Here is a 53,973-nt window from a genome sequence, read left to right on the forward strand (position 1 = left end):
GATATATTTTAGAGTAGCTGGTGTGCTGCTTGTATAGCAGTACAGATTTACTGTACTCTGAAAATAGCTTAACATACAGCCATTATTGTCAAAATAGCTGGCAACAAATGTGAGTACACCCTAAGTGAACATGTCAAAACTGTGTCCAAAGTGTCAATATTTTGTGTGAGAAACATTGTTATCTAGCACTGCCTTAATCCTCCTGGGCATGGAATTCAACAGAGCTGCACAGGTTGTTGCTGGGATCCTCTTCCACTCCTCCATAATGACATCACGGAGCTGCTGGATGTTAGACACATGGCGCTTTTCCACCTTCTGCTTGAGGAAGCCCCACAGGTGCTCAATAGGGTTCAGGTCTGGAGACATACTTGGCCACTCCATCACCTTCATCTTCAGCTTCCTCAGCAAGGCAGTTGTCAACTTGGCGGTGTGTTTGGGGTCGTTATCATGTTGGCAAATCTGAATCATGCTGCTTATCTGAAGGGAGACCATCAGTGTTGGAATTCATGTTTCCCTCAATGAAACGCTGCTCCCCAGTACCAGCAGCACTCATGCAGCCCCAGACCATGATACTACCACCAACATGCTTGACTGTAGACATGACACAATTTTCTTGGTACTTTTCTTGTGGCGTCACCACACATGCTGGACACTCTCTGAGCCAAACAAGTTTATCTTGGTCTCATCAGACCACAGGGCATGGTCCCATTAATTCATGTTCTTGGACAGGTTGTCTTCAGCAAACTGTTTGCAGGCTTTCCTGTGAGCCAGCTTCAGAACAGCTTCCTTCTGGGCAAACCGACTTGTTGCAGTGTGCGGTGTATAGTCTGAGCACTGACAAGCGGACCTTCCGCTTCTGCAACCTCTAAAGCAATGCTGGCAGCACTCATGCGTCTGTTTTTTGAAGCCAGACACACAGCATGAGGACTCAACTTCTTTGATCGACCCTTGCGAGGCCTGTTCCGAGAGGAACCAGTCTTGGAAAACCTCTGTATGACCCTGGCCAATGTACTGTGACTCAGATTCAGGGTGTTACCCATACGGAAATGTAATATATGTACATATATGAAATATACATATATTAAATATATCCACATAGAAAGTGAAAACATATATGTACATATATATCTGCCCATATATAAAACCTATTAGAAAATGGAACAATTCCATATATTGACATATAAAACTAGCCCATATATTTTATGTATGTATAATACAGTATTTTATATATATATATATATATGTCACATATATAATTATCAATATACATGACATATATTTCTTTGTATATATGTTCAATATACAAACTACACATATATGCACAGCATATTGCTTGCATACATGTTACATATATGTCCCTAATATATGTTTTTATATAGTCTTATTATATATTTTACATTTAAAATGAAATATATAAAATATATTTTTGATAAATGTATATGGAATATATAAATGACATTATATATATAGTAACAGTGTGCACATATATTTTAAATATATGTTATGCAAACTGGCAATCCTCTGCCCATCTTTGCTCCTAAAGGATTAGACCTTTCTTGGATGCTGCTTTTGTACCAAATCATAATTACAATCACCTGTTGACATCACCTGTTTCAAATCACATTATTATTTAACCATTTTACCTCATTACTAGCCCTAAATTGCTCCTGTCCCAACTTTTTTTTAAATGTGTTGCAGGTCTGAATGACATGAAGTTGACCAGACAAAACATGAAATATTTTGTGTTCATATTTTCTGCAATGAAATACAAGTCAAAGTAAATTTAGAAATCACTTCTTTTTTTTTTTTTTTGCGTTTTCCATACTGTCCCAACTTTTTCTGATTTGGGGTTGTATATATGTATATAAAAAAACTTTTTTAATGAAATGTTGATTGTGTAGAAGTTCAAGCTGTTCAAATAAGAAAAAGAAGGAATGAATTAATAAGGAAACCATAGGCATATAAAATGTATGTATGTTGTTTAAATAAATGGGCATATATAAATTAAACATATCGGTGACATATATGGTCATAACATACAATATTATATAAACAATAGTCATATATATCGTATTAATATATGCCAATATACTAATTTAATATGGAAAATGTATATATGTTATAAACTTATATCAACATATATCTAGAGATATGTATATATGTGATAGCAATATATTGTCTTATATTTAGCATATATGACGGTGTCATTTGCGATATAGGGACATATATGTCATATATTACATTTCCGTATGGGCTATAAAGCCTTAAATGGTTTAGCTCCAGTATATTTAACGGATCTTCTATCGCCCTACAATCCATAGCGGTCTTTAAGATCACTAAACTCGAGGCTTCTGGTCATTCCTAGGATATCTAAGTCCACAAAAGGAGGGAGGGCATTTTCACATTTAGCTCCTAAACTCTGGAATAGTCTTCCTGATATTGTTTGAGGTTCAGACTCGCTGTCCCAGTTTAAAACTAGATTAAAGACGCATCTCTTTAGCCAAGCATTCACATTATAATTACCTTTTATACTACAGTTAAATCGAATCAAAAGCATTAATATTCTGAACAGCAGCTATGCTAATTATTTCCCATCTGCTTTTCTGTTGTTATCTTGGGACACTAGTCCCGAGGTAACTGGTTCGTCATCTCCATTTTGTATCCAGCCTCTCATGGAGACTTCAGATGCCCCAACACCTGTGATGAGACGACTCGACGCCTGTGAAGAGACGACTCAACGCCAGCGTTGTTATGGCCTAAATTAATACATGATTGATTAACTTTTTCTAACATTTTTCTTTAACATTCTCTTTCTAACATTTTTCAATGTACATTTATGAAATGCACTTTCTGTAAAGCTGCTGAAAAGCGCTATACAAATACATTTGAATTGAATTGAACAATCAAATGCATGTATTTTTCTGTTTTATTCAGAATAAAGTTCAAACATAAAACAGCATAACAAAATGGGCTGTTGCATATTGGATTTATAAAAAAATTCACAAACATGCAGGTATATAATGTTCCCATAATCATTAGAAGAGACTTTCACTATTTGGTTCTACGACACAAATTACACAGTCATACCACAAATATGAATTTTAAAATGGCTGTTTTTTAAAAGCACAAAAAGTTGTTGACAAGTTGCTAGATAAGGACTACAGTGGTTGTAATGGTAATGGTGAGATTCATATTGTTATGGTGGTCACAATCATTAAGTTTTCTACAATTCAAGGGTTCGTCCTCGACCTTCCTCTAAAGTCCAGATGATCTTCAGCAAGCGCCATCTCCAGCACCAGCAGCAGAGACTGTTTAAGCTTCTTCTTATATTCATCACACATAAACACATAGAGAATGGGGTTCAGACAGTTGTTCAGAAAAACCAGATAGAAACTGAATCGTATTGCTGTCTTTAGCACTGTTTTATCACTGGCACAAGTTTTTATTGCACAAAAACGGCAAACATAGAATGGAAAGCAACATATACCAAAAGCCAGGACAACAGCGATAATGACCCGGTACGAGTTGAGCTGCTTCCTCATTTTGAGGCGTTTGATTCGTACTCCAATAGCAATGTGTGAAGACGCAATGATCATGAAGGGGATGAGAAAGCCCATTAAAAATGGATATGTGTCCCGAATCGTAGCAGAAAACTCCTCAAAGAAGAAAGGGATGCAGCAGCCAATGGATAAAACCCACACAATCATGCAGATGATCCTGGCTCTAAATACAGTTAGGTTATTTTGAGCCCAAACAACCATCCATGTGCACAGGCATCGGTACAGAAGGATAACTACCAGGAAAAAAATGCTAGCAAACAGATTTAGGTCTAACGCAATGAAGAAAACGATCATAAAGGACCTGTACGAATAAAAGCCAAAACAAATTATTATGGTGAAGGATAATATGAAGATGAAATCATCAATCGCCAAGTTGAGAAACCAAATAGAGTTGACTGTCGTCTTCATTCTGCAGCCAGTCAGATATATGACAATCCCGTTTCCAATGAAACCAACTATAGAGGTGGCAATGGAAATGCATAGGTAAAAGATCTCAAAGCTTGAGACCTTAGGCTGAATAGTGGTATCATTTGTTGTGCCTCCGGTCAAGTTTTCAGGTACAAAACTTGTGGCTTCTACACAATGGAAAAAAAAGAGAGAGAGAGAAAACACAGGTGAGGGCTGCTTTCTGTTTCGGGTGCATCATCTTAACATAATTTGCAGTTTCACACACCAAAATGCCATTTTCTTGAGGTTATTTGTGTAGTTACAGGGTAAGTGTGAATCTGTGGGCTGTAAATTAAAGTGGTGTTTGTTATCCTCTTGTTCATAGTTACATGGTAATTGTGAAAATGCAGGCTGTAAATTAAAGTGGTGTTTGTTCCCCTCTTGTTTCATGAAATTACAGGGTAAGTGTAAATCTGTGGGCTGTAAATTAAAGTGGTGTTTGTTATCCTCTTGTTTCATGTAGTTACAGCGAAAGTACAATAAAAAGGCGTACACAATCTGATATCACTCTGAATTCTATATTTGAAAAACAGACAACACTTCTTATTCGTTTCTCTTGCTTGGCTTCATCCTCCTCTTATTCCTCTTCTTCATTCTTGCCACAGATTAATCTTAATAATGAACCCCATGTCTCTAGCTATTCTGTATTATGCAAGTATTATTAAGGAAATGTATGTCTTTCTTAAGATGAACGTAGAAAAATAAATAATCTCTCCTAATGAAAACTAATTTGGGTTCCTAAGAGTTGAAGCATCAAACAGCACATACAGCAATAATACAGTAATCCATACAGTCCCAATGGATGAATCAATGTCTTATGAAGTGAAACGATAAGTGTTTGTAAGAAAAATACCAATATTTTAAACTTTTTAAACTGTAGACTATCGCTTCTGACCAACAGTCATCTGTGTGTGAATGAGAGGGTTGAGTTCACGCTTGAAGCTTGAAGCTTGAAGCTTGAAGCTTCACATTGCTCTTTACTCATACTGCACACACGGGTAACAGTTGATCGGAAGTGAAAAGATTAGTAAATTATGAGAGCATTTCTGGGTGTACTTTTTCTTTTAATAAATAATAATAGAATATCAAAAGATTCCTTCTTAAGATCCATCAGTGTGTGATGATGTAATCAGCCATTATACGGTTAATGCCCAAATATGATGTGTTCCGTGAATATAAAAAGAGATGCGACGGACATCTAGGCAAGCGAGTTATTACCGGCCCGGGAAGTGACGTCATTTCTGGGGCGGCGTGTTTGGGTTTAGGAGGTAAGAGCTACTGGTGGCAAATGCATTATGATCGTTTTGCGTCAGGAAGGGTAATTTGGGACTCGCTGAACTTACAGTGTGGCTGAGGAGAACGGCAGACATGTGGAGTGAACGCTTATGGTGAGCCTTTGCACACCATTGAGTGCGCTGCATGGCGTGAGTTGTTTGTCGCAGGTATGTGATGTATTGTCCTTATGCCTATGCTAATGAAACGATCACCTCCTAAACCTAATGTTATATTTTATTAGTGGTACAAGGCGTGGAGGTGTTGCAGCAGGCTGAGCAGGCTTTGAGGACGGTGTTGGCTGGTGCGACTTTCTGTAACCCTTATCTGCTTGTGATACTGAATGACTCCGGACAGATATGATGGCGTTTCACTTGCAAGATGCTGTGTTCGACCACCCTCCTGTCTCTTGTTCAAACTGTGCGTTTTCTGTGAACTTATGCAAATTCTAACCCAACCGCGTGATGGTCTCCATCAGCTGGAGGACGACTTCCAAACTGATCAACAGCCTGCCAGGATACATCTAAATTGGTGCTTTGACAGTGTTCCTTGACGGGGGGTAACCTTACAGTGACGAAGATTTACGTGTGTCACCCTTAAACCTGTATGGTATTAGGAATGTTTGGTTTGGGTTTTGTATTTTCTTTTCTTGTTGTGTTGAATTGATTTCTTGTTTGTGATTTGGATTATTTGTTTGGTTACGAAGTAGGTGAATGCCCACTATTATACTGATCACTGTTCACGAGCATCAGCTGGTTAGCCGTGGTCACCATCGAGAGAAAGACGGGCCCCTTCTGGCCGTGTGGGATATACGCTTTGTTGACAGAGTTTTATGTGGAAAGTGTATGTGTTTTTGTTTACTGGTTATATATTAATTGTTCTGTTTTTCCCTTCAGAATCTGGGGTTCCTGAAGTCCTCCGGGTCTGGTGGTGGTTTGATTGACAGTCTGCAGTGTTCACAACGGGTGGAGTGTTGTGAGAGAGCACGAGTGATTGCTGTGTTGATCTTATAGTCAGGACAAATTCCCCAGGTTCTGAAGTGGTATATGTGTGTGTGTGTGTGTGTGTGTGTGTGAGATGTTTGATCTATGTGATTTCAAGATTTCAAGATTGTGTTGCTTTTTAATATATGGTGTTTTTGAATAAATTGTGATACTATCATCGTTGTCTGTTACCTGACTCAGCCACTACGTATCTGTGTGCTTTGTGTACCCGAATTATCTGTGTGTTCCCGGACCAGTTTTGTGTGGCGTAGCCGGATTTAATAAAAAAATTGCAAACTGTGGAAATAATGAAAAAGAAGAAGAGGAACAAGAGGAGGAAATGCAGAGCAAGAGAAACAATAAAGGGACAAAACGTGCCTCTTTCTGTCAGGTGTTAGTATTTGAGTTTATAATTATTATTATTTTTAAATGAATAAGAAATGTTGTAAATCTGTATTTACTTAAGTTGTTTTTCAAATAAATGTTTCAGAGTGATATCAGATTGTTTACATGTTTTTATTGTACTTACGTTGTAACTACATGAAACAAGAGGGGAACAAACACCACTTTAATTTACAGCCTGCAGACTCACACTTACCCTGTAACTTCATGAAACAAGAGGATAACAAGCACCACTTTAATTTACAGCCTGCATATTCACAATTACCATGTAACTATGAACAAGAGGATAATAAACACCACTTTAATTTACAGCCCACATATTCACACTTACCCTGTAACTTCATGAACAAGAGGATAACAAACACCACTTTAATTTACAGCCCATAGATTTGTACTTACCCTGTAACTACACGGATAATTACCCCTTAATTAAAAAATACTTACAGTATACATAATGTGTTAATTTTCCTGATAGTTACCCCTTTATTCCCCAAATATTACATATTGTTACCTTATACCTACACATACTTACTTTATAATTAAACAGTAATTGTGTTCATGCGACGAACAACCGTATTAGTCCAAAAAAACAAAAATTGAGATAACCATGTGACTTGAATGTATGTGTGCCACTTTGTATACAGAATCACTCTGGGGGGTGTTCGCGCGACTAAAACTCTGTATTTTAAAATTTAAAATAGTCTCACGCGGAAAAAACGTTTATGTCCACTAACGAAAAATGGAGACGCCGGCTGCTTTCATGTCCGCTGCGGACATTAATAGGCAAAACCTCAGCAAAAAAAGGAGAGCGAACGTGAATGAATGGAAGGACAGAGCAAGGAAGTATTTGAGGAATGCTGGGAAACCCTATGTGAACCGGAGAGGAGAGCAAAAACAAGGAAAAAGTCCACCAAAAGAGGTGAGTGAAAACCCGTATACAAAGTATCTAACGTTACCTAAAGTTAGCGGTTACAGTCAGAGGGGCGTGTAGGCTCTGTCTACTACAGTTCATATAGCTCACTCTGTTTAAAGGATCATTTCATGAATGGGTCGAAATGAAAGCTGAGAAAATTAGGATTCAGGGGACGTTTTAAACATGTCTGTACTCCTTATAACCACGGAGAAATGAATCGAAACGCTTTAGGTGCGTCTCTAACACCAGCTCAGTGTCACATGGTGTCTTGGTGTTGGTTCATGTTCATTGTTCTTGGTTCATGTTTTAGTTTATCATGTTCTTGCTTTGTTTTAGTGTCTTGTTCACAGTCTTGTCATGCACTTCCTGGTTTTGTCATGTTTCAGTGTCATGTGAATCCCATGCCCTCATGTGATCTTGTGTCTTGTCCTGTCTGTCACATGGTGTCTTGGTGTTGGTTCATGTTCATTGTTCTTGGTTCATGTTTTAGTTTATCATGTTCTTGCTTTGTTTTAGTGTCTTGTTCACAGTCTTGTCATGCACTTCCTGGTTTTGTCATGTTTCAGTGTCATGTGAATCCCATGCCCTCATGTGATCTTGTGTCTTGTCCTGTCATTGGTTCATTGTCTCATCACTGTTCACAGGTGTCACTTGTCTTGTCATTAGTCTGTGTGTGTATTTTAGCCCTCATGTTTGCCATGTGTCTTTGTCTGTTATTAACGTTGTAACCTGCTGGTGGTGAGTTTTGTTTAGCCATGCCATGACTTTGTTTTATGTTTTGACCAAGTTAAGCCAAGTCTTTGTTTTAAGTTTTGTTTATTGTTAATAAATGCTGCACATGGGTTCGAAACACTTGCCTCCAGTGGACCGTATGTTACAGAATAACAGACCTACAAAATGGACCCAGCAGTTGTATCCTTGCTTCGTCTACGCCAGGGAAACCAAGCCATAGAGAACTATGTGGAGGAGTTTTGTGGACTTTGCTACCAGGTGAACTTTAATGATGTTGCCCTCAAGGGTATTTTCTTAAATGGACTTAATGACCTTTTAAGGTATTTGATGCCAGAGAGCAATTCTCCAGGAACTCTAGCTGGATATATTGACTATGCACTTCAGTTGAGTGGCTCATCTTTTACTGTGGGAACGGTGGATGAGGAGCTCCACGTTCCCACAGTACTCTCCACCCCAGTGAGCCCAGCCCACGTCCATGCTCCAGCCCACGTCCATGCTCCAGCCCACGTCCATGCTCCAGCCCACGTCCATGCTCCAGCCCACGTCCAGGCTCCAGCCCACGTCCAGGCTCCAGCCCACGTCCAGGCTCCAGCCCACGTCCAGGCTCCAGCCCACGTCCATGCTCCAGCCCACGTCCATGCTCCAGCCCACGTCCAGGCTCCAGCCCACGTCCAGGCTCCAGCCCACGTCCATGCTCCAGCCCACGTCCAGGCTCCAGCCCACGTCCAGGCTCCAGCCCACGTCCAGGCTCCAGCCCACGTCCAGGCTCCAGCCCACGTCCAGGCTCCAGCCCACGTCCAGGCTCCAGCCCACGTCCAGGCTCCAGCCCACGTCCAGGCTCCAGCCCACGTCCAGGCTCCAGCCCACGTCCCCGTCCAGGCTCCAGCCCACGGCCCCGTCCAGGCTCCAGCCCACGGCCCCGTCCAGGCTCCAGCCCACGGCCCCGTCCAGGCTCCAGCCCACGGCCCCGTCCAGGCTCCAGCCCACGGCCCCGTCCAGGCTCCAGCCCACGGCCCCGTCCAGGCTCCAGCCCACGGCCCCGTCCAGGCTCCAGCCCACGGCCCCGTCCAGGCTCCAGCCCACGGCCCCGTCCAGGCTCCAGCCCACGGCCCCGTCCAGGCTCCAGCCCACGGCCCCGTCCAGGCTCCAGCCCACGGCCCCGCTGTCCCACCCAAGAAAATTTTGGGGGGGGGGCAGGGGGTACATGGAGGCCATGAAGGCCACGCCTCTGTGGGCCCCTGAACCGCCATTACCGCCATGGCCTGATGAACTGCCGTTGCCGCCATGGCCTCCCACGCCTGAGGGTCCAGGTCCGCCCACGCCACAGGGTCCAGGTCCGCCCACGCCACAGGGTCCAGGTCCGCCCACGCCACAGGGTCCAGGTCCGCCCACGCCACAGGGTCCAGGTCCGCCCACGCCACAGGGTCCAGGTCCGCCCACGCCACAGGGTCCAGGTCCGCCCACGCCACAGGGTCCAGGTCCGCCCACGCCACAGGGTCCAGGTCCGCCCACGCCACAGGGTCCAGGTCCGCCCACGCTCCCAGGCCCGGCCGTGTCATGTCTGGGTCCGGTGCCCCTGCACGGGCCTGGCCCCCCATCCCTCCCCCAAGACCGCCCCCCAAGACTTTTTGTTAAGACTCTTTGTTAGGTTATTGATGTGTTGGTGTTGTTTGGGCGTCAGGGGCCGCCCATAGAGGGGGGGATCTGTCACATGGTGTCTTGGTGTTGGTTCATGTTCATTGTTCTTGGTTCATGTTTTAGTTTATCATGTTCTTGCTTTGTTTTAGTGTCTTGTTCACAGTCTTGTCATGCACTTCCTGGTTTTGTCATGTTTCAGTGTCATGTGAATCCCATGCCCTCATGTGATCTTGTGTCTTGTCCTGTCATTGGTTCATTGTCTCATCACTGTTCACAGGTGTCACTTGTCTTGTCATTAGTCTGTGTGTGTATTTTAGCCCTCATGTTTGCCATGTGTCTTTGTCTGTTATTAACGTTGTAACCTGCTGGTGGTGAGTTTTGTTTAGCCATGCCATGACTTTGTTTTATGTTTTGACCAAGTTAAGCCAAGTCTTTGTTTTAAGTTTTGTTTATTGTTAATAAATGCTGCACATGGGTTCGAAACACTTGCCTCCAGTGGACCGTATGTTACACTCAGCTGCGTCATTCATAGATTGTGTTATACGTAACGTTACTGCTTGCAGAATTGTGTACATAAACAAACATAATATGTAAATATTATTATGTAAATTCATCCCCAATCTTTAAAGGGGTGGTAAACCACGATTTCACTATTCTAACTTTAGCTAGCGTGTAATGTTGCTGCTGGAGCATAAACAACATCTGCAAAGTTACAACGTTCAAAGTTTAAAGCAAAGGGAGATATTTGCTTTTAAAGAAATCAGTTTCTAAGAACTACAGCAAACGGCCAGTAGGCGACTACAGACATTCCTCCAGGGTTGGTGACATCAACAGGCTCAATATTTACATAAAGGGGGGGTGAGGCCATTTTGTATCGCGGCGCTGTTGTGGTATAGTAGGCTGGAGTGTTGTTGCCGCGATGCCAAGGAAACGCTGTTATATTCATCCGGATTGCAGGTCTGGGGTACTTGCTCTGTTCAGCCTTCCTTGGGACGGGGGTGCGTTGCAGAGCGTTTAACACACAGCATGTTATATGCACGTGTGTTTGAGTCAGCGGGGAATCAGGCGCGCGCAGGGCTCCCTGCAGCACATCTAACAGAGGAAAACATCCACCGTCTTCGCGATTTCAATGCCAGATTTGCACAACGTCAGCTGCGTGAAAAAAACACTGCCGGTGCGTGGATGCACGACGCGCGCGCTGCACATTTCACGGAGGACAACACAAACTTCGACAAACTTAGCGAGTTCAATACAGGATATGCACAACGGCTTGTCCTGAAAGCTGGATTTACAAACAGAAGCTGTTTACGGGCCACAACCTGTAAGTCTGATTTATTTTTCATCGATGTGTTTTCCTGTAATAGGTTGTAGCAAGGAAGTAAACAGATGACAACGCTGTTCTGCAAACCAGTCTGTTAAATGCTAATTCATACTTAACGTTATCCGACGAACACCTAACGTTACAAACACTAACGTTAAAATCTCAACAGCGAACCTGGCATTAGTGTAAATGATTCTTTGATTAGAGCTTTTATGTATTGTTTATCTACAGGCATGCTAAACATGGTTCTGTGTGTGATTTGGCTAACTTACTAGTTAAAGCCAGTGTTTAGTGTTTGTTTTGGGTTAGTTCTTGCGACAGATATTTGGCTATAATCGTTCTAAAAATACAGAAGTTAAAGTGCCATTCAGTAGCGATCATTATAGATCCGCAGTCTTTACTCTTGAGGACTGAACAGGTTCTGCTCGATCATCTTCACTCAAATGTTCTGGGTCTGATTCGGGCTCAGATTGGTGTGGTTTTATTGACGCCGTTGTTTCTAACACTGACCAAAGCACAGCCTCCGGTAAGGGGCGTGACGTTTCCGACATACGTGCACTAGGCGTTTAGCGAATCACAACACACTGGGCCAGCTAACCAATCAGAGCCCACTGCGTATTTTTGAGGGACTGGCTTCATACAACCCGGAAAGCATCAGACCGTTTTACAAGGAGGGACAGAGCAGTGTAGAATAAAGGTCAAATATATGAAAAATAAGGCAATTTTTTTTTAAACGAAGCATGAACACATGTTACAGTGCACCCCACAAACACAGTCAAGCCTTCAAAAGAATGTGTTTTACCACCCCTTTAATTCTATGAAATATGGTGTAAAACCGCCAAAGTGCTGCCCTCTTACGCCGCATTCACACGGGGCTTCGGCGTTAACGCTTGACGGAGGGCGTGGCTGAAGCTTGGTGCTGACGCGACCGTCATAGTGACAACAGCTAATCACATTACTTGCCGCTTGGACCACAACACAACACAAAAAAAGCGCCTTTTTTGACAGCTAGTCTGTGAGACTATTTTGTGTATGAAAACTGATCACTTTAATATTTGATTCCTCATTTGGCTGGGGGATAGCGCCTATTTGAACCACACATGATATGATATGCTGCCTGTCATTCAATGATAAACAGAGTACACGGACGGAATACAAGCATGATACATTCCAGATTCTCCAACCGTCTCTGCCACCTCCTTCCAGGCCTGGTCTCTCCAGTTTGTGTCCCGGTATGTAAATAATGATTGGTAGTAAAGGACCGGGTGATTATCCACCGCAATTATTAGCTTTTCCTCCATTTTAGATCGTTCTTTACTCTTCATTCACTCTTCATTCACCGGTGTTTTAAACGAACGCGATTGGCTAGCGTCTGCTCTAGGATATTTGCATAGGGTGATCTGATTGGATGACGCCTGCGTTGGCGCTTGAAAAGTTGAGAAATCTTCAACTTTTGCCGCTTGCAACGCGAGTGAAGCGCCGCGACGGAACCCACAATTCAGTTCGGCAACGCATGACGTCACCCATTCAAAGTAAACGAGAAGCGTTGACGCCGACGCCCCGTGTGAATGCGGCGTTAAGGTTGAACGGTGGCTACTGCAGTTGAATTTTCCTATTGGACGTTGTGGTACATCGTGACGTAGGATGGTACCTCCAACGGCTCACTACACACGCCCCTGGCACGAGCTCACCACGCCCTCAGAAATGTTTCCCCCAATCACATGATGAGAACGGCTTCAGCATGAACGGTCATGTAACATGAAGTAGAAACATTATGAATGAAACTCACCTGACACTTGCTTTAACATTGTAATGAAGAAAATGCGGTTAAATAATGCAGTTGTCAGTACACATCAGGCTTTTCTTGCGATATTATTGCCGCCCGTCATGTGTACAGATTATTTTCATACATGAGACGTGCTTTCAAACCCTGACACACAAGTGGTTGCCTCGGTAACGAACAACAATACCATAACGTGCTGGCATATAGTCTAACTTATTTGAGGAAATCCGTTTATAATAGGCTTTTAGGTCTGAACTTATTGATTCAGTTAATTTGAATGAAAATACATTGTATGTATATCAGATATCTGATCTATTTTTAGTGGCATTCAGTGTGAGGATTTGACTGTTCATAGATTAGGTCAGTTCTCTTGCGCTGCTGCTTCACTAGCATCGTCTGCATCGGGTGTTAACGCAGTTTGAGCCAGCAGCTCGCATTGTTAAGGCTCTGGGTCTGTGTCTACAGACGATCCACTCTCCTCCACTTCAGGTGAAGGTTGGGGAGAATGACCGCTCTGTTGCAAAGCTGGCGTCACTCCAGTCATTCTCCATCTATAAATCCATCTTTACTCCAGTCATTCTCCATCATATATATGTAGCAAGATGGTCAAGTAATAGAGGGAATGATAGAAAAGCACCAAAAATTATACTAAACACTGGACTAAGCCACCCGGAATACACTGGGAAAATTAGCCCTACACAGAGAGGACACAGGTTCGTTACCAGTATGTGGGTGAGTAGAGAGACATAGGCAAGGGAGTACAAAGATGGGGTAATGTTATTGTCACGGTGTGACTTTTCCTGGGGCGGAACCATAGTGGCAGAGATTTGTTCCGCCCGGATCAAACACCACTACTTCCGGGTTCCCGTCCCAGCGCCAAAATCATAGAGAATCGGCGGCAGGTGCTCCAATGAACAGCGCGATCTCCGGATTGGGTGAAGGGGAGTTAGGAGGAGTACAAAGAGGGCTTCCAGAATTCAGTTGGGAGTCAGTCGTTGCAGCGGTCATACACAGCCGCAGCTGTTAGTTCCGGGTCGGGCTCAAGCTGAGCGTGGTGGTAGCCGCTTCCAGCCGTTGCGGCGAGAGGACCTGGGCATCTGGGCAAACAAGGGATAACACGAGGTGGATATTGTGGACTGAGCGATCAAAGATCCGGAGAGCTATAAAGAGAAGAAAAGAGACGAGGCTGAGTATAATACAGACCGAGTTTTGCATTGTGATTCAAGTGTCAAGTGTGTGTCCGATTCTGAGAAGTTACATGCAGGACAGTTGCCGGAAGTGCTGATGAACAAATCCCTTCGGGAGAGAGAGCACAGCGGCCAGGACGCGAGCCAGACACTGGAGGAGAGAACAAGACGAGCACACGGGTTGATCAATGTGTGAGTACCCTGAGAAACGTATACAGTAACAAATTCACCGGAAGTTTATCATCTGTGAGCCTTGTGATGTTGAAACTAGGAAAACGAGTGGCCCCACCGCGGAGAGTGAGCGTGGGAGAGCCAGAGTCAGCGGACAGTGAAAGCCGCCGGGGTGGTGTAGCAGCAACGTCCTTCTCGTTGGTTCTTCGCTATACCAGCGCTTCAGCGATCTCCCCCCCGAGATAAACTACGCGGGAAAAGTGGTCTCTGGACCTTAAGTACACCTGGTTAGTGTGTGGAGTGCCGTGGGTGAGTCAGTATCTTGACTTTGAGAGTGTACACTTGGAATCTGCTGTGTTGTGCTGTGTGTGTGCGTGTCGTCCCAAAGACCATTTTCCAGGCTGACCCACTCTCTGGGGAAGGTACGATCCCGAAGCTGGCGGAGTAACTAGCCCTAAACATTCACGCTGTGAACATCACCCTACTCTCTGTCTCTACGGTGGTAGCACGACCGGAGCCAAGTAAGCACTCTCTTGAATAGCCATTGATACGTGCTTGTGTCGGAGGAAATTGTGTGTGCGTGTGCAGGGCCCGAGGGGAGGAGAGGGGAACGCTACACACGCCCGGAGCAAAGTCATATTTACCTGCACTTACCTATGTGAAACCATCTAGAGAAGCGCCCGATCCAGCACTACCGCTGTGGTCAAGCCCCCTGAGCCACCGCTATCACGGAGCCTGGAACAAGGAGAGAGAAACTGATGAATCGTGTCTACGGAGTCTGTGAGTGATATCCATTGAGAAAAGTCATACTTACCTGCACTTACCTATGTGAAACCATCTAGAGGAGCGCCCGATCCAGCACCACCGCCGTGGTCAAGCCCCCTGAGCCACCGCTATCACAGAGCCTGGAACAAGGAGAAAGAAACTGATGAACTGTGTTTGCGGAGTCTGAGAGTGATATCCTTTGAGCGAAGTTATACTTACCTGTATGCCAAACAAAAGTCCCAGTATTGACCCAGATCCAGCGGATGCCCCGGAGGTAACGGCTTCTATGACGCCGGCCCCTTGATCCATTCTTAAAGGAAGCCGTCGGAACACGCCCGAGGAGAGAGGTACCCCTGTCGCCCACGTTCCCCAGTACTTACCCGTTATATCCCTGTGTTCAAGAGAAGGAGCGAGCCGTGGCGTAAATCCCCCGAAAGGTCCGACCTGGGAAATAGAAAGAAAGAGTCAAGTGAGCAAATAGCAGGACATGGAAGCCAAACATTGAGAAAAAGGACGAGGCGACTTATCTGAGTTTCTCCTGCGGCAAGAGCCGGCGAGCTCTGAGGCGGTGTCCTCACTCTCCAGTCCTCTTGGATTTTAGCCCCTTCACTTCCCCTTCCCCCAATTTTAAGTAAATTAATAAAGACTTGTAATTTTAAACCTTACTCCAGTGTCCTCGTGGCAGGGCCGGCGTTTGCTATAGGCGAGCTAGGCGGTTGCCTAGGGCGACAAATGTGTTGGGGGCGCAGCCAGGCGCCCTCTTGTGGCGCCCTTAAACTTGCTTCCCATTAAGCATAGAATAACACAAGCGAAATAAAACATACTGTTTATTAAACATGATCATCCTTGGGCGCCCCCTCAGCCGCACGTTTAATTACTTAACCTGATTATTAGATTGAAATTGATAGTGAGTATTGTCGAGCACAGGCGTTCAGGCGTTATGTCAGGCTAGTGCTCAGCACTGGCGCGTTCTTCAAATATGACGCGGTCTAAACCCTCGAGTGCACAGGGACGGAAAAAGAGAAAGGCAGACGATCAAAAGAAAGCCCAGTATAGAGGTAAGTCTTCTCATCTCAGCCATAAAGCTATCAAACGAAATAAATTTACTTCGTATTATCGATATTATCAACTAATATTGGACGGCATTGGACGTTTTATTGCTGTCACTAAGCTATCACTAGCTAGCTAGTTATCTACATATTACTACGCATTTCACTGACAATAAGGAAATCCAGACGAGCCAAATTTTAATGCTGCGTCAATTTTGAAGGTGAATAGAAATGCCAGAAACAACTGTTCATCTTTTATTATTTAAGATAGGGATAGAGCTACAAGAACTTATATATTTTAATTTTGTAGTGGTAAGTACAGTGTATCCATAATAGCACTTTTGTTTGTAGAGGTTATAGTTAATCCAGTTTATGGGTCATAATTTGCTTAAGTGTCTTTACAGGTGCTTAAGAGTGTTTTTGCACAGTTTATGGAGTTAATATTTGGTAAATATCCTTGAACATTCTTTCTAGAATTTGTGTATGAACAATTTATTGCAGTTGATCCTTCAAGTCTTAATTTTCTTGATTAAGTGTTGGAGTGACTATAAAAGCCTTTTTGTTTGTTCATCCATAGTTTGAGTCATAATTTGTTAAATATCCTCCAACGTTCTTTGTAACATTTTTGTATGTGCAATTTATTAGAGTGTATCATTTAAGTCATAATTAGCTTTTTAAGTCTTGGAGTAACTATAGGAGCATTTTTGTTTGTATAGTTTTTATAAATACTTAACCCATTTGTGCCCATTTTTTTTCTGAATGGCATGTTCTGCATTTATTTTCCCCAGGTTTTTGTATTTTTTCTTGAAAATCGTATTTGAATCTGTGGCAACTATAGTTGCCGGTGGGCAAATATGTTGTAGCCTATGCACCCCTTCAATGTCAAATATGTATAAGAGGAGAACATTTAGCATCTAACTCAAAATAACTGCTTTCAACAGATCAATCTGTATTCATGATCAAATTTATTATGTTTGACTAAGTATACTAAAAACTATAGATCTGTTGTAAGATTTGTTATGTTTGGATGATTCTAGAGACCTTCATGATTATGTTGATATATGTCAACTAAAAATACTTATTATTAACATGAAAATATCCTTTCTTTGGGAGGGTTTGCCTTCGTTGTGCTCCCTGGAAGTAGGGGTAGGAAGTGGGCAGTCTCATGTGACAGGAAGGAAATTAATACTTTTTTTTTTTCTTGAAATCCTTTATTTGGTTGTCTGCTTGTGTGTCATTAAGATATAAAACATGGATAATATCTAGAAAAATACTTACAGAAGGAAAATGACAACTATACACTGGCAACTATAGTTGCCGGTGGGCTTAACAATTAAGGGGGGGGGGGGGGGCGCAAAACTCAATCTCGCCTAGGGCAACCAAAGAGCTAGAGCCGGCCCTGCCTCGTGGTGTCTGGTCGTCTGGGGTATCCCTGGGAACCTCCCCGAGGTGGAAAGTAAGGGAGGAGCGGGACTCACGCGGTCCGCTCCAACCTGTGACATTATTAAAGTAGACAAAAAAATTAAATAAATACAATAGGAAGAGGTAGACCTGGAGTAGGACGTGGACAAAGAAGACGGGGACCAAATTTATCAGATGCGATTCGTGCAACCTTGGTTGACCATGAGTACTGTACCCATGGGTTGACATTGAGAGAGGCTGGACAGAGAGTTCAGCCCAACCTCAGCAGATATATATATATATATATATATATATATATATATATATATATATATATATATATATATATATATATATATATATATATATATATATATATATATATATATATATAAAACCTTTGAAAATGCATGAATGAATCAAATGATTTTACAATGTGGAGAGAAATAAATATTTTCATCAATATGCAGTACTGGTCTTGTGTGTACTGTTTGGTCAATATATTTATATACTTTACTCTAACAATATCTCTGAAAAAAAAATCTAACCCAGATTATATCATTAGAAAAGAAGAAATTGTTTAAGATTGAGAACAGCAGTGTGTAAATTAATCAAACAGAATCAGATTGGATGAACCATGTGTGTGCCATACGGTGTCAAAATTGGGTTTTGTTAAATTATTGTAAAATTTTTCATTTTGCAAAACAACTGAGGTGTTCTGCTACTTGTGTGTGGATGTGTGAATTGTGTGTAGTGTTTTGACAAAACAAGCCTTGTTTTTTGAAAATTGTGCTTAAGCAATCATAAAAAAAAAACTGTAATACCCACACAACACTTTGGTGAGATCACTCCAACCTATGAAGCACAGCACTCAATGTGGATACCAGTAAATGATAGCAGCCAAACCCCTCCCTTATTCACATTCCATGTAATTAAAAGTAAAATATAAACCAACAAAAATACATTACCTTCAGTGCATATGACAACTTACAAAACAAGAAAAAAAAGAGAGGAAAACTGCAATAATAACGTTTACAATTCAACATACAACCACAGAACAGAAAAAAACTAAAATTAAAAGAGAACACAGGCCCCAATCACCCACCTGCTCGAGGAACAACCCGGCCAACAAACGGCCATGCTTTATACTTATCTGTTCACTCTCTAGCGAGCGATCATTTTGGCTGAAGTTACACACGCAACGTTGACTCAAAACAAAACATTTGACCAGAATGAGACCCAGGCAAGGCAGCAGTGCGTTACATCACTAGACGTGCATTCCACCCCATTATACGGCGATGAAACCCCTGGTCATGTAATCGATCTGTCAAACATGAAATGGCAGAATTACTAACAAGACCATCATAAAACAAACAAATGAATGACTCTCATACATACCAGGAGATGTTCACAGTGCAGTACTATGCGTGGTCGATAACCGTAACGTGCAGCTTGGATTTACTTGGCCATGCTGCATATACAGTATGTATGCACAATTGAATTTTACAGTTATTGAACTGAACTGAATCAACACTGAACTGACATGAGCTGAATAATGACACTATTGGTAGAGAATTATCAAGAGAATTTGAATGTGTTACTATTGTGAAGCTGCTGTGAAACTTGTATTGTATAAAGCACTTTAGAAATAAAGGTGACTTGACTTGACTTGTATGCATATTCAGTATAAATAAATTCTGAGTACTTTCTCAAAATAATGAGTTTTGATCTTTAAGTGAATAAATTATGTGTAAGCGTTTTCACGCATGATCAAATCGTCGCTGCCCGATGAAACTCACGTATGTCCAAAATGGTTACTTTTCAGGAAGCGAAAAAAACACCGTATTTCAAAAGCAGTTGAATGTAGCGTTGTCATACTTGGTACGGCATCTTTACATGTAACCATATTCTTGCCAGTGTAATGATATAATCCACATTTGACCAAAATTGAGTTTAAATGGACATACGTGCATATTTTACAGTAACGGTGGTCCATACACGTTCTTCCGATCATTAATTAGAATGGCCAAGTGGCGTTTCATATTGACAGAGGAATACGTGCTGGACATTCTCAGCCTCTGGCAAGCGGTGATAGCAGTATGAGTGAGGCATGTTCTAGTGACAATCATAACAGTAGCATTACAGGCTATAATTTGATCAGTTTGACTAAGAAAAAAAAAGTTTGAATCTTATCAATGAGACCGAGTTTATTTACATACTAGCAAGCAAACTAATCTGTGAAGAACTAGATTAGAACTAAACTGTGGAGAGCTTCAATGTCGTACTTTCGGCTATCCAGTGCTGAGCTTTGATGAAACTTCACGAGACCGGCGAGATGCTTCCACAGGGCGGGGAGATATGCGGCGTGATTGACAGCTTTGACACCAAATGGATATATGTGAAAATCAGATGACATGATTTCACAACTTTTCAGTGGCCATTTAGATATGTGAAGCATACTGTATACGGAAATTAACCTGGACATTCAATCCGTCGAAAAATCTCAAAATCTGCAAAATGGACATACGTGGTTTTCATCGGACAGCGGCGAAATGTAACTTAAGTTAAGTTAGACTGAAAGGAATCGCTTTAAGCACTGCATTATATTCTTTAAATGGTAAGGGGAAATTATGAATAGACATAAATTCGTCATAAAACACAAAATTTCCAGATTTATCAGAAATGGAAAGAATTTCAATTATATTCCTGTTAAACCATGTAGAGCAGGGGTCTCCAAACTCAGTCCTGCAGGTCCACTGTCCTGCAGAGTTTAGCTCCAACCCCAAATAAACACACCTGAACCAGCAGGACAGTGCCCTCCAGGACCGAGTTTGGAGACCCTTGATATAGAGAGAAAAATAGATTTATTCCTAGTCATTATATCAGATTTGTTACATAGAAAGGTTTTATGTGGTGAAAAATTGTGGGTGTAACATAACTTCCAAGCAAGAAGAGTGTTATTGTCACATGGTCATCTGTCCCTTCTGCACTTCACTTCCCGGCATCCTCCTTGATTCCCACCTGCACCTCATCTTCTCCCTCATCAAGATGGCTACAAAAACACACACCTCACTTCAATCCAGTGTCCGGTCTTGTTTATACTTTGTGGATTTATTCCTAGATTCCTTCCAAGTCTGTTCTCCAGCGATTCTCCTCCTGTGATCCTCCTCTGTGTTCTCCTCTCTAGCGTTTCCCATTGTTCAGTCTTCAGCACGCATGTGTGTGTGTGCGTGCGTCCGCGTGCCTGTGTGTGTCCGTCCGTGTGTCCGTCCTTCACCATCCACGATCTCCTGGTCCTGTAAGGCAAAGATCATCATTACCATCAGCACTGTTAAAGTATCCTCTGACTGTTTACTTACCATTCACGATTATTCAATTTCTGTTGTTGTCAATAAACTTCCTGCATAACGATATCCTGTGTGTTCTGAGTCTACTTCTGTAACAAAGATCCATGCTTTTCTGCAAAGGGGACAAGATGACTGCTCCGTATTGAGGGGAGGATGGATGGGGCCTTGTATATCGCAAGATCTTGGCCAACAACCTCCTTCCCTCAGTAAGAGCATTGAGGATGGGTCGTAGCTGGGTCTTCCAGCATGAGAGCGACCCAAAACACACAGCCAGGGCAACTAAGGAGTGGCTCCGTAAGAAGCATCTCATGGTCCTGGAGTGGCCTAGCCAGTCTCCAGACCTGAACCCAATAAAAAATCTTTGGAGGGAGCTGAAAGTCCCAAAACCTGAAGGATCTGGAGAAGGTCTATATGGAGGAGTGGGCCAAAATCCCTGCTGCAGTGTGTGCAAACCTCGTCAAGAACTACAGGAAACGCATGATCTCTGTAATTGCAAACAAAGGTTTCTGTACCAAATATTAATTTCTGCTTTTCTGATGTATCAAATACTTATGTCATACAATAAAATCCAAATTAATTACTTAAAAATCATACAATGTTATTTTCTGGATTTTTGTTTTAGATTCCGTCACTAACAGTTGAAGAGTACCTATGATAAAAATTACAGACCTCTACATGCTTTGTAAGTGGGCAAAACTGCAAAATCGGCAGTGTATCAAATACTTTTTCTCCCCACTGTATATCATTTATATAAAATGATATATAATCTATATAAAATAATACATAATTCATATATATAAGCTTTTACCCACGAGAGTCAAAGTTATTCTACACGGCTTCGTGGGGAGGTATGTCTCTTTCATGAATATGCAGACCCAGGAGAGAGATAGCACGCAAGCGTCTCTTCCACCTGGGGCAGCTTCGCATACCCATGTGATTCCACACCCACAATAGTCGAAAATGTCGACGTCAAGGGCACAAAAACACGTGAAGTATATAGTTTTCTCCATGACTTAAATTGTTCGTCATGTAGGTCCTCAAAGAAAGGAGAGACTGAGTTTGTGGTCCCTCCCAGCCTTAAGGTTATGAATAAGCTGGTGTGTTCCAAAACAATGACAATATGTGCATTTAGGAGATATAAGCATTCAAAACTTACAGTCTCTCACTTCCGTTCACAGACTGCATCTTTCATACTAAAAATAGACTCTATGAATACAACACTGACTGCCTTCTTCTGTTTTTAGAAGACCTGCACGAAAGACTGGTGCCAGAGGTAGAAAGGGGACAAAGAGATACTTGCCAATATGATCACATGGGACAATGTGGCATTCCACCATTCCCGTGCAGTCTCAGCATGGTTTGACGCCCATACTAGGATGATGTCCCATTTCCTTCCTCTTTACTCCCCTTTCCTTAACCCCATTGAGGAGATTCTCATGCTGGAGTTGGAAGGTTTTTGACCATCATCCACAGGACCAAATGTCCCTCCGGGATGCAGTGGATGCTGCATGCCAAGACATCACAGCTGAACACTGCCAGGGGTGGATAAGGCATGCCAAAAGATTATTTCCATGATACCTTTCCAGAGAAGATATCAGTTGTGATGTGGATGAGAACATGTGGTCAAATGCAGAAGACCGGGCAGATTAGAAGAAAACACACTATTTTTCTGGGGCTTTTTCTGTTAATCTATTTTGTATTTTCACATAATAAATGGCAGCTATATTGCATATTTTTGTCCTTTTGCGAATAAAGTCTTTATTGCAGTAATTCTGTCTCTGTCTTTGTTTTTTCATTACAGTAACCGTACATTCTATAAAGCAGTCTGAGATGTTTTTTTAATTTTTTAATTTTATTGAATTTCTGCAGCAAAAGACCTAAACCTAACAAAAAAATGCTAATTGTGTGTTGTAGGTGTGTTGGTGCGTTAAGAGTTTAGGAAATTTGTTAAAAATGTTGAAAAAAATTGTCATAGCTAATGTAAACAAAAACCCCACTGTAAATGCATCTGATCTGACGTATTGGGCAAACAACTGAAAACATGTTGGTTCTTACAATGCCTGCACACATTTGTCACATGTACATACTTCTTTTGACTCTTATGTGTACACAGGTGTTCAACGTATGCATAGTTTTGAGCAAACTCTCACCATGAGTTACAATCCATTTAAATACTGCTAAATGTAATTGCGCATATGCAACCTGGGTGTACAAAGTACCCGCGTTACAAAAATCTGATGGTGCATTACGTGCATACTCCTCTGATGGCGAAATTTGCGTCACGTGCACTGCATGCTGATCCTCGCATGCGCGTAAAAAGGGAAGTTATTTTTCAACCGCTAGGACACATTTCTAAATACTTAGGTCATTTTTTCAAAACTCTAAACACCCAGATCTCCTAACCAAATTTCACATTCAAAACACACTAAAATTAACAAAACACTTCATAAAATGTCTCAAATCAACTCATTGTTCCACAACACTAGCAAAGGTTCCACCCAACAAACATACTTTATCAATCATAAAACCCAGGTCTAAAAAAACACTAACATCAGGTAACAATTTATACTACAATTTATTTTGCAATATTTCTTTATGAAACAAGAATAACTCTCTACTGTTTAAAATTCTCTGAAGTATATGTTACATGTGTGAGGGCTGGACGGAAAAACAGAGAACCCAAGAGCAGATCAGTTCAAACCATATTAGGACAAAAAGCAAAGTAAAAGGAAACAATATTGAAGCTGATGATGCAATCCAAGGACAGGCAAAAGTCAGCAACAGGTAGACAGTCCAGTAAGGCAATAATGCAAGTGGGCAAGCCAGGAGAGTGGTCAAGAGGCAGGCAGGTTCAGGACCAGCAAAACGACACAGTCCAATGTGTAGGGAAGAGAATAATCCAAGCACAGGCACAGACTCAATAACAAAAGGCAAAATCCAAAAGGAGATGGGAAAATTGGGAGCTGCAGGGCTGGACCAGACTAGGAAAAACAGAACAGGATCAAAACTTGACAAGGCAAAACTAGGTTAAACATTTGAAACGCTAGAGCATGACAGAAAAGCAGTCAAAACACTCTGGCAGAGAAGGCAGATAAAGAAGGAAACTGAGGCCCCGTCCACACGAAGCCAGAGCTTCTAAAACATAAAAAAAAATTACATTTACAGCTTAATGCGTCTCTGTGTGGACGGGGCCTAAATAGTGTGAGAATATTAAATGAGATGAGAAACAGGTGAGAGAGGAGTGCAAGAGCCCTGATTATAATGCAGCGCAGCTGACGCAGAAATCTAGTGGGGGGAAACTTAAATGGAGAGACAGGTGAGAGAGTGGTGCTCAAAAGTGCTGATTAAGAATACAGCACAGCTGTGGTGCAGTGAAAAAAACTGTTCAACATAAAATGAGAGAAAAAACTGGAAGAGCAATGATAAAACCCAAGTCCTGACAACATGATCCACATTTACATTACAGTACAAAATTATTCCCCTTTTGAATGGATGATACATTTCTGTATAATTCATTCTTGTATTATGTTAAGTGTATTATGTTATTATGTTGTATTGTATTAAGGTGCACTATGTAACTTTTCCGTCCGTTAGAGATCGCCTATTCAAAGCGAAGGCGTAGCTTGATGACGCCACGTTTGAGCGCACACGTTTGAGCGCCACGTTTGACTCTTGGGATATGCGGTCTTCACCTCACAGTCGGTGGAAAAGAATCGGGAATAAATGCCCGATTCTCTGTGTGGACTCGGGCCGAAATCATGTTCACGGATGAGATTATTAACGTTACTGTAGTTTGAAGCAGAGCACGACAGAGTGTTGTGGAGCTAAGCAAGGCCTCTGAAGCGATTGTTAATGAGTGACGAAGACAACACGCCTCGCGAGCAGCGGGACTTTTATTATGACACAGTCGTCGGCGCCACTTGCGCTTTTCCGGTCATGAGGTAACGCAGCTCTGTTTATCATATTAGATACATCTGAGTGTGTTGAAAATTATGTTATGACGTTACTCTGTGCATTCGCTCGGCGGCTGCTATGACACTTGTTCACACTGTAGTGAGAGTAAAGCGTTTCTGCAAAATAAAACCGTAAACCGAGGGTAACGTAGATATGAAACCATTGACAAACGACTCCCTCACACTTCCCGGTTCCTTGGTTAAAATAGCAATTTCTCATGATTTACAAATATTTGGAAACATTTAGGATATTTTAAGTACTCAATAAAATATATAACACTGGCCCAGTGGTTTGTACATATTGTACAAAATTGTACATAGTGCAACTTTAAGTTTAACAGTTTTGAAAAGAATAGGCTATGTAAACATGCATATTGGCCTGTAGGTACATAAAGTTTGGTGGTGTTTGTGTCCAAGTGAAAATAATTCCCATAAATATAAGAGTTTTGAAAAAGTGGCCTAATGATCTCTGTATTGAGACGTGTCTTAGCGATTGTAAGGAAGAAGAAAGAAAACGAATTAACAAGACACAGCTGAACTGAAACTGGATTTAATATTTCTGACGTGGGGGTTCAATACAATCTAACAGTTGATTCAGTTCAGTTCAATAACTGTAAAGTTCATCGATTGTGCAAACATAGCCTTTACAGTGCCTTTGTGCACATATGAGTATGTGTGAGTGATATGACAAAATCCTGTGTGCTCCACTGCACTGAACAAACAGCAAGACATTTGCATTTTTTGTGAAGTTTGACGTGTATGTGGCTAATCATATACTGTGTGTAGAGTTACAAAAAACACAATAGTTTGAATTAAGTGTTTGCTTTTGCAATAGGTGTGTGACGTTTTGCATGTTGTGTGCGTGTTTTGTTGTTTTTTGTAGGTATAGGGCCCTATTTTAACGATCTGAAACGCAAGTGTCAAAGCGCGAAGCGCAAGTAACTTTGTGGGCGGGTCTCGGCGCTGTTGCTATTTTCCCGGCGGGATAAATGGCTCTTGCGCCCGGCGCAAATCTAAAATGGGTTGGTCTGAAGTAACTTCATTATTCATAGGTGTGGTTTGGGCGTAACGTGAATAAACCAATCAGAGCGTCATCCAACATTCCCTTTAAAAGCAGGTGCGCAAGTTCCATTATGGATTGCTATTATTATGGCGTATTTACCAGGCGCACGCCAGGAGCGGTTCACAGCCGAGGAGACTCATGTGCTTGTAAGAGCAGTGAAAGACAGAGAAGTTGTGTTGTATGGGGATGGGAGAAACCCACCCAAAATAGCGTCGGTTAAACAGGCGTGGGAGGAAATAGCCACAATTGTTTCAGCAGCTGGCATCCCCAGGACGTCGCACCAGTGCCGCAAGCGCTACAATGACATCAGAAGACGGGGAAAGTCCAAGCTTGCCAGCATCAATCGGGCACACCGTGTAACGGGAGGTGGATCTGCCTCTACTCAGGACCTGACGCCAGCAGAGGACATCGCTGCGTCCACCCTCACCGATTTTTTTTCCTGGTTCTTGACGGACAAACCAATTTGTTAGATGTCCTTACATACATATATGTCTTGCCAGAAGTTGCCACTATTGGGCAAACAGGTCTCCTTAATTATTAGACTACAATTAGCCTGAATAATTTGTAAGCTAGATTTATGCCTATTTTTTCACATCTTCGTGGCACACCACAATGATTTCCGTCATCTCATGTGTTAATATTTTTTAGTGTAACAATTTATGATTTGCAAAAATAACTGTTGCATCTGTGTAGATTACATGAGCAAAGTGTATGCGCGTTGTGCACGCTATACATTATGGTCAAGCATGCGCCCTTAAAATAGCATAACGAACAACGCGCAACGCGCCACTGACTTTAGACTAGGTTTTTTCTGGTCAGTGGCGCAATTGTTTAATGGAACAGCAAAATAGCACCAGGGATTGTTTGCGCCGGAACACGCCTCCTTTTTTGCGCTGAACCGCCCAGGTAGCACAAGTTCATTCACTAGTTTAGCGACGTGCTTCTGTGGAGGGAAAAGCGCGCTTTGCGCGGGTGCAAAATAGGAATGACACATGCGTCGGTGTACAAAGTCAATTGCACTGGGTGCAAGATAGGGCCCATAGTGTTTTTGTAACTTTCATCATCAAAATATAAGTGTGATGTTAATTGTTTTTATTAACATGCATTTGAATTGAATATTGCACCATGCTCTGTGTTTGAGCTGTAGGAATATTCTGTGGCAAGAAAGTGGGAAGTGGACATGTACCGCAGAACCTGTGACGCCATATAGCCTACCGCTGTAATAATTTCATCAAGTCTGATGGCCACTATCAGTAACAGCAGATCAGTCTGTAGGGCTGTACCAGGGTTTTACTGTCTGGTATAAATCCAAAAATCTGTCAGCAAGACTAAGAAGATAAACCAAGATCAAGACTCAGCTTGTCCCAGTGCATTAACAGCTCAAAAATGGGTAAGAACTGAATATGTGTATTATTCATATGACGGTTTTTAAACACCTCTCTGTAGTAAATGCAAAACCTTTTAAGATATACAGACAATACAAAAAAATACAGTTTGCTAAAACCAATCAAATCATCAATAAGTATATCAATAAGTATATCATGTAAAATAAATAATGTAATATCATATAATATTAAAACTATTTTAGTTAACCTATAACTGCTACAATGACTTTTTTTTTCTTTTAATTTTAACAAACACAAAACAGAACAACATAAATTACCTGACACAACAGAAGAATAAATACAGAAGAATACATAAAATAACAACAAGACATTGTACTAAGACAGCAGGACCGATGGAGGACAGGGAAACAAGGAGAACCATACAAAAAAAAAAAAAAAACCTTACATCATACCGGACATCACAAATGGAGGCATTTATGCTGTCTAAATATGGTGTCCAAATGCGAATAAAAGTGTCAGTTGTAGAGTGGATAAAACATGTTAGAAGTTCCAGAGGAATAATCTCTCTTATGATTGAATGCCATCCCTTTATAGAGGGGGGTTTATCTCTGATCTACGACATCAGTAGATTCTTTCTGACAGCAAAAGTTAACAGGCTAAAAAGACATCTTTTATGCTTATTAGAAATAAGCTTACATGGAAGACCCAGAAGGAGCGACAAAGGGTCAGGATCCAAGGCCAAACCTAAAATGTTGTTCAGATTGGCTGTGATTCTGAACCAGTAGGTCTGGATAAAATGACAATCCCATACACAGTGAATATAATCACCTATGTTAGATTTACATTTGGGGCAGAGTGGTGAGTGAGCTGGATTGTATTTTTGTCTTAATTGAGGCGTATGTATTCTGTGGAGGATCCTAAACTGAATGGCTCTTGCTCTATTACAAGCTGAGAGCCTATTGGCTAAAGACCAAACCCTCTCCTATTCCTCCTCCGGGATATCTACCTCAAGCTCTCTTTCCCAAGTTAATCTGAGGTGCGAGGTATTAACTGTGTCATAAGAGCACAGTGCTTTATAGAAAAAGGAAATCAACTTTTGTGTAGGAGGACTTAAGAGTATCTTCTCAATTACCAAAAATGAATATTTAGAAGTAAGTGTAGTTTTTCTGAATATATATAATCTCTAATCTGCAAAAAAATAAAAAATATAAAAAATTGTTGCCTAGGTAGATTATATTTTGAGGCTATAATATCAAAGGACAATAGTGACCCTTCATCAAATAGGTCTGCTATATTCTGCATATACCATAAGAACGCCACAGGTTGAAACCAATGTCCATAGAACTTGGCAATAACTCTGGATTGTTCAGGATTGGCTAGAGAGGAGAGGTTATATCGGTCCTATCCTCCAATCTTTGAAAAACACACCATGCCTTGAGAGTATTACATACTAAAGGACTATCACACATATCTCTCCTCAGCTTAGAATTACGGATAAATAATACGTTTTGTAAAGGGCATTTGGGGACTGTGAAGATTCAAGATCAAGCCAAACTGATTTAGGGTCTTCCTTAAACCATTCAACAATGAATTGAAGCTGGCAAGCCAGCTGATAAAGTTTAAAATTTGGGAGATCCAAACCGCCCTTCGCGCTAGGGAGCTGAAGTTTTGATCATCCTGGGATTTATTTTGCTCCAGATAAATGAACTTAACCACCCATTCAGCTCTTTGATAACTTTAAGACAGTGTTTTAATGTTAGACTCACCTGCATTTGGTCATCTTTCTTAAATATATTTGCTTTCTGAATTGTGACTGATCTTCTTTATTATGTCTAACCACATTTACACTTTAAAAATAAAAATAACTATATAGTACAGATAAGTACATTTTTCAATATTTGTTATTTTTAGTATGTTTTCAAAACTCAGACAGAAACTCTTTTTGTGGACTCATTGCTTTGATTTACAATTCATTGTCAGCAATTCACATCTTGCTCAACACATAATTCACAAATCTTCCTAAAATCCATAGCCTGACAAGTCCAACCTGATCTCACAGAATTCCGTGAAATGAACACGGGTCCCTTAACTCAAAATCCGTGGCAGTTTCACGGAATCAGGGCGCTCCGTGAACACACTCATTCATATCTGATTCAAATAAAACACACGACTCTTTAGCATGAAGCGATCGGTCACGAGACACACGAGAGCCAATGGCATTTTACAATCAAAGCTGACGTAATGACGCAATTGGTCACGAGACATACGACAGCCAATGCTGTCAAAGCTGACGTAACGTTTCTCCCGGCGGCAAATTTGAAATTTATTTTCGATCTTTGGCGGATGGACTCGACGCTGCTGATCGCTTTTGGGGATTTTCTTCACACAAATTAATCGTTTGGCCTCGGAACACTTGGAATATTTGTACTTTTGGAATAAACTGTGCCTGCAGTTGTATCTGCCTGTTATATCCTGTTCCCTTTCAGTCGGTCACTACGACGTACGTCGGTATTACCGACGAACTGGGATCACTTTAGAGAGCCCCTATCAGCTTCGAGATTTAGAGAACAGGCCAATGGGCCATTGGCGTGCGTGATTTGCATCTTGCGCTCCGTCCCGCGCCGCGGGTATAAACAGGAAGCGAGAGCATCGCACTGACGTCATTCACTTCGGAGCCGAACGGCGTTGATGAAGCAAGCCTGCTTTTCTAAAAGAAAGCCTTTCTGCAAGAGAGATGCTCCAGAGAACGAGAAGGACGCTCTGTGTTGGCGAAAAGGCACAATCAGTGCGACCGCATGTTCACCGCTGCACCGCAGCATAACAAACTGCTGTTCTCACAACAACTGTCGGTCTGGTGAGGGCGTTTGTTTCAGTGAGCGCAAACACAGGACTGCACTTACCACCTGTGTGTTGCCGCGGTCATCCCCTGGGTGCTTCAGCACTGTTTAAAGAGCGTTTCCTCACAAAAGAGCAACACGGGTGTGACACTGCGTCTTTTTCAAGACGTCATTCCACTCGTGCGTTTCTGGATGCGGTTGTTTCCTGTCCTGACGGCCACGATCCCTCTCGCATAAACATGTTGAGACTGTGTCCGTGGGTGATCCGTGTTCTCTCAGGGGAACGGGATCACGTCGACGTGCTGGTCATCTCGGATTCCGCGTGAGGGTTTGAGTGTTTGAGTGTTCAGCACGCCGTGTGCCGTCTAGCTGCCGAGTGACAGCGCGGGTTGCCACGGCAGCTCAGCGCGCGTCACTCGCCGGCTACGCATGTTGAGACTGTGTTTGTGGGTTGTCTATGCTCTCTAATGAGTGCATAGCCACGTCGGCGCGCTGTTCGTCTTGCCTTTTTCATAAGGGCTTGAGTGTTCAGCGCGCCTTGTGCCGTCTCACGGCCACGCCCACTGTCTCACATGTCTGCTGGTAGCTTACAGATGGGATTGCTGGTCCTAAAAAAATAAATAAATAAACAAATAAAATAAAAAAAAAGGACCTAGCGTTTCGTTTGGGGCTCTAGCAGAGGACAGATGTCAATCGCTGCATCGGAGAGAGGGCTGTTATGTGTTGAAAATGAAGATGATGCTGAGATTCCCACTATAATAGTGGGCGCTCGTGCTGAATCCGATTCATACTCGACAGCCATGCTTTCCCGGGTGGCTGAGGCATAGTGCAACGCATAAATCGCCTTGCCTGCCCCTTGCCTTTCCCGGATGTGCGTTGGAAGGCTTTTGTATTATGGAACTATCGGTGCCAAAATATGGAACACCAATAGGGCCATAATCTGTATAAAGTTTTCCTCTCTCTCACTACCCTCATCGGTGGGGTGGCAGTGCCACTGGCAGGCCACCTCCGCCCTGCTTAGGGCATGAGGGTAGTTCTCAGCCAAGGTTGAGCTGCGCACAGCGCTGGCCCTTGGCTAGACGATGTCCAGAAACACCATTGACCCGGATTTGGTTCGGGACTGTTCTTCCCCCGGAGGAGGGCCGGGTAAAAACCATTAGTAATTCTGTTCCACCACTGGGGTTAAAAACAGCCAGTGGTACCCAAATATATATATATATATATATATATATATATATATATATATATATATATAAAAAATAAAAAAAAAAAGAGAAGAGAAGAATAGTTCCAATATCTCTGGGTCTCGGCAGTTCAGGAATGGCAGCGTGTGACGCTACAAGCCTCGCCGCCCTCATTCCCCTCCCCACAAGAGGGCGAGAATGGCAGTGTGTGACGCTACAAGCCTCACCACTCTCATTCCCCTCTTCTCAGCGGTGTGTGGACGACAGTGCGCGACGCTGTGCCTCGCCGCTCTTGTTCAAGGAGGTGAGGCAGACCGTGTGCAACGCCACAAAGCCTTGCCACGCTCAGCCCCTCCTTCATTTGGAGAGCGCGCTGGGCGGTGTACAACGCTCCCATGCCTTGTCAGCCTCTGGTGCCTCTCTAAATCGCCAGCAGGGGGGTGCCGGCTGTGGGAACGCACTCAAGCGGCCTTCCCACACTCGCGCACCCCCTCAGCGGATGCAGGTCGTGTGTCAGACCCAGACCCCTACACGGACCACTCCCATGTCGTCCTGGGGTCCCTGCATTCCGCCTCGCTGCCCTGCTGCGGGTACGTCTGTGGTACCGATGACCCCGCTTGTTCGGTCTCTGGGGGCCTGGCTAGCGCTCCCCAGCCCGTCTCGCTGGGTCATCTGTACCATCAGACTCGGCTTGCGATTCAGTTCGCCCGGCGTCCGCCCAAGTTCGGGGGCGTTCACTTCACGTCTATTGTGTGGGTGGATGCCCCCGTGCTTCAAGCAGAGATCGCTGTCCTGGCGATAAAGCCGGTCCCTCCAGCCGATATGAAGTCCGGGTTCTACAGCCCGTACTTCATTGTACCCAAGAAAGGCGGTGGGTTACGGCCAATCTTGGACCTGCCTTACTTGAACCGTTCCCTCCACAGGATGCCGTTCAGAATGTTAACGCAGAAATGCATCTTTAGGTGCGTCCGTCCCCAGGATTGGTTTGCAGCGATCGACCTGAAGGACGCGTACTTTCATGTCTCGATTCTCCCTCGACACAGACCGTTTCTACGCTTTGCTTTCGACGGACGGGCATGTCAGTACAAAGTCCTGCCCTTCGGGCTGTCCCTGTCGCCCCGTGACTTCACGAAAGTCGCAGAGGCGGCCATTGCTCCCATGAGAGAGCGTGGTGTTCGTCTTCTCAACTATCTCGACGACTGGCTGATTCTTGCCCAGTCACGGGAACAGTTGTGCGAACACAGGGACATGGTGCTTCGGCACCTCAGCCGGTTGGGTCTTCGGGTCAACTGGGAGAAGAGCAAACTCTGTCCCGTACAGAGGATCTCTTTTCTCGGGATGGAGATCGACTCGGTCGCCATGACAGCGCGCATCACCGAGGAGCGCGTCCAGTCGGTGTTGAGCTGCTTGAATACGTTCAAACGCAGTACAGCGGTTCCACTGAAATAATTTCAGAGGCTCCTGGGGCATATGGCAGCAGCAGCCGCAGTAACGCCGCTAGGGCTGCTCCATATGAGACCGCTTCAACACTGGCTACACGACCGAGTCCCGAGATGGGCGTGGCACAGCGGGTCCCTCCATGTCCAAGTGACGCCGAGATGCCGCCAAACCTTCAGCCCGTGGTCGGACCCTTCATTTCTACGGGCAGGAGTGCCTCTAGAACAAGTGTCCAGGCATTCTGTTGTCTCCACGGATGCCTCATCCACGGGCTGGGGTGCCACGTACAACGGGCTTGCAGTATCGGTCTGCGGGCTGGGCGACACCTAACACGTTCGCTAGGTTTTATAGCCTACGTGTAGAACCGGTGGCTTCTCGTGTGCTCGCTTCCCATAGTCAGCAGCTGAAGTGCCCGTTCTAAGTGTCGGCTTGCTGCGCCATTCCCTTCCCCATGGACTCGGACTCGACAGTCGGATGTGGCGGAGCGTCTGACGCCAGGTCTAGCACTTGTATGCATTGGTGGAACTTGTGTCAGACTGGGGTCCGTATGTCGTGACCCCTACGGCGGTCCCATACGTATATTCTCCACGGTACAGCTCCCTACGGTGAGCTCGTGTCTTTCCCTTGGCAGAGTTCCTCTGCCGTCTCAGTTCGGTGTCGTCCTCCGCCTGTATAGGCCGGGGCCACCTCTGGGACTTCCGTATGTTGTGCTGCCCACGGCCAGCCCATACGTGTTCTCTCCACATGGTAACTCGCTCCGGGCATGATGTGGCTCCCGCAGCGTCCTTCGGGCACGCTTTCCCAGCGTTATCCAATAAGTCTGCTGAATGGGTCTTGCGGAACAGCAGTGTGACTCTCCCTGCGTACATTTTCCCGCCCGCATCAGAACGGGGTCTGAGGGGCTCTCGCTGGGCGCTGGAAGTGGTAGTAACTGTGGCGTTTTCCATAGGGATCCCAATTCGTCGGTAATACCGACGTACGTCGTAGTGACCGACTGAAAGGGAACGTCTCGGTTACGTATGGTAACCCTCGTTCCCTGAAGGAGGGAACGGAGACGTACGTCCCGTCGCCACAGTTCCTTACCATCACTGCATGGCCGAGTCACTAGTTCGGCTCCTCAGTGAAAAACGTCAGTGTGATGCTCTCGCTTCCTGTTTATACCCGCGGCGCGGGGCGGAGCGCGAGATGCAAATCTCGCACGCCAATGGCCCATTGGCCTGTTCTCTAAATCTCGAAGCTGATAGGGGCTCTCTAAAGTGATCCCAATTCGTCGGTAATACCAACGTACGTCTCCGTTCCCTCCTTCAGGGAATGAGGGTTACCATACGTAACCGAGACGTTTTTTATAATACACAAATGGTTAGGTTTAGGGAAGGGATTGGGTTACGAGTTCAAAAGGAGTCTAAATACTGTAAAAAATAAATAAAATTATGCTGGCTGATTAAATCGAGAATCACACTCCATGTCATAATGGCAAAAATCATAGTTTCATGATGATAACCATGTCCAACGCGTCTGTATACTGTCATTGACTTATATAGGCATCACTTCCGTGGACCCATCACGGAATTTTTCGCGATTCCGTGAAACTGCCACGGATTTTGAGTTAAGGGACCCGTGTTCATTTCAAGAAATTCTGTGAGATCAGGTTGGACAAGTCAGACCCACATCAAGATGTTGGGTCTGGAAACTCACAAATAGCAGGGCTCAATCTGAGGGGTGGGATAAACAGTTGTCTTTCAAATTCCCTCTGCACACAATTGGATAGCGCCATGAGCGCCACAACAAACCAGAGCAAAGAAGAAGGTGAAGCAGAGCTAACGTTAGTTGATAGATTAAACTTTCGCCATATCCGGTCGGCAAAACTTCAAACACATCTTCTTTTCTTAAGAATGACTTCAGTGCCGTTCTTTGTTCTTTTCTCAAAGAAAAGCTTAACTCCAAGTCTTCCAGAGTCGCAGCCAAAGCCGATTCAAAAGACCACAGTTCGCCAGCTTCTTTGTTTACGAGTAGCACGTAGAACCTCCGCAACTCTGCCGTGACGTGCCGTCATTATGTTAAGCCCGCCCACCGACTCTATGAACGATGTGATTGGCCTGACCAGAGTTTGTTTTTTTCCAGCTCGCAGGTCTACCGAGAGTTGCTAGACTACACTCGCGGCAAATTAGATTTGCTGCCACTAGGGTGCCTCTAGATTCCGAGGCTATAAACTGATGGAATTTAAATTGTTTGTTCAAACACTGTGGTCAATATCTGGTGCTGATTGCCACGAAATGGCCATAAATCATAAGGACAATTGCTAAAAGTTTCTTATTCAATAGGCCTCAAATGTTTTTCTCTCTCTCTCTCTCTCTCTCTCTCTCTCTCTCTCTCTCTCTCTCTCTTTTATTGTTTAGAAACCTCAACTTTTGGACCTGAAAACTTGACCAGTGGCACAACAAACAATACCACTATTCAGTCGAAGGACTCAAGCTTTGGGATTCTTTTTATATGCATTTTCTTTGGTACCTTTACAGTGGGTTTCATTGGAAACGGGCTTGTCATATTTCTGACTGGCTGCAGAATGAAGACGACAGTCAACTCTATTTGGTTCCTCAACTTGGCAATTGCAGACTTCAACTTCATATTATCCTTCATTATAATAAATTGTATCGTCTACTTTTCTTCACACTTCTACATTTTCTTCAGGTCCTTTATAGACATTTTCTCCATGGTGATAAAACAAAATCTGTTCGCTAGCATTTTTTTCCTCGTAGTTATCAGTCTGGACCGATGCCTGTGCACATGGATGGTTGTTTGGGCTCAAAATAACCGAACTGTATTTAGAGCCAGGATCATCTGCATGATTGTGTGGGTTTTATCCATCAGCTGCTGCATCCCTTTCTTCTTAGACTTTACTTCTAAGTTTCTGCTGACATATGAATTTTTAGTGGCCTTTCTCATCCCCTTCCTGATCATTGCATCTTCACACATTGCTATTGGAGTACGAATCAAACGTCTCAAAATGGGGAAGCAGCTCAGGTCGTATCGGGTCATTATTGCTGTTGTCCTGACTTTTTTTATTTGTTGCTTTCCATTCTTTATTTGCTGTTTTTGTGAAATAACAATGAATAACTGGAGTGCCAATGGTACAGTAATTGCATGCTGTAAATACCTGGTTTTTCTCAACAGCTGTCTGAACCCCATTCTCTATGTGTTTATGTGTGATGAATATAAGAAGAAGCTTAAACAGTCTCTTCTGCTGGTTCTGGAGACGGCGTTTGCAGAAGATCATCTAGACATCAGAATAAGGCAGAGGACGACACTTGAATTGTTTACAATCTCAGTCTCTAAATGATTGTGACCACCATAACAATATGAATCTTAGCATTACAAAAACCCCTGTAGTCCTTATCTATCAACTTATACTTAAAAAAAAAAAAAAAAAAACATCTGTGTAATGTGTGCTGAACCAAATGGTGAAAGTCTCTTCTAATGAATATGGGAAGATTATATATGTTTGTGAAACTTTCTATAAATCCAAATATGCAACAGCTCAATTTTTTATGCTGATTTATGTTTGAACTTTATTTTGAATAAAAACATTAATAAAAAAACATATCTGATTGTGATTTATTTAATGATTTGTATGCTCTCATAGTAGCTTAGTAAAGTTAGATCTAGTGCAACTAGATTGAAGTAGAACATGTAAAAAGTACAAAAGGGAATCCAGCTTCACTTATGGTAAGGGGAACTTTAATAATTTCTAAAAAAATACCAATGTGTCTCACCTTAAGAGCCTTCCTAAGGGTATACAACTGACACAATATACATTTAAGATATTTACATTTAAATGTAATGTATAAAGAAGCCGTGTAGACAAAATATTAACAGTGTGGACTTTTTTTGTGAGGATGATGGATGATGGAACCTGATGTTCCAACAACAAAAAATATAGATTTTTTGCGCCAAATACATGCTGAAATACATGCTTTATTAAAGGAATAGTCCACCAAAAAATTTTAATTATTCCATAATTTACTCACCCTAGAGCCATGTGTAACGAGACAAATATTGCTGTTTGAGGCTTCTTTAAAGGTGCAGTAGGAGATCTGGGTAAATGCTTTAGCCTGATAGCACTGAAAGCGTACGATCCCACCCTCCCTGCAAACAGCTGTCCAAAGCCATGCCTCCTGAAAGCATTAACGTGCACAGCCCAGAAGACCAGAGAATATATACTAATACATCATGTGTCATTCAACGGTGAAAAAACTTTATAGTACACTTATTAAAAGTACTACAATATCAAACGTAAACAAATTTTTAAAAATGGAATAAGATGCAGCATGTTTTCAGTTTGTTTAGCTAGCAAAACTTGTCAGTGTGTAATAATATTACTTCCACGATTAGAGTCTGCTTCACTCTATGGAGACAAGCACCATGTCCAACTTGAGCGTTCAGGCGAACACTTGCCGGCGGGGTTGTGCTAGGGGGAAGCTACCACGAAGTGTCACACGTAGGGGCTGCAGAAGACAGGGGTGGCCGTGGTCAGAGTACCGTAGAAGGAGCATTAGGACTCATACTGGAGGACGCACATCATGTTCAAAATCTGCACACTAGACGAATAGCAGATGAGCAGGAACTGCAGCCTGTAGAACGTGGTTTATGAAAAATACAACATGTCTCCATTTTTGGACGGTTATAGTTTTATTTTTGCCTTTTACCTGTCATGCACTGCAGACACACAAGTCCTCTTATAAAACTAAGTTGTCTTTATTAAAAATGATCTAAATTATTTTAAAACATGCTTTGCCTAACAGGCCAGAATTCTACAAGATTTCTTTACCCGGGACCCCATTCTAAAAGAGGGGGTACTACATTTAGCCAGGCGTATCTGGACTGATATCAGAGCTGTTTCTAATGCTGTGGAGCCTGGGGAGAGCAATAGACAGTTCTGTATTGCTGCTTACCGTCAATTTGTGGTGTGGCAATATGGGGCAATGAGACAGGGGCAAAGGGTGGCCATTCCCAGCTGCTGCGTGTGGACAATACGTGATCATTTCCCTGATCCCCATGGACAGTATCAGGGTTATCTTCCACTAAGATTGTAAAATGTTGCATGTAGATGTAGATGGCATGTTCAAAAACAAGAATAATCTGTTATAAAATAGACACTTGCCAACCATTGTTTTAAAAATTTGAACTGAGTGATCTTTTTACTTGTTCTGTGTTATTCTAATAAAGGACAATTTCGTTATCTTGACATTTCTATGAACGAGTGTATACATGCAGAAAGAACAGTAAAAAAAATACAACATAACAAAGTTTATCAAAACAAACTTTTTTTTTTTTTTTTTTTTTTACATATACATGGTATTATAAACACAGCAAAATACTCACTCTCTAAAATCCAGAGGTTATAAAATGTGGCCCTCTACAGTCACTGTTCTCCAGTGCTTTTTCATCAGTAATCAAACACACCAGAATAAGATAATCATGGTCTTGTTGAATCTTATTGAAAATGCATAGTCATTTAAAGAATGTTGGTAATCAAACAGTTGACGGCACCCATTGACTTCCATTGTAGGGGAAAAAAACTATGGGCTCATCAACTGTTTGGGTACCGACATTCTTCAAAATATTTTATTTTGTGCTCAACAGAAGAAAGAAACTCATACAGTTTTCGAACAACTTGAGGGTGAGTAAATGACAGAATTGTAATTTTTGGGTGAACCACCCCTTTAAGTGTATAGAAGTCCATGAAAGCAGTGGGAAGGCCAGATAGATCATCTATGACCACAGTTTCCTCTAAGAAGATGCTGAAGTTTAGATCTTTCTTTACAGCGAGAGGTTGTCCTCCATGACTTCAAGGATGCCCAGTAACGCTATATGCACTCTTGCAAACAAAACATGGCACATTATGTGCTATCCTGATGTAAAGACTTTATATGTAAGACCATTTATTAAATATTAACCACACATTTCATAAAAGAATGGTGATCAATGAAAATATGAGAGAAACAAAGGTTGACAACCTACCAGGCAAGTCTTAGATAATGCATCACAAGGGTAGTCCCTTTAGAGCTGTAGTGTATCTGTGCCAGAGGATGTCTGTAGGAAAATAAATATATATTTAAGATTTAAAAACAGGGCATTTATACCTGTAAGTGACAGTTGGTCAAATTTACCCCTATAATTCATTTATTTTTATGCTGTGTTTGAACACCGTGTAGTCTTACTGTACAGTCACACAACGCACATTCAAATTAAGATTTTTTTTAGCCTATTTATAAATGTTCAAACTTTGGATTAATTATACATTTTTGTTTTGCAATTTTGTATTGTGTATTGTTTGCTACTGTGTTGCTATTTATTCAAGTCTACCTGTTTCCTGAAAAAATATATTTCCGCTCTATGATGTAATGAATAAAACAATTTTCATGATTACCCCAAGTTTATTGGTGTTGTTCTCTTATTCAAATTATACATGATATAACTATGCAAATTAATAATTAATTAGGTGAAACTGTGCTGCGCTTGAATTTGTTGTTGCACATACACATCGTATGTTATACTTATCGTATGATGTCATACGTCCTATGCAGTGTGGTGGATTGCTCTTTATTGTCTATTTAGAATATTTTAGTAATTACATGGGTGTAAAGGTTTGGGTGTGCACAGGAACAGGCTGAAGACTCAAGAGATAAGCAAACAAACTTTAATCCAAACTTCACAAGGAACTGACAGGCAACAGAAACCCAACGTAACATAACAGCAGACAAAGACTCAGTGAACAAGAGGAACTTAAAGCTACACTGTGTGATATTTTCCCCTATCTAGTGGTGAACTGGTATATGACTATCCAGTGAATTTTAGTTTCTGTTCTGTTCAATTCCGATTTCGTTTTAACTCCTAAGGTGGCCGATTTAGTCCAAGGTTAATATGGCTTCCAGTTCGACCTCGTCCACATTCGACACGGTGCCTGTGGGATATTCTGTGCGCAGTGGGATGGTTGGAACTCAACTGGCCTAATTATTCGGCTAGAAAGAACTGCAGCTAATCCAGAGTGAACTTTGATGATAGTAATGTTTATTCAGTCATCCAATTGCAAGGCATAAACAAGTTTGCATGGATATGTACATAAATGTGGTTTCTGTGAGAGAACAAATTAGGATGGTAAATATACATGATAATGACATGACAGAATATACACAGTTAAGAACTGTATAACTATACGTATAAGTTACATTTGTATAATGTAACCGTAAACCAGAGCTTATTGTACCATAGGCGCTAAATGCAGCTGCATTAAAAGGAGCGGAGCTGCCGCTGCTGCTGCTAACAAGCGGTGTCGGATTACAAAAGTGTGTGCGCAGGTTTAGCTCTGTATAACAAGTGTTAATATGCCGATCAGACCTGATACATATTTCAATCAACATACATTATAAGCAAATATTTTCTATAAACGAATAAACATTGTTAATAACTGAATGATTATTCAAATAGGTGAGCATTACGCTATTGTATGTTGACACAAAAATACTTCTGAGGTGACATCAACTGAATTACGCGATGACACACTCTGAAACACATCCACAATGACAATAACTATTATTACTTACGGAGTTATTAACGCACAGAAATACCACACAAGGAAAAACAGACTTTTGAGGAATAAACAAGCCAGGAAAACTCCGTATAACTCTGTTACTGGAGCTGCTGAGATGAAAACTCTGCACATGCACCAGACAAGTCTGAACAAGTTGACGCGCACAGTAAAACCGGTTAAAACGCCAAAGGCGAAGCTTGAATTTACGGGTATGTCCCTCTTTGGCTAATGTACTTTCAAGATGGAGGGGCAACATGGCGACCACCGTTAGATCCCATTACCTTATGTATTTTCAATGGCATATTATAAACTTACGAGAATACTTTATTACTTGAAAGAAGTAAATATACATTAATGAGCACATATATTTTTGAAAGTACTAAGTGTTTTTAGCTAAGAATAGACTAAAAAAGTTACACAGTGTAGCTTTAAATAGGAGACAGAAACGAGATAACTAAACACAGCTGAACAGAACTTAAAGGTCCCATGGCATGACATTTTCATTTTATGAGGTATTTCAACATTAATATGAGTTCCCCTAGCCTGAATATTGTCCCCAAGTGGATAGAAATGTTGATCGGTGTAAAACCGAGTTCTGGCTGTCTTTCTCTGCCTTTGAGAAAATGACAGGCCAGACTAGCCAATCCTGAAATCTCCTGTTTTGACGTCCACACAGGAACGGTTACCTCCCTTTCCTCCACCCAGAGAATCTGGCACGCCCATACAAGCGCTATATTTGTCCTCGAGAGATCATGGCTTGTGAACAAGTGAATGCTGGCAGTTTCTCAGTGTTTGGATGTACAAATGAAAACAGAAGTCTTTTTTCAGTTCCTTCTGATCTGTGATCAGTGATTTCTTATGTGTAGCTAATTATTTATTATTCGTGCACACGCTGCGGCTTCTCTCTCTCCCGACAGAACGGTGTTTTCTATCTTGTGAGTCAGTGTTTTTGTACGTCCTCGTCGCGTCTATCTGTTCTACAATGTGCATACAGTCATGAGTTTCTGCTCAATATCGGCAGACTCACATCTCTTTAGAGATAAACCTCACGCAAGCCGAGGCTCGGGCTGCACTGACCGGTCGGCCTTCAACATCCCCGACCCCCAGTACTGCATCTGGCCCACAGCGGAGGCACCAAACGCGGCGTGAGATTAAGCAGAAGGGGGGTAAGCGTGAGGGTATCCGGCTAGGCTAGCCAGCTATCCCCACAATAAACTGGATTACATTCGATTACTGCTGTTGTGTCTTTGTTTGCGCTGTGTACTCAATGCGCGTCACTGACGCTTTTCATATGATTGGAACATATCTAAAAATAATGCTATAATCAACACTTACTAACTCGTTCATCTTGCTGTAATGGTACATTGCATGTGTTACAAAGTTGGTAGAATAATGATGAAGACAGACTTGGCGTGACTGGGACTCGTGTTTATTCAGAACTCTCAGATACAAACCCAATAAACTTGCGCTGACAGCGCTCTCACAACTCAGTAGATACTATAAATAACTTTGTTAGCAATCGCTCCGTCTCCGTGATGTCCGGTTCGCGAACAAATCATTCTTTTGAATCGGTTCTTTTTAGTGAACCGAACCAGTTCACCAAATCGGACTGAATCGTTCTAAACGGTTCGCGTCTCAAGTCAGCGCTGATCCATAATTTACTAAAGTTACTAACTTTCTGACATGAGTGACAGCCCCTCTGACTAGAATTTAACTAACAACCTGAAGTATATTCTAGTTACTACAACAGTTCACTGAACTGAGACAGCTGAGAACTGATGTGAAGTGAACTGAGGTCCATCCATTTCTCTGGCAGCAGCTTGTGCCGTTAAACCACGCCCCCTCCGCTCATTTCAAATGCAAAAATGTCAGCCAATCACAACAGTGGGCGTTTTTACTGAAGTTTCACAGCAGACACGCCTCTTGAAACAGGGCATTCAGCCACAGGGCAAAAAGCAGTATAGAAAAAATGCCTTTTATTTCTAAATTATGACATTTTATGATGTAAAAATCATACTAACAATATAAGTACACCTCAGGAAACATAAAATAATAGAAAAATGCCATGCCAAGGGACCTTTAACTAACAAGGGTAACCAAGGAAACAGACAAGTGGCGGGAAACTAAGACAAAGGAACACGTGACAGAATCAAAACACAACTGAAAGCTAAACTAAACAGACAGACATGTGACAATGGGTTATCTTAATATGTGATTAATGACATTTTATTACGATACTACACCACCCAAATATGTATTTATTTTCTTCTAATTCTCGTTGTCATTGCAGGCTGATTTAGCCTATATTCACCAAAAAAACATTTATTGAATAATAATAATTTCTTGACTCTATAGGCTACATTATTATTTGAAGACAGTGGCATAATACAGTGACATATTATGTTTTTTTAGCCGTATCAAAACACTTTATAATACAACCTTATTGTAAAGTATTACCAAACAGTAATCCTCTGTATGGGTAAATTTTACCCGCTGGCAATTTTAGGTATACAGCGATCCCTGGCGGTTCTAGTGTTACTCATTCATTCATATTGAGAACATGAACAGTAGGAAAATGCGTTAATAAAAAATATATTAACACACTGAATAACTATTACTATGTGTGTAAATAATAAGATGTATAAATGTACATTTAAATAGTTTCATAATCATTTACTTACACTTTCTAAATGACCTTATCGACCACTGACAACTTCTAAATAACTGGTTTGTAAATAATGTAATACTTAATTTATCACTTTCATGAAATTGATCACTTTCATGTGTGAAAGTACAATTATTATGCTGTAATGCAGCTCTAACAAGCCAATAGTGTCATTATTCAGCTCAAGTCAGTTCAGTGTTGATTCAGATCAGTTCAATAACAGTAACATTCATCAATGCAAAGGGCATACATACTATACAGTGTATTTGTGCACATGTACGTGTGAGTGATATGACAGAGTCCATAAAAAAATATGGACGACGCAACTTCATTGGGTTCCGCTGACGAGAGTTGAAGCCTCCGGAGGCCCGCACACGGCGCTGACATCTTGCACAGATTTGGGACAGAGTCTGCGAAGTAGTGATCTCGGGACCGGAATCTGCACGGTAGAGAGCAGGCAGTAGAGGGTCAAAAGCCCGCCCACACTCTCGCAGATCCAGAACAATTAATTATGTTAGTGTGAAATAAACAGTTATGGAAATGTAGAAATTTAAGCTAAAGCTCCAATCTCCTCCCCAAAATCCCCCAAAAAGTCTGTTAGTGCCTCAGTGACAACTTCACTCAGAGAAGCCATCAATCCCAGCTGTCAATCATGACGTCACATCCCCTGTTTTTATAGCATCAAATAACTAACTAAAATTTAACTTACTTAAAAAACAATAACTTGAAATGAAATCATTGTGATAAAAACTGCCTAAAATGACAGAAACCATCTTTAGGAAACTATTATTTGAAGTATAATGTAATTGTTTAGTTTGTCTCCAATGTAATATGTCCAATACATGGAGGGGCGGGGTTTATGAGCTATACTGGGACCAACCACCAGATTCAATTCCAATCTATTATGACCTCTGACCTGTAAAGTTGCCAGAATAATAATCATATGCTGTTTGTTAATTGGCCAGAGGAGAAATGGCACCCCGACTGAGCCTGGTTTCTCCCAAGGTTTATTTTTTTCCATTAGGTCACCTGATGGGGTTTTGGTTTCCTTGCCACTGTTGCCTCTGGCTTGGCTTGCTCAGTTGGGGACACTAAATTTCACTAAATTTTTCTTCATTTTTTCAACTAAATATCCAAATAAATCTAACTATTAAACTAAATTGATACTGATCTAATTACTGATCTAAAGCCCACACTGTCACTGTATGATAATTGAAATGAACTGATGACATCACCGTTTTCTCCGGAATGGCTATACAGCTGAATTAAATTCTGTTTGCATTATTTTGCTGTTTAACACTGTGAAGCTGCTTTGAAACAATCTGCATTGTTAAAAGCGCTATATAAATAAAGTTGACTTGAGAGGAGTGCTGCAGGCTTGGTTCCACTGCACACTGAACAAAAGACACAAAATAGTAGCGTTTTACATTTTTCAAATGTGTGTGTAGTTTGTGGCTAATCGTTTGATAATTTGTCTGTAGAGTTACAATGCAAAAACAATTGAGTTTTGTGGTTTTGTGTGTAGAGTTTCAAGAAATGGAGCCATAGTTTAAGAAATTGTGCAAGCAATTTAAAAACAAACAAACAAACTATTTCTGTGACTTTCATATTAATCACTGAAACATAATTGTATGATTAATTTAATTTTGGCTCTGTTATTCAAAACAACTTACGGTATATACATTTTTCTCAGTTCATGCATTTGAATGTAATATGGCACCATGCTCTGTGTTTGAGCTACAGGAACATTCTGTGGCAGGAAAGGTTCTGCGGTACATGTCAACTTCCCACTGTGATGCCATATACAGCTGTAATCATTTCATCAACTCTGATGGCCACTATCAGTAAAAGCAGGTCAGTCTGTAGGGTTGTACTACCAGGGTTTTACTGACTGGTATAAAATCAACAATCTGTCAGCAAGACTAAGAAGATAAACCAAGATCAAGACTCGGCTTGTCCCAGTGCATTAACAGATCAAAAATGGGTAAGAAATTAACAACACATCTCAGAATGTAATAAATGCAATACTGTTTAAGATACAAACAGGATACAGTGCCATATCAGATCTTCAATAATATAATGAATATGTTTAAATACTATAATATTAACAAACTATTATTTAGTCTATTTTATATATTTAAAAATGACACTGTTATTGAATATATACTGTTATATACTATATACTATAATGTTAGACTGAATTGGTCTTTCTTAAATTTATTTGTTTTCTGAATTGTGACTGATCTTCATTATTTTTTTATTGCATCTAACCACCTATATATATGCCATGTGGACTCATTGCTTTGATTCTCAATTCAGATTTCCACATTAATGACTGATTGTCACAGTAATGGCCATAAAGCATGAGGACAAAGCCAAAAGTTTATTTTTCAACAGTATGGACAGACTCCTCATGACAAGACAAAACATTTCTTTAAAGATTAAATCAGAGGAGCAGAAACGATGTGTACTGTATAAGTTAAATATTCTTTTTACTTGTCAGGGTCATGGAGAAAGAAGGATTTTTTGTTCTTCTGCTCCTGCGTTTCATTTTGTTGCTATAGAATATTTGCATTGATCAGGATTTGAGAACACAAAAAAGTTTTTGATTTTTTTTAATCCAAAATCTCAAGAAAATTGTATGCATGCATGAAAAATTACACACAAAACAGAACAATGTTAAGATCAGAATGTGCTCTCTCTCTCTCTCTCTCTCTCTCTCTCTCTCTCTCTCTCATTGTGTAGAATCCACACGTTTTGTTCCTGAAACACTGGACAGACGAACAACAAATTATACCACTATTCAGCCTATGAGCGTAGGCTTTGCATACACTTTAATATGCTTTCTCATTGTCACCTTTATAGTGGGTTTCATTAGAAACAGGATTGTCATATTTCTGACTGGCTGCAGGATGAAGACGACAGTCAACTCTATTTGGTTTCTCAACTTGGCAATTGCAGATTTCATCTTCATATTATCCTTTACCATAGCTTTTATTTTCTATTTTTTATTGCACCGTGCCATTGATGTAATACACGCTTTCTTTGTGGTGATAAAACTAAATCTGTTCGCTAGCATTTTTTTCCTCGTAGTTATCAGTCTGGACCGATGCCTGTGCACATGGATGGTTGTTTGGGCTCACAATAACAGAACTGTATTTAGAGCCAAGATCATCTGCATGATCGCGTGAGCTTTATCCATCGGCTGCTGCATCCCTTCCATCATTTTTAAATGCATTTTTTGCTAGGTTTCTGGTCACATATAATTTTTTAGTGGGCTTTCTCATCCCCTTCCTGATCATTGCATCTTCATATATAGCTATTGGAGTACGAATCAAACGCCTCAACATGGGGAAGCAGCTCAGGTCATACCGGGTCATTATCGTTGTCATCCTGGCATTTTTCATATGTTGCTTTCCATACTATGTTTGCGGCCTTTTTGAAGAACGTAATGCGAAAGCAATGACATTTACTGCCTATCTGCTTTTTCTGAACAGCTCTCTGAACCCCATTCTCTATGTGTTCATGTGTGATGAATATAAGAAGAAGCTTAAACAGTCTCTGCCACTGGTACTGGAGACAGCGTTTGCTGAAGATCATCTGGACTTTATAGGAAGGCAGATATAAATGGATGAGCAGAACCAGACAAACAGCTTTGAATTATTAGATATGTAGAAAAAAAAAATCTAAATGATTGTGACCGCCATAACACTATTACAACAACAACCATTGTAGTCCTTATAGCTTTTTTTTTTTTAAAACAGCAATTTCAAATTCATGTTTGTGGTATGACTGGATATTGTGTTGTAAAACCAAATGGGGAAATTCTCTACTAATGATTAAGGGTCATTGTCAAGGTTATATGTGTTTGTGAAACTTTTTATAAATCTAAATATGCAACAGCTCATTGTGCTGTGTTGATTTATGTTTAAACTTTATTGTGAATAAAATAAACAGTATACCTGTGCCTCAACAATATGTGCATTTTAATTGGCCCCACTTTATATTAGGTGGCCTTAAGTACTATGTACTTACATCAAAAAATAAGTACAATGTACTTACTGTGTTCAAATTGTATTGCAAAACACTTTTGCTGATATTGAGGTGGGATACGGGTAGGGTTAGGGACAGGTTTGGTGGTATGGGTAAGTTTAAGGGTTGGGTTAGGTGTAAGATAAGTGTCAGCGTTTAAACTGTTTAATTACAAATGTAACTACAGAAATTATTTACAGATGTAATTACATGCAAGTATTTTTTTAAATGTAAGTACAATGTAAAAACATGTATGTACACATTAAGTGCATTGTATCAAATTAGTAATTAAAATGTTAGTACATAGTAGGCCTAGTGAAGGCCACCTAATATAAAGTGGGTCCTTGTAATTTCCTTAGGGATTTTTATGCTCTCACATTTGATCAAATTCTTATTGAAGGGCTTAATTCACCTAAAAGAATCAAATAACAAGATGCATCATAGCCTAATATCATTTCTGGTCCATTTTCAAATTATGCAAATTAGAAAGATAATATTTAACAATGTAAGCATTAAAGTGCCGCTATTATGCTATTTTAAAGGTTCCTAATTTTGTTTTGGAGGTCTCCTACAACAGGTTTACATGCATCAAAGATCAAAAGGTTTAATTTTCTCATTTAAGTCTCTCTAAATCCCTCCTTTCCGCAAGCTACTCTGCTCTGATTTGCCAGATGGTTCAGTCTGTTGTTATTGGTCTACCGCACATAACTCATGTTTCGGAAGCTAAACGGTGTTACGAACCCCGCATTAAATGTGCTCGTTAGAAAAGGGGAATGCAACATAAAAGGACACGCAAGACCAAAGAAAGCATTTTTATCATTTATTACGTCTCACAGGTGTCGCATCAGGCAACTGGGAGGACGATTTCCAACCCCAACAAAATAAACAAACTAATTAAAACAGTCGTGAGAGGTCTACAGGCACTCAATTTTCATACTTTCTTTTTCAGAGTACTTACATTTTAATTATGTATTGATATATAAAGAAAGTTTATACAAATTTGGAAAAAAAGTTTAACCAAATCCTACCTAACCTACCTTTAATGGCTGCAACAATTATAGCACGTCATGTCGGAGTGGGATATGAGTGAACGTAGTTTTACCGGTGAGTGTGAGCAGTTCATGAGTGGAGCATTTTGCTCAGTGTTAATTTCGTTGACGAATAATTTTCGTCATAATTTTCGTCAACGACCTTTTTTCCCAGACGAAAACGAGACGATAACTAAATAAAAACTAGTGTTAGATGACTAAAACTATAACGAAAATCAACTCTCATTTTCGTCAACAAATAAAAACGAGACGAAAATGTTAGGGAGGGACGATTAGGGAAGAGATCCAGTCAGAACTGATGTCCGCGCACATTTGATTTGGACGTGCTGATCTAACCGCTGGAGAACACGGCGCTGTTGCACGTTCTACAGGCTCACGCAAGCATCCCCAATCCAGCGCTCCAGAGCGGCTCACAATCAAGGAATAACACACATTTATGCCAGGCAATTGTTTATGAACTAATGCTGATGAATAAGGACAATGTTTACTTTACGATGTTTATATAGTAATACGTTTTAGACGGTTGTAGCATATTTTATCGCCCTCATCTGAACTTGAATGAGCTCCTACAACTACAATAGAGGCTCAGACATTTCAAAAGAAGAGTCCCGGTGTATTTCCAGCTGGTTTATAATTAAAAGTCACGCATTATATATTCGTTTTTGCTTACACAATAAACTGTATTTAATTTCATTCCAATTTAATTCATAGTCAGGAGGAAAGACCAGTATTTAACACATATTCAATAAAGTATCAGGGTTATAATAGTTCACTAAAACCATAAAAAAATCTTTGTTACTTAAAATTAAATAAATGTTAACTGAAATTAAAAAAAAATAAATAAAAAAAGTTATTTGAATCTTTAGCTTAACATGATAGGCTACTAACTAAAACAGAAATACAAAATTTTTCTGTTTTAGATACAAACTATAGATGTTTTTAAAAACAAACAAAAAAGTGAATTGAGCTCTCTTTTGTGAATTTTTAATGTTAAAAACAAAATTATGTCAAAATGTCAGTTCAAGTGACAGTCGGTTATGTAATACTGTAATAAATGCTTAATGTATTACAATTTAACTAAACTCATTAGATTTTAGGAGACTAACTCTACTGTAGATTTAGTCGACTTAAATCTTATGATATTTAGTCGACTAAAATCTTATGATATTTAGTCGACTAAAACTAGACTAAAACTAAAAACAATTCAGGTGACTAAAATATGACTAAAACTAAATGGCATTTTAGTCAAAAGACTATGACTAAAACTAAATCAAAATATGCTGTCAAAATTAACACTGGTTTTGCTGGATTTTGCCGGAAATGCGCCATTATTTTTTTATATTTGTTAAGGCCTTTGCACACTGAGTCCGAAATTCGCATGCGAAATTTTGGCACTTCAAAAAATAAATTCGACCTCACCTTATGTCAATTACGCTTGCACACTGCCTCCGAAACTTTCGTCCGTCAAAAAAAAAAATCGGAACAGGTTCGATTTTCTGCGTTTTTCGCATTCGTTTTCCCATCTACAGTGCTGATGCCCAACCTAAAACTGCTGGCAATGCTGGTGAATGAATCGCCAGTACTCAGATACCTACATATACAAATTGTATCAAAAATACTACAATTATTATTATATCACAGCTATAATTATAGCACACCAAGTCCCTGTAAACCGTGTGTGTGTGTGTGTGTGTGTGTGTGTGCGCGCGCAGATCCCTTTAGACATAGGCTGTCAGTCTCTGTTCAGGATAAATTGATTCACGGAAATTTGTGGTCTTCTTTTTAATATGTGGCTCCAGTATCGCTAGCAAAGCATCAAACGGAGTCACTAACAGTCTAAAGTAAACTTTGAATCGGTCTGGATAATCCCGCAGCTCCTTGATAAGAGGAACTCTCCTTCCTCTCTACGCAATCGCAGAAGTGGATGGACCCAATATTTCCTCTTTCATTTTTTAAGAGAGAGGACAAAAAAAATCATCCTCACTACTTGAAGACGGCATTTTGTGTTGTTTTGCGTTTTTTTTCGTAACGCATTCATTAATACGCATCGGACTCAGTGTGCAAGGTCTTTTTTCGGAATTTTTCGGATCACGAATACAGAAAAACGCATGCGAAAATTTCGGACCCAGTGTGCAAAGGCCTTAACTCTTTGGTAGATTATACATTTATAATACATTACTACTAGTACTGTTACTACTAATAAAACCGATCTCTGGGGGCCCCAAAAGTGTGTGGGCCCTTAGAATCGTCCTAACTTTCCCCCCCTTAGCTACGCCCCTGCTTCTTCCCAAACTTTCCCAGTCTCAATGCAATACTTACGCAATCCGGATTTCAACGTCTGATGCCAGCGTTCCAGAGCCCCCTGAGATTCAGGGTGATAGGCACTGGACACCACATGAGACACTCCCAAAGCCTTTAACACTTTACGAAAAACGCGAGATAAAAAATTGGACCCCTGATCTGTTTGAACAACTCTGGGCAAACCAAAAGTCGTGAAGAATTTCGTAAGAGCTTTTGTCACAGATTTCGCGGTGATACTCCTTAAAGGAATCGCTTCGGGAAAACGAGTAGCCACGCACATTATAGTCAGTAGATATCGGTAACCAGACTTAGCGCGGGGAAGAGGACCTACACAATCGACCAAAACGAGTTCAAACGGCTCTCCCACGGCAGGTATAGGGCAGAGAGGAGCAGGTGGAACCACCTGATTAGGCTTTCCTCCCACCTGACAGATGTGGCATGTTTTACAGTACTTAACGACATCAGATTTTAACCCTGGCCAAAAGAAATGCTGGAGCACTCTATGGTAGGTCTTATTAATACCAAGGTGTCCAGACCAAGGATGGTCGTGAGCTAAACTTAACACATGCTGTCGAAATTTTGAGGGTACCACAATTTGATCTACCACATTCCAATCATCCCCCTGCTCATTCAGCGTACTGCTCCATTTATGCATCAGCACTGCGTCATTCCAATAAAACTGTGGAACACGCAGTGATGAACTGTTCTCCACACTTGTACGACATTTATGTAAAGTCGGGTCGTCTTTCTGTGCATCGATTAAAGATTCACGTGAAATTTTCACCTCAGCACTGAAATCTAAACGAACGGGTGAACTGGTCACGTTAACATTGTCCAACGACTCGAGAAGTGCGTCATTTCCCAAAATATCAGAGAAGACCGAATCACTGAGATTATTATTCTCCAAGACATTACGTTTAGCTTGTGCTCGTGTGGTAACAGCACTAACTGAAAATACATCTGGTAAAGTCTCAGCGAGTACATCAGACTGTATGTCTCGGCATGGTGTATCAGTCACTTTCACACAAGGTATAACCTTACCACCAGCGATATCATTCCCCATGATAAAATCTATTCCTTTCACAGGTAATGATGAGCTAACTGCTACTTCAAAATACCCAGACGCCAGTTCAGAAACAACCCATACACGATGGAGTGGAACGGTGACAAACCCCATTTCGATGCCCTGCACAATAGTGCTGGTTTCACACTCAGAAGTCGCAGAAAAATCCAAAATGTTCGACAGTATAAAGGACTGAGATCCCCCAGTGTCACGCAAAATTCGTACTGGTTTTTTACTGTCGACACTACCAGTCAGAGACACGAATCCATCAAACACAAAAGGCTGAAAACAGGGATCAAGAACGGAAGAAATGCAAGGTGAAGATATGGTTTTCACCAAAACGGAACCTCGAGGTTGAACAGACGGAGACCCTTGCCGCTCCTGTCTTCGTTTCAAAATATGGCATTCACCCATCACATGCCCCATCTTGCGACAATATCTACACTCTTTACCAGATTTCGGACTACTAGGAACCCATGTGTTTTTCACATCAGAAACGTTCTCGTTTTCTTTTGAGGATGAACCTCCAGAATCACTCAAACGTTTAAAAAACACAGTTTTATGCATTAAAGCGTATTCGTCGGCTACTACAGCAGCTTGTTTCACCGTACTGACTTTCTGTTCGTTTAAGTACAATGCAGTACGCTCTGGAACGCAATTCTTAAATTCCTCAATCAACATAAGCTCCCGCGAAGAATTATAGTCCGTCACCTTACATGCTTTAATCCAACGATCAAACAGAATTCCCTTTTCACGAGCAAACTCGACATACGTTTGAGAGGTCAATTTCTTTGTGGCACGAAAACGTTGTCGATAATGCTCGGGAACCAACTCATATGCCCTCAGAATCGCAATTTTCACAGCATCGTACTGAACCCCTTCTTCCAATGAAAGAGATGCACAAACTTCTTGCGCCTTACCCGTTAGTTTACATTGTAACATCAAGGCCCATACTTCAGTTGGCCACTTCAGAGCACTCGCAATTCGTTCGAAGGCATGAAAATAAGCTTCAACTTCTTTCTCACGGAACGGAGGAACTATTGCAATATTTTTAGCCACATCAAAATGTAACGACGACACAACTAGAGACTCGGATACACTACCGGATGGAACAGAATTATCAGAGACAATACTCGAATGTGATGGACCAGCAGCTGTCTCAGAGCTACCATTCACACTAGCAGAGGTGGTAGAACTCATTGGTTTAGGCATCTCTTGAGCAGCCTGCAACTCTATCTGTCGCAGTCGCACTCGTGTATCAGCATCACTGGATAGTGGATGCCATCACCTTGGTTTACCAAGCACAAGGTGTGCCCTGTCCGCTCAGGGTGCGAGCACACTCTACTAGAAGTGTTGCATCCTCCTGGGCGCTGGCACGTGGTGCCTCGCTGTCAGACATCTGTAGAGCTGCGGGCTGGGCGACACCCAACACGTTCGCTAGATTCTATAGCCTACGTGTAGAGCTGGTCTCCTCCTGTGTTCTCACCTCAAACGGGTAGAAGCACTGAGAGGCCCCGGCTCTTGTCGGCTTGCTGCGCTACGGCGCTTATATTCTCCAGAAGCAAACTCTGTGAGTCCTCCACCGCCCTCGGTGCCGGACGTGGCGGAACGTCTGGCATCAGGCCCCTTGCCGCTGAATCCTTGAGAACCGGTATTGGGCTTGGGCCATATGAGTGACCCTGCGGGGATCCCATATTTTCTTCCACGGTCGCTCCTACGGGAAGCCCGTGTCTTTCCCCTGGGAGAGCCTTCCCTGCAGAGGGACTGAGCCCCCTTCTCCTTGCGGGCTACGGCTCAGCATTGTACTCCACATAACTCCTTCGGGGTACGATGTGGGCTCCGCAGCGTTCCCTTCTCTAGGGCACGCTTTCTCAGTGTTATCCAATAATCACTGAGCGGGTCATGCGGAACAGCAGTGATGGACTTCCCGGTGTGACACAGGGCACTGGATGGGGGCAGAAGCCATGGCGCTTTGGTAGGGATTCCTATTCGTCGGTACTCCGACGTGGCGTCGAGAGTGACCGACTGAATGGGAACGTCTCGGTTACGTATGTAACCCTCGTTCCCTGAAGGAGGGAATGGAGACGCCACGTCCCGTCGCCATGTCCTCTGTACCCTGCTGGGGTGCCTGTCTACCTACCCGGCTCCTCAGCAAAAGGCTGATTTGATGCAATCACCTGTGTCTCATTTATACCCGCACGGCGTGGCATGAGCACCTGGTGCAATCATTGCATGCCAATGTGCATTGGCTCGTTTAGTTACACTCGAAGTAGATTTGCTCTCGCGAGCGAGATTCCTATTCGTCGGTACTCCGACGTGGCGTCTCCGTTCCCTCCTTCAGGGAACGAGGGTTACATACGTAACCGAGACGATACTCCTTAATAAGTTTGTCCACATCTTCCCCAAGGTACACAATAAGGCATTTCAGCAGACACTCCCTTTTTTGATTCACCTAGAGGCTCTAGGTGAGAGCACAAACACACA

General features: G+C 41.8%; 2 protein-coding genes and 1 pseudogene across 3 annotated transcripts; 2 read left to right on the plus strand and 1 right to left on the minus strand.

Annotated features, from left to right (window-relative positions):
- Positions 1-3,230: 3,230 nt before the first annotated feature.
- On the minus strand, positions 3,231-4,601 carry LOC307130330 (fMet-Leu-Phe receptor-like; the record flags this gene model as incomplete). Its single annotated transcript, XM_079823296.1, has 2 exons — positions 3,231-4,135; positions 4,568-4,601. The coding sequence occupies 2 exons, from the start codon at positions 4,599-4,601 to the stop codon at positions 3,231-3,233; spliced, it is 939 nt and encodes a 312-aa protein (XP_079679422.1).
- A 553-nt stretch (positions 4,602-5,154) lies between these two features.
- Positions 5,155-36,128, plus strand: LOC307130331 (formyl peptide receptor 2-like; the record flags this gene model as incomplete). Its single annotated transcript, XM_079823297.1, has 3 exons — positions 5,155-5,275; positions 5,524-5,583; positions 35,188-36,128. 3 exons carry the CDS (start codon positions 5,155-5,157, stop codon positions 36,126-36,128), a joined length of 1,122 nt encoding a protein of 373 aa, XP_079679423.1.
- Positions 36,129-45,956: 9,828 nt separating this feature from the next.
- On the plus strand, positions 45,957-46,671 carry LOC307130332 (C3a anaphylatoxin chemotactic receptor-like; annotated as a pseudogene). The gene has a single exon. The product of its transcript is annotated as a C3a anaphylatoxin chemotactic receptor-like (transcript).
- Positions 46,672-53,973: the final 7,302 nt, after the last annotated feature.

Source organism: Gobio gobio, assembly GCF_949357685.1.
Source record: "Gobio gobio genome assembly, chromosome: 8".
In the NCBI taxonomy this organism is placed as follows: domain Eukaryota; kingdom Metazoa; phylum Chordata; class Actinopteri; order Cypriniformes; family Gobionidae; genus Gobio; species Gobio gobio.